This window comes from Panthera tigris, chromosome D1 (genome assembly GCF_018350195.1).
Source record: "Panthera tigris isolate Pti1 chromosome D1, P.tigris_Pti1_mat1.1, whole genome shotgun sequence".
NCBI lineage: Eukaryota > Metazoa > Chordata > Mammalia > Carnivora > Felidae > Panthera > Panthera tigris.
This window is the reverse complement of record NC_056669.1, coordinates 102,678,791-102,750,879: the sequence shown is the minus strand read 5'-3', so window position 1 is coordinate 102,750,879 and position 72,089 is coordinate 102,678,791. Positions and strand designations below refer to the sequence as shown.

Here is a 72,089-nt window from a genome sequence, read left to right as displayed (position 1 = left end):
CAGGTGCTCTGAGCAGCAGGAGGCATCAGTCTTCATCTATCCCATGCAGAGCCCTACCATGAGGTCAACAATGAATGCATCCTCAGTCTCCCCAGAGTGGTGGCTCACCTTCACCCCTGCCATTAGATTAGGCCAATTTGCAGGCCTGGATGGACTCGGTCACTGAGCCAATCTGGTTGACCTTCAGCAGCACCAGTTGGAGGCCTTTTTCTCAATGGCTTGGGCAATCCTCTTGGGGTTGGTGACTGTGAGGTCATCCCCAATGATCTGGATGTCAATCACCAAGAGGAATGAGATACAGGTGACCAAGTCACCCTAGCTAAAGGGGTCCTTGATGAAGACCACAGGGTGATTCTTGATGAAACTCTTATACTGCTCCCCCAGCATCTCCCCAGTGGTGTGCAGTGCAGTCATCAGGTGACTTGAAGTCAAAATCGTACTTCCCGTTGCAATAGAACTCAGATGCTGTCCCATCCATGCCAATCACCACCTTGTCTGGGTAACCAGCTTCCTGGATGGCTGTCTTCAGTAGCTCCAGGGCTTCACTGTTCTCCAGGATGTTGGGTGCAAAGCTGCTCTCATTGCCCAGATTGGTGGCATCCTTCCCATTCTTGGCCTTGATGACTGCCTTGAGGTGGTGGTAGACCTCAGTGCCAATGTGCATGGCTTCTTTGAAGGAACTGGCTCCCATGGGCAAAAATGAACTCCTGTGTGGCCAGCTTGTTTCCAACATGGGAGCCCCTACTGATCACATCAAAGGCAGGGAGGGACTGGGAGGACCAAGTCTGGGTTCCCAGCGAGGTCTGTGATGTGCCAGTAGAGCATGACCCCCTTCTTGGCTGCACCAGCCTTGCACACGGCCAAGGATACACCCAGGATGGCAGTGACCCCAAACATGGACATATTTTCAGTCCCATCCAGCTCAATCATATATTTGTCAACTTTTTCTTGATCCACAATGCTTAGTTTATTTTACAGCAGAGTGGGGCCCAGGGTCTTAATTGATGTGTCCCACAGCCTTCAGAATCCCTTTCCTAAGGGAGCAGGATTTGTCACCATCTCTCAGTTTCAGAGTTTCATAGATACCTGTGGAAGCTCTTCTGGGCACAGCTGCTTGGAATTGGCCCCTGGCCATGTGTAGGACCACATCTACCATGGGGTTGTCCCTGGAGTCCAGGATTTCCCAGGTAAAGATTTGCTGCATGGCCATAGCTGGGATGTCTTCACTGGGGGGTTAGGGTGAGCTCTGAATCTAGGTAGCAGCTGGAACAGTGTCCTTCACTGTCATTGACTTTGATTATATAACAGTTCTTGTCTCCTCACCCAAACTTTCCTGACAACCTGGGAAGAAAGGTAAGAAAGCAGCCCTGTCAGTGATTCAGAGCTTTCTGCTTCTTCAGCTTCCACCTGTTTAGTAACTCACTACAGGTGCTTGGTAGCTCTCAATCTTGAGCTTGTATCAGAATCCGCTGGAGCACTCCCTATACCAAAGATTACGGTTCCCCTTCTGGTTCCCAGGGTTTCTGATTCAGGAAGCCTGAGAATTGGCATTTTTAAACAAGATCGCAGGTGCTGCTGATGTTGTTTCTTGGGAACCCACTTTGGGTCACCAATGCAGATACCCATTGCCTCTGACTAGTTGCCATGGCTTTGGAGCATCTTTGGGCTGATGACTTCATAATTTTTCAGAACTTCTTATAATTATTGAGGCTCTTTGGAGAACATGAAGTATCTATGTCAGCTCCTGTATGGGATGGTGAAAGGTCAGTTCATGACCTTGAACTTTTTCTTCAGCTTTCATGTACTGAGAATCTACAGTGTCTAAAGCATGGACAAGATGCTCTAGTGAAAATAAACCTGAATGAGACATTACCCTTGCCCAAAGACATCACCCTTGCCCAGAGTCAAAGAAAGGACTATCAACCTATGAGAACAGGAACATCTCATTCAAAGCCAGAAGTAGAGGAATAAGGTCATCAGGAGTTTTGGTAGCACTCTAGGTGGTTTGCTGTCATATTTTTCTCATGGACTTGGAAGAAAAGAGACTTGGAATCCCATTCTTGCAAGCCACAGCTTCCATGGAAAGATAATATTTGTTTCTGAAAGTAAATATCAACAGTAAGGCTGGGAGTTTCAGCTGGAAGTATATTTTGTTGAAAAGTATATTGCTGAAAACTGAAATATAAAGTAGTGTAACTAATTTTAAAGAATCATTCAAAGGGTGCCTGGGTGGCTCAATCAGCTAAGCGTCCAATTCTTGATTTTGTCTCAGGTCATCAGGTCATGATCTCACGGTTCGTGAGTTCAAGCCCCGTGTCTGTCTCTGTGCTGACAGCATGGAGCCTGCTTGGGATTCTCTGTCTCCCTCTCTCCATTCCCTTCCCCCTGCTGTTGTGCTCCCTCCCTCTCTCTCTCTCTCTCTCTCTCAAAAATAAATAAACATTAAAAAATAATCCTTCAAGAATTGGGGGGTGCTAGTAGAAATAAATGCAGATTCCTCAGTGTGGCTCAAAGCAAAACCTTGATGTATTCAGAATAATAGATGTGTCAAGAAACCTCATTTTGAAAGAATGACTGGAGATAGACAAAGTATTCAAGGGATTGTAAAGAGAATATCAAAGTGAGCCAGAAGAAAGCAAAGGGGGCAGTTCATAAAAATCAAAGCTGAAAATAATGAAGTGGAAAATGAGACATAGAACAAAGAATAGACAAAACCATAAACTCCTTTTTAAATGGCAAAAAAAAGACATTTTAAGGAAAAAACAAGAGAAACAAAAGCAAAAAGCAGACAGTACTAGAGATGAGGAAGGAGATAGCAAAGGGAACAAGAGAAATATAAAAGAAGTTTAGATATGACTCTAGGCAACATGTTTACCAATAAAAGAAATAGATAATTTCCCTCCATGTTCAAAACTGATCTTCAAAGAAATAAATAACCTCAGCTGACTGATAGGAATAACTGGAAATGTTTACCATTTAAAAAGTGGCCCAAATCAGATTCTTTTACATTTAACTTCTACCTAAACCAAAAATTAACACACAATTTAAATATTAAGCCATGGTAACAGCTGGAAAGACACCTCCCCCCGCCCCAATCCAAAATCTGATTTAAAAAAAAAAAGGAATAAAAGATATTTATTGAACCTTTTCACTTATGAATACAGATGCAAGCATTCTGAATAAAATATCCAGGAGTAAATCAGAAAAATAGTAGATAGGAGCAAATAGAGTTTATTTTAGAAAGGCAAGAATGGCGAAGACTCAGAAGCTCTTTCAGTGTAGTCTAAGTTAAAGGATGAAAAATTGTGTATCAATTGCCAAAAAGAAACTTTCTCATAGAAAGAAACATGTACAAAAAAACCCATAAAATTTCAGTCGCTATTCCAAATATAAATTCTAAGAAAATAAGAATAGTAGGAAAATACTCTAACCATGTAAAGACAGACCAAATATAATTACAAATGTGAATTATTAAAGCCATCACATTAAAGCCAGGAATGAGACAAGGATGGAGATATTGCTGCTCTTAATTGGTATTATTTTGCTAGGTTCTGCATATGTAATAATTTGGCAAGAAACTAGAAAACCAATACTATATAGGAAAAGGGAAGCAAATGATCTGTATTTGCATATTACAGTATTATGTGTTTACAAAGTCCAAGAGACTCCAACCAAAAACAAATAAACAGGATCTTAAAGAATCTTGTGAGGCATGTTTAGAAATTAAGAACAGAAATAAAAATCAATAGCAAAGTAATAGTACTCAGAAATGGAAAAGGCAAATAATTTCACCAACAGTTGTGACAAGCATAAAATACCCGAGTAAACTGAATGTGTTTTTTTTTTTTAATGTTTATTTATTTTTGAGAGGGAGAGAGCGACAGAGCATGAGCAGGGGGAGGGGCAGAGACAGGGAGACACAGAATCTGAAGCAGTCTCAGGCTCTGAGCTGTCAGCGAAGAGCCCAGTGCGGGGCTCAAACTCACCACCTGTGAGATCATGACCTGAGCTGAAGTTGGATGCTTAACCGACTGAGCCACCCAGGTGCCTCGAATGAGTTTTATTTCATTTGGCTTGCTGTAGGAAAACACTAAATTTTTCCAAATGGTATTAAAACAGAAACAGAAAATTGAAATACATGTCATGTTTCTAGACGAAAAGATTTAGTGTCATGAAAATCTGAATCCTCCCAAAATTATTTTAATAAGTGAGTCCAGTGCCAAGGACAATTGCAGTAGGTAGTTGGAATAGTTGGTGGGAAACTGGAAAACTCAATTTAAGTTCACACAGAACATAAATCCATAAGAAAAAAAAAGAAAATAAAGGAAAAGAATGGTGAAAAGAGATGTCCTTGATGAGATATTACAACTTACCATAAAGCCACTGACACAGCATAACAAAAGATTAAACTCCAATACAGGAATAGATACAAAATATACAAATCTGTTATAGGGAAAAAGAGATATTTAAGTTTCAGTGGGATGATTTATTTAATACATAGTACTAGCATCATTAGTTAGCCATATGGAAGAAAGATGTAGCAGAAACTTAATTAATGCTATTCAAAAATATATTCTGGATGAAATAAAGATTGGAACATAAGATGTAAAAAGAAGCCTACAGTAAGAAAAACATTTTAAATATTTGTATAACTTTAGAGTAGGAAAAAGCCTATTCATTAAAAAAAAAAATACCTCAGAACTCATAGCGGAAAGGAAAGTGTATTTGATGACATGAAAATTCACAAAGTTTGGAATGAAAAGCCCCATTGATAAAATAAAAATAATGATATATTAGGAAATAATTTGTGGCATACACCGTTAAATGTTAGTACCCTTAACTTTTAAAAATTCTTACAGAATTTTAAGAAAGACACAAAAACTCAGTGTAAAAGTGCTCAAAAGATATGAACAGACAATTCAGAAGTAACCCCCAAATGACTGATAAACATATGAGAATATGTCCGATCTCATTAGGGAAATGCAAATTAAGTCTATGATAACACGCTATTTTTCATCCACGAATTTGGCCTAAATTAAAAAGAGGGTAACATCCAGTGCTGGGGAAACAGTTCTTCTAGTCACAGTTAACAAAATTAAAGAGTAGCAATCTTTTGGGAAAGTAATCAGGAAGCACTTACTAGACTTTGAAATACACATACCTTTTGACCACTTTCAGGAATCAGTTCTACTGAGGAAATGATTTTCAAGATGTAAAGATACAGGTACAAGGGTGTTTGTTGAAACACAGTTTGTAGTGGCAAAGAACCATGAGCAATTTGAAGCAATAGGATGGCTGACTTAATGACAGTGCATTCACTCTTCAGAATATTACGTAGTTATTAAAAAGAATTACTGTTACATTGATTGACTTGGAGGGATGTGCATGCTGAGTTAAATACAAACCAGAAAGTTTTGGCAGAAGAGATAACAATACCCCCCCATGTGTGCTGGAATGAGGTAGGGCACTGATTACCTCAGGGCGTAGGAAAGGAGGGGAAGAGAAGAGGTCAGAGTAGCTTCTTAAAGCAACACAGGATTGTCCCTCTTGTATAATCAGCATATATTATCTTTGTGATTAAAGATTAACAAAAGTGGGGCACCTGGGTGGGTCAGTGGGTTAAGCATGCGACTCTAGGTTTCGGCTCAGGTCATGATTTCACGGTTTGTGAGACTGAGCCCTGCATCCAGCTCTGCAATGACAGCATGGAACCTGCTTGGGATTCTCTCTCTCTCTCTCTCTCTCTCTCTCTCTCTCTCTCTCTCTCTCTCTCTCTCTCTCCCCCCCTCCCTGTCCCTCTCTCTCTCTCAGAATAAATAAATAAACTTAAAAAAAAGATTAACAAAGGAAAAATTGGAACCTTATCTACCTGAAATTCTGCTGCATCCCGCCTCTCTAAAGCTTCTTAGTCATTACATCTGGGGAAGACTTCAAAACCTGTAGCTTAAATTAGCATCTCACTGGATTCAGATGTGGTGAGGACCCCCTGTTTTTCAAATGAAAGACTGAAGGAAGGTCAGTAACAAGATTGTGTAGTGGAAAGATTCCCAGGGTCAACTAGTAAGTGAGTGGCCAACTTAGAGGGAGGACTGGCCCAGGGTTAGTTCTGCTCTTCTGGCTACTGTTCCAAAGTGGTGAGGAAGTTAACAGATTTTTTGGTTCTTTTATTTAATTTTTTTTTTTTTTTTTACATTTTGTAATAGAAAATGTGGAAGTGAGACAAAAATAAAAAAGTGTAATAAACCCCCATGAACCCATGACTCAGCTTCAGTGATTAGCAACCTAGGACCAACCTGGTTTCATCTGGACCCTCCAATGGATGATTTCATCCTTAAGTACTTCAGTGTTTAACAGGATTTTGATCTTCTTTTGGATAACACCATTAACATTTGTGGGACACGCCCTCTGATAGTCTGAGTAAAGTATCTGCATGTAATTTTTTTTCAATGTTTATTTATTTTTGAGAGAGAGAGAGACAGAGAGACAGAGTATGATCAGAAGAGGGGCACAGAGAGAGAGGGAGACACAGAATCCAAAGCAGGCTCCAGGCTCTGAGCTGTCAGCACAGAGCCTGATGCGGGGCTCAAACTCACGGACCACAAGATCATGACCTGAGCCGAAGTCTGATGCTTAACCGACTGAGCCACCCAGGTGCCTCTGTATGTAAATTTGAATTTTTAGAACACCATAAAGTAAAAGGAATTTGGCCCAGTGAATAAAGATGGTCTCGGGGCACCTGGGTGGCTCAGTCAGTTAAGCATTCGACTTCGGCTCCAGTCAGGTCACGATCTCTGGTTCATGAGTTCGAGCCCCGTGTCGGGCTCTGCGCTGACAGCTCAGAGCCTGGAGCCTGCTTGGGATTCTGTGTCTCCCTCTCTCTCTGCCCCTCCCCCACTCACACTCTGTCGCTCTCAAAAAATAAATAAAACATTAAAAAAATAATAAATAAAAATAAAAAATTGGTCATAATCTCATGACAATTGGGTTGACTTTTAATACCAAAAGGAACATCATATGTCATGGAATTAGGCTAGGCAAATGGATTTCAAAATAAATTGTATTTTCTTAGAATCCTCCCAATTTTTGTCACATGTGTGTATCATGGCACTCGCACATATTTAGTATTTTTATTTATTGACTCATTTTTTAAAAACTGGCCTCGCTCAGAGCAATGTAGATGTGAAAGCATGGGTTTGATGCCATAGTTCTATTGCTCTAATACACATCCCAAATATGAAATTATTGAAATAAAAACGAATAGGAGCCCTTCACACTCTGAAGGAATTGGGCTATGGAATGTACTAAACTGAGTGTCAGTCTCCAAACCCAGACTGTCAGGAAGCAGGAGACCAAAGGCACAGCCCTAGGGAAAGAAGTAGCAAAGAGGATGTGGAGAACACCTGATCCAGTCTGCTTCCCTGGGGTCCTCAAGCTGGGACAGTTTCATTGCCTTCGGCATCCCAGGCCCAACCCGGTCTGCAAGGTCAGCTCGACCTGGCTTAGATTATTAATATTTGGGGGCCCAACTTCTGCACCCACAATAAAGTCAGCTGGCCTTGAAGTGTCAGTTCACTGACTGCATGTCTGGGGAAGTTCAGAGGCTTTCAGACAAAAGCCGATGTAGGTTTGCACATCAGTGTAATGATTTGCTCCTTGTGGGTCCTCAGCCAGTACCAATAACAATATTTACCAGCATACGCTATAGACTTAAGTTTTTGATATACGGTCTCTCACTTAAACTAGTCAATTCTGTGAAGAAATTACTATCTCCATTTTATAGAGGATGAAATTGAGGCTCAGAAAAATTTGCACCTGTGGTCGCAGACCTAGTAAAATCGGCATTCAAATTTGAATTCAGGTCACACTAGACAAAGCCAAAGAGGATGCTTTAACACATGGCCTCCCGCAGCCATGTGACTTGACACCCCCTCCCTTGGCATTGTTTTCCCTTTCTAAATTAGAGATATTAAGGCTCACTTCTCAAGGTTGTCCTGAGGATGAGACCCACTAACACGAGAAGTGTCTCCACATAGTTGACACCAGTCATTCTGAGTCTTGTCTCTGGCTTCTGAGAGACGGTTTTTAGTAGTGGACTTCTGCCTGGTGTTTGTTTCCAAGTCACTGTTCTGATATCCTGGACATCCACCTTTCCCTTTGGATTGGCCTTGTCTCAGCCCCTGTCACTGACACCTGCTACTCAGTAAGTCCCAAATTTCCATCAGATTAGAGGTGACCTTCCAGTGCCGGTCTCCTCCTCCTCCTCCTCCTCCTCCTTCTCTTCCTCCTTCTTCTCCTCACATCCTACCGTTGCCTAGATGAGTTCTATGCCATGACAGGAAGCGTGGGGATGTGGCACTCATCCAAGGTACCAAGCATTGATGAAGTGTCTTTAAGACACTCCAACTTCTCTTCAACGCTACAAGCAGCCATGGTGAGTCTGAGCTGGGGTTGGCTCCTCCAGCCTTTTGATGCTGACCAGTCCCACCTGTCCTGGTTTGTGCATCTACCTGTTTCTGAGGCTGGATGATGACCATCTGATACTCAGGCCAGGAGTCCACCAGCACATCCAAGTTGAAGGGATTTCCATGGCTGATGTGATAAACAGAGCCATATGCCTGGAGGAGCAGAAGGGATTAGGAGGGGTTGGGAAGGTAGCACTGGCATCCTCAGACATGGGGGCCTGGATGTGACGAGTGAGGGAGACACAGAGGTCAGGAGAGGGTCCTGGGACCAAGTCAGTGACAGGACAGATGAGTCATGTCTCCAGGACCACACTGATGGAAGTGAAGTTACCAGCAAGCAGGTGGAAGAACTCATAGGCATCTTCATGATCATGAACAGCCAGTGTGCGCTGAGTAGGCATTTGCTAGGCTCTTAGTACTTATATCCTACAGACTGTAGTGCTCATAACAACTTTAAGAGGAAGGTGCTAATTTTATTCCCATTTCACATGGGAAGAGAGCAAGGCACAGGAAGGTAAAGTAACACACCCAAAACCACCCAATCGGAAAGTGGCAGACTTGGGATGCATATCCATTCAGTCTGGCTCCAAAACCCATGCCCTTAGCCGTCATCCTCCGCTGCCTCCCCAGGTGAATGACAGAACTGGCAGAATGCGCTGAGAAGCAGCATTAGGTCTAGATGGGCCTCCCCCTCCATCCTCTTAGCAGCTCCAACCCTCTGCAGAAAGGCAGTGGGGAAGGACCAGAATTACAAGCCTGCTACTTTCTGACCCTCAATATCGCACTTCAACACCCCGACCTCCCACCACTGCCTCACCTTCGGGGACTATGGGATGCTTCTGGCCAGGAATTTGCATGAGGTCAGCAGCTTCTGGGAATCATGCAGCAGAAGCACTTTGTGGGATGGATGCTTCAGTCTGAGCTCTTCGAGGCGAAGCTCTGACAAGGTAAGTAAAGGGAGAGTGTTCAGGGACTGAAGACTGCACTTGACACATACCCACCAAGTAACCCTCATGAGGCTGTTACCATCCTCATTTTGAAGGCACCACAGCTCAGAGATACTGAGCAACTTCCTTCAGTTCATCCAGAAAGAAGGGGCAGAGGCAGATTTTGAGACCATGTATGAATGACTGAAACCCACGCTCTTCCTCCCTAAAGGAGTGAATGTTAAAAGGGAACATTAAATGTTCTATGAGGTTCCCAAATGCCCACAACAGAACCCTCTGCCACCTCCATAACCCCTTTCCTATAACTTGGTCCCCGATGTCTAACAAGCCTTCTTTTATTGGGAATGGAGAATGTCAGCTTTCTATGGGCAGGTGAGAAAGGAAAACTTAGGGTTAGCAAACATTTGCTGAAAGGTCCAGCTAGTAAATATTTAAGGCCTAGTGGCCATTTCAGAAGTTGCCGGTTCCATGACAATATTTTACATACAAGGACAAATTTTGACCCTTATCCATGAAGTTCGGTTGAAATGACATTCACAGTTGTCGGAAACATGCCAACAATTTAGTAATTACTTGGAGAAGGCCACTGGCGTAACTGAGGGTGGCTCAAGATGGGTTCAGATTTTGTTGCCTAACCAATCAGAGTCTCAAAATGTTTTCTAATCAGTAAACCAGAAATGAGAGTGCAGACTTTTCAGAAGTATGGTATTACACGATGCAGTGCCTGTAAAATGCTTAGCATTATGCCTGGTAACTAACATATGTTAGATCGTTGCATTGATTACATCATCAACATGCTAATTTATAGAGTCAGCATTTATATTCAGTGATGCGAAGAATTGTTAAAAATGTGAGAAACTTATTTTTTTTTAATTTTTTTATGTTTATTTATTTTTGAGACAGAGAGAGACAGAGCATGAACGAGGGAGGGTCAGAGAGAGGGAGACACAGAATCTGAAACAGGCTCCAGGCTCTGAGCGGTCAGCACAGAGCCTGATGTGGGGCTCGAACTCATGGACCACGAGATCATGACCTGAGCCGAAGTCGGACGCTTAACCAACTGAGCCACCCAGGTGCCCCAAAAATGTGAGAAACTTATTAAGTTACTCAACATAAGAGAAAGAGCCCAGGGACCAGATATGTAAAGCAATCACTAGCCAACTAGCTAATATAGATGTTTAAAAATGTTTCAGTCCTGGAGGTGAAATAGTTAACAAATATGTGTTAACAGACCAGCAAGATTAAATATACCTTGTCTCCCCTGGGGCTAAGGTTGTGGTATACGCTGTGGCTTGATGAAGCAATCTCTAAACAAACACATCCTGTTGCTGGACCTCAGAATTTCGGAATGCTTGAACCAAATTTCCTACGCTGTTCTCGTAGCTGTTGGAAAAAGCTACTGTTTGGAAAAAGCTACCACCATGAACTTTTCTCACTCCCCGTTTTCCCCTCAATTTATCTAAAATTGCCCAGTCCCATGTCTTTCGCTATTAGTTTCTCCTTCTAACTTTCGGTTAAGGTTTTAGAAGTTTTAATTCCAGGTCCATCATGCTTGCGCAGCCTGCCAAAAAGAACTTGTGGTTCCATTTGTGCCGAGAACACGGTGGCCCTGGCTGACGCTGGAGAACAGAGCGTTATTCCCCACACAGATCTGTCAGCAGTTATGTCCTCCTCCACGATGCCCTGCATACCCTCTCCTTCCGTCACACTCTGTTCTGGCTGGCCTCAGTCCAGAGCCTCCTCCTTACATCAGATATACCCTTTACCTCCTCACATTGGTTCTGCCTCCAACATTTACCCAAATACAAGTTTTCTCGAGCTTCACCATCAGATTTTTCTTTCTAAATAAGAAAACTTCTGAAAAATCTGAGTAGACCCTTTTCTTTTCTTTTTAATGTTTTAAACATTTATTTATTTTTGAGAGAGAGAGAGAGAGAGAGAGAGAGAGAGCGCAAACGGGAGGCACAGAGAGAGGAAGACACAGAATCCAAAGCAGGTTCCAGGCTCTGAGTTGTCAGCACAGACCCTGATGTGGGGCTTGAACCCACGAACCGTGAGATCATGACCTGAGCTGAAGTTGGACACTTAACTGATTGAGCCACCCGGGGACCCCTGAGTAGACCCTTTTCTAAACTCTCTATTTTTATTGTGGTAAAATATACCTAATATAAAAGTCATCTCTTTAACAAGTTTTAAGGATATATTATAGTTCAGCCATGTTAAGGACATTGACAGTGTGGTACAACCACATCATGACTATCCATTTCCAGAATTTTTGCATCATCCTAAAAAGAAACTCTGTGCCCATTCAGCAATAATTCCCATTCCTCCTCCCCCCAGCCTCTGGTAAGCTCTCTTCTATTTCAGTCTCCATGAACTTGCTTACTCTCCATACCTCATATAACTGCAAGCATGTAGCATTTATCCTTTTGTGTCTGGCTTATCTCACTTAGCATAATACTCTCAAAATTCACCCATGTTTTAATTTCAAAATTTCATTTCTTTTTAAGGTGGAGAAAAGTCCCATTGTGTGTGTGTGTATGAATACACACACACACACACACACACACACACACACACACACACACATTTATTTTACCATTCACCTCTTGATGGACATTGGGTTACTACCACCTTTTGCCTATTATAAAGAGTGCTGTTAGGAATATTGATGTACAAGTATGTATTTGAGTCCCTGCTATCAATTCTTTTGGGTATATACCTAGGAGTAGAATTGCTGGATCATATGGTCATTCTATTTTAAAGGTTTCAAGGAGTCACCATACTGTTTTGCACAATGGCCATGTGACCTCTTGAGTGTCAAGTTCCTCACACAATATGGCAATTGTGGGACCAATACACCGCTCCCAGCTACCAATACACAGCCCCACTATCTAGAGAGAGCTACTGTGAACACTGTAATGTACGTTATTCCAGTGTTATTGTCCATGATTGATACTTTAGTTATGAAGGTATATTTGTCAAGATAGGGGAGAGACATTTTATTTAACAGTTTTCAGGGTTTTTCTGTAGCCTTGTTTTGTGCCGGTATCAGCCTATCAATAACCAATATTGTGGTTGGACCGGCCTTTGTGGTTCCTATTATGATTGCAAGATGCCCTCAGCCATAACCATCAGGGAACTTTGAAAAAAGTAGAGTCTTATTATTCACGGACCTGGGAATTACACACTGGGGGCCACACCTTGAGGTCAAGGTGGAGAGAGAGAGAGAGAGAGAGAGAGAGAGAGAGAGAACAGATGCCTGGGGTTCTGCTTTTTTGGGGGGTTAAGGTTTGGGGGCTTGGGAATTAAGGATCTCACTCTTCATTGGTGAATTTATAATGTAAAAGCAGGAATTTTTTTTCTGTAAATGTATTTTCTTTGTGATCTTTCTTAATAGCATTTTATTTTCTCTGGTCTACTTTATTGTAAAAATACAATATACATTACACATATCATGCAATAAAATATCTATTACTTGTTTGTATTATTGGCAAGGCTTCCAGTCAATAGTAGGCTATTAGTTAAGTTTTTGGGGAAGAGCAGGAATTTAAAGCACAAGAAGAGAAAAAGCAAGTGGCCCAAAAGGTCAGTTATCAAAATCAACCAGGATCTCTAAAATGAAGGAAATGCAATGAGGGGAGGTGGCCTGGCTCTTTATCTAGATGTGTGGCAGGGCAATGTGTATATTCAAAATAGCCTTCTTTCAAGTGGATGCCTCTTTGAAATGGATGCCTCAGCAATCAAAGCTTAGGCCAGACACTTGCATTACAAAAAAGAAAAATTGTCAAGGTTGACACTAAGAGCCTGAATATTTAGAGTACCTTACATGGTATCTATATTTGCACCTATATTTTTGTCCTGAGTGCCACAAATGTTAGGGTGGTCCTGTCCTCCAGCGGGAGACACGGACTTGTCCACAGATTGATCTCAGCAATAGGACAGAGGTGTGCCCAGGAAGCATATGTACTTGTGGGGTCCAGATGTGCCTGGGCAGCTTCCTAATTTTGGTAGAGGGGCAATGTGTTGGGCTTGGGACAGGATCCAGACAGGGGTCCTTGAAGAGAAACAAAACTCACATAGGTAACATTTTTGTAAGAATGATATGCTCTTCATATTGTTTTGCAGTCTGCTTTCTTCGTTTAACAGTATTTTCAAAAACATAGGCTCTTGACATCGAGCACTTTTTACTTAATACTACTGATGAGTACAACAAAACTTATTTGACCACCTCCGCAAGGTTGGGCATTTAAATATTTTTCTGGGTTTTCGCTTTCCCAAATATCTCTGTAATTAATCTTCCATACTTCCAAATCTTTGTAAATAGCCACAGTTATTTCCTTAGATTACATTTCAAGAATGGAAATTGGGAATCACGAGTGGTTAATATTTTGTTCTAGAAACATGTAAGAGCCAGCCTTTATTCAGCCTCTGCTATGTGTTAGTAACCTTTGCATACTGTTATGCCCAGAATTCGTGATCCCCAAAGACTGCCAGGGAGCCGAGTCCGATGTAAAAGCAAAAGAGCCTTTATTCGAGCTAGCTCGAGCTCAATCCCCTACCTGCACCGACCCAGCGGTGAGATACCGGGGAGAGAGAGGGAGTTTCAAAAGGACAAAGGTTTTATTGGGGCCTAGGGGCAGTTGGTGAGGTAATGGCTGTGGCCTCAGCTGATTGGCTGGGGAAGGGTCCGAGTCCTGTTAGGCAGGTGAGCGGGAGGTTACTCAAGGGGAGGAGGCGTGGTCAAGGTGAAGGACACAGAACAAGATGGAGTCAGCCGGCGTAGGCCTGCCTTTTCACATACAATATCTTCTTTAATATTCTTTATAGTTCAAGTTATTCTCATTTTACAGATGAGAAAACCAAAGCTCAAATGGTGAATTATTCAAGGTCATTTGATTAAGACAGTGGTGGTAACAAGATCTGCACCATCTTGTGTATTTCCAGCCCCAGCATTAGCTCCTATCTGCCTCAAGGCTGCCTGAGTTTCTTGAATACAATATCTCAGGCACTTGGCCAGGAGAATAACTTCCTTATGGGCTCCCATACTGTTTGCAGGGCTGCAGAATTTTCCAGTTCCTTTTGGCCATTTGGCCAGACCAGTCTTCTTTGCACTAGCCCTTACAATCATCTCTGGAGTCTCTGGAGCTCAGCCTAGGCTTATGGGGTACAGAGGGCTAGGGCTCCCAGATCCTTATGCTTCTTTTCTTCAGAACATCTACTATCTCATAGAAAGTAGTCTCTTTGAAGGACTTCAAATCAACTTCTCTGATGCATCTAGCTTGCGAATCAAAACAGAAAGCTTATCCAATCCATGAGCATGGAATGTTTTTCCATTTCTTTGTGTCTTCTTCAATTTCTTTCATAAGCTTTCCGTAGTTTTCACTGTACAGATCTTTTACGTCTTTCGTTAGGTTTATTCCTAGGTATCTTACGGTGCAATTGTAATTGGGATCAATTCTTCGATTTCTCTTTCTGGTGCTTCATTATTGGTTTATAGAAATGCAACTGATTACTGTGCATTGATTTTTATATCCTATGACTTTGCTGAATTCACATATCAGTTCTAGCAGTTTTTTGGTGGAATCTTTCAGGTTTTCCACGTAGAGTACCATGTCATCTGTAAACAGTGTAAGTTTGATTTCTTTCTTGCCAATTTGTATGTCTTTTATTTCCTTTTGTTGTCTGATTGCCAAGGCCGATTTCTAGTACTATATTGAACAACCGTGGTGAGAGTGGACATCCCTGTCATGTTCCTGACCTTAGGGAGAAAGCTCCCAGGTTTTCCCTATTGAGGATGGTATTAGCTGTGGGTCTTTTGTATATGGCTTTTATGATGTTGATATATGTTCCTTCTATCCCTACTTTGTTGAGAGTTTTTATCAAGAAAAGATGCTGTATTCTTTCAAATGCTTTTTCTGCATCTATTGAGAGGATCACATGGTTCTTATCCTTTCTTTTATTAATGTGATGTATCACATTGATTGGTTTGCAAATATTGAACCAGCCCTGCAGCCCAGGAATAAATCCCACTTGACCATGGTGAATAATTCTTTTAACGTATTGTTGGATTCAATTTGCTAGTATCCTGTTGAGAATTTTTGTATCCATGTTCATCAGGGAAATTGGTCTGTAATTCTCCTTTTTAGGGTGTCTTTGGTTTTGCAATCAAGGTAATGTTGGCCTTGTAGAATGAGTTTGGAAGTTGTTCTTCTATTTATATTTTTTGGAACAGTTTCAAAAGAATAGGTATTAACTCTTCTTTAAATGTTTGGTAGAATTCCCCTGGGAAGCCACCTGGCCCTGGACTCTTGTTCGTTGGGAGATTTTTGATTACTGATTAAATTTCTTTACGCTTATGGGTCCATTCACATTTTCTATTTCTTCCTGTTTCAGTTTTGGTAGCTTGTATGTTTCTAGGAATTTGTCCATTTTTTCCAGATTGCCCAATTTGTTGGCATAAAATTGCTCATACTATTGTCTTGTTATTGTTTGTATTTCTGCAGTGTTGGTTGTGATCTCTCCTCTTTGTGATTCGTGTTGTTGTTGTTGCTGTTGTTGTTGTTTTAATTTGGGTACTTTCCTCTTGTTTTTTGATAAATCTGGCTAGGGGCTTATCAATTTTGTTAGTTCTTTCGAAGAACCAGCTCCTAGTCTTGTTGATCTGCTCCACTGTTTTTTGTTTTTGTTTTTGTTTTTTATATAATTGATTTCTGCTCTAATCTTTATTTCCTTTCTTCTGCTGGTTTTGGGCTTTACCTACTGTTCTTTTTCCAGCTACTTTAGGTATAAGGTTAGATTGTGTATCTGAGACATTTCTTCTTTCTTTAGGAAAACCTGGATTCTTTTTTTTTTTTTTAATTTTTTTTTTCAACGTTTTTAATTTATTTTTTTTTTTGGGACAGAGAGAGACAGAGCATGAACGGGTGAGGGGCAGAGAGAGAGGGAGACACAGAATCGGAAACAGGCTCCAGGCTCTGAGCCATCAGCCCAGAGCCTGACGCAGGGCTCAAACTCACGGACTGCGAGATCGTGACCTGGCTGAAGTCGGACGCTTAACCGACTGTGCCACCCAGGCGCCCCAGGAAAACCTGGATTCTATATACTTCCCTCTTATAACTGCCTTTGGTGCATTCCAAAGGTTTTTGGACTGTTGTGTTTTCATTTTCATTGGTTTCCATGTATTTATTAATTTCCTCTTTAATTTCTTGGTTATCCCATTCATTCTACTCAAAATAATCTACACATTCAATGCAATCCCTATCAAAATAACATCAGCATTCTTCACAGAACTAGAACAAACAATTCTACCATTTGCATGAAACCAGAAAAGACCCCAAATAGCCACAGTAGTGTTGAAAAAACCAAAGCTGATGAGGCACCTGGATGGCTCAGTTGGTTAAGTGTGACTTTGGCTCAGGTCATGATCTCACAGCTTTTGAGTTTGAGCCCCACATCGGGCTCTGTGCGGACAGTTTAGAGCCTGGAGCCTGCTTTGGATTCTGTGTGTGTGTCTCTCTCTGCCCCTCCCCACCCCTCTTTCTGAAAATAAACATTAGAAACAAAAAACAAAACAAAATAAAAAAAACAAAAATGCTGGAGGCATCACAATTCCAGACTTCAAGTTGTATCACAAAGCTGTAATCATCACGACTATATGGTATTGGCACAAAAACAGACGCAAAGATCAATGGAACAGAATAGAGAACACAGAAGTGGACCCACAAATGTATGGTCAACTAATCTTTGATAAAACAGGAATGAAAATCCAATGGAAAAAAGATAGCCTCTTCAGCAAATAGTGTTGGGAAAACTGGACAGCGACATGCAGAAGAATGAAACTGGACGACTTTATTACACCATACACAAAAATAAATTCAAAATGGGTGAAAGACCTAAATGTGAGACAGGAAACAATCAAAATCCTAGAGGAGAAAACAGGCAGCAACCTCTTTAAGGGGTGCCTGGGTGGCTCAGTTGGGTAAACATTCGACTTCAGCTTGGGTCATGATCTCACAGTTCGTGGGTTCGAGCCCTACGTCAGACTCTAGTCAGGCTCTAGTCAGGCTCTGTACTCGGAGCCTGGAGCCTGCTTCGGATTCTGTATGTCTCTCTCTCTCTGCCCCTCTCTGCTCATGCTCTGTCTCTCTCAAAATAAATAAATTTTTTTTTTAAAGATGTGTCTTAAGGTATCAGAAAATCCTACAAAAGGTTATTTCCTTTTGGTCTAGGAAGGCTTAAATATTTTTTTATATAAATTAATGATAATTGCTTTTTCACTTCATACCATTTCTGTTTATGGAACATTTCATTGGAAGCCTCTACTTTCAGATAGTGAGGGAAACCTGCACCATTATCATCTACATATAAGGAAATAGGGGCACAAGAGAGGTGAAGTTCCTTGCCCCAAATTACACATCGAGTAAGTAGCCAAGCTAGGAGTCAAACCTGAACATTTGGCTCTTGATTTCATGCTCTTATCCCCACACTACACAGGAAGGCACAAAACAGAAAGCAGGGTTAAAAATACACTGTGGCATAGTTGATAATTTGGAGGGTAGAGGACATGTTTATCTGCCTACCACATTCTCTTCCCACAAATGACCTCTCAGCCACAAGTGTGTGCAGCCCAGTAGCCCTGTACTTGGTAGCTCATTCTGCTGCTCTGGACACTGCTGCCTGGACTCTAGATGGATGCTTAATCCAAGTGAGACCAAGCAGATCCTATAGCCCAGGGCTTTGTAGCAGGATTCGAGACATGCCTGAGCTCACCATTGCAGTGGTACAGGTTAACGGGGCTGCGGTATGGAGGTTATCTTGGGTTTATCCGGACACATTTCCAGGCTGGAATCCTACTGGGTCAGCTGTCCTTGGGTTCCAAATTTCCTTCTAAATTCAGAGATTCCTTCCACAGTATTGCCCTTTTCTTTACACTAGAAGAAAAAGTTTTGGCTGCTTGCAGCCCAAAGAATCTTAACTAATGTGCAGAGTTGCCAAACCCTAACTAACCACTGAAAATTTTTATGTATTTCCTCTAGATTTTTCCAATGATTATCTTTATCATAATTGACAATATCTCAATTGGAATTGAAGTTGGAATAACTTTTCTTTGCATTTATCATGATAATAAATCTTTCTTCATGTTGTCATATAGCTTTCATAAGCATCTTTTCTAATTCCTACATAATGTTTTGTGACTTCTCACTTTCTATGTAATTTTTCTATTTTTCCTCTTGAGTACCTTTATGCTAGATGGAAACATTCCATGTATCCTTAACACATTTAAATAGTCCTTATAGGTAATATTCAGTCTCTAATTTTTTTCACCTCTTCCTGAAATTTTACAAGATGCTGTCTCAGTGTACAGGAGGAGGAGAGTAGCTTTTTGCAACTTAAGACAGAGTTTTTGGGCTGGCAGTTTCATGATTTTCTAGACCCCATCTGTCTGGTAGCTTCTTTCCCTTCTGGCATTAATATATGGGGAACTGGTAGGCCATTATTTGACTCATGCAATGCTCCTTGGGAATACTGGCAACCTCCTTCTTACTGATTTGGTACCTCCTGCATCATCTGCTTGGCTGCAGACCCTATAGTTGCCCCTCTGTCCTTCTTCTACCTGCTCTTACCTAGAAGACTCCACCAGTCCTGTCCTAATCAACTCAGTATCCCTGCTGCACAAAAACTGAACACCGCTGGGGAGGGGTAAGCTTCAAGCAGGCACACCCCCCACCTTTATAGGACTGAGGGCAAGGGGACAGATGGAGGACCACATGCCTAAATGTGTAAATATGTATGTTTATGTCTAAATATTTATATTTTATAAGTCAGTAATCAAACTATTAAGTAACATTTTGTGCTCCCACCTTGACAAATATACTTGCATAATGACACAATGAAAAGAACCCTAGTAAATACATTTTAAGATGACTAAAAGTTGACAATGTATCAAAAATACCTGGGTTTGTTTACATTGGATATCTTTGGGTGTCCTATATCATGGACTAGTGATATTTAAGTGATTCATACAATAAGGAGCTATATGATTTATAAGTTACTACAAACTTATTCAATAAAATTTATTTTCCTTACTTTAATTTAATCAAAATTACAAAATATGTTTTACGAACAATTTTCACATAATTTTTGTTCTTTTGACAATTGATAAATTAGATAAGCTTTCTTGAATCATTATAGCCCTGAGATTTATTTTTATCAATCAAACCTTGCCCTGCTGAGGCAATGGCAACTGGTATTAAAATTCTTAAAGTAGTTCCTAAATTCAGAAATAAACCATGAATTTTATATATTATGTTCAGATTCTGTAATAAGGTAGTCATGTAAGATATTATTATTGTAGAAATACTCCAAATTATTTTAATTTCAGTATATATATATATATATATATATATATATTCAGTATATATTCAGTATATATATATATATATATATATAATTTCAGTATATATATATATATATATATAATTTCAGTATATATATATATATATATATATATATATATATATATATATATCCCAATCACTTACATAATTATTTTTATCATCTCTTAAAGCAACACCTAGATCCTTAAAACAATATGAAGAATTGATGTCACAATTCATGGATATTATTTCTACATTGACATGAATACAAATTGAAGAGCAATATTAATTACTTAATATTGCAAAATATCCCTTATCTCCTTTATGCAACTATTATAAATACTTAACTAATGCATTAGAACCTATAGACCCATGACTTGGAATGAAAAGAAAATGGGCAACAGGGGCTACCTTATGTCATCATACATTGTATTAGCCTCTTTTAGAAGAGGACTTGGTAAGTTAAGTAATAAGCAATGTAAATTAAGTCATTTTTCTTGTAATGTTTCAGTAACAGCACAACCTACTATCCTTCATGGCATTTGGATTGGTAGCCTTTTGTTCTAGAAATGCAGAGAAGCATTTCCCCAGGGACTGAATAGTATTAGTCACAAGGACAGGTGTTTAAATTTATAGAGGGAAATATGTCAGCACTCAGAACTGGATCCCAAATAGTGAAGGAGCCTATGTGGTCTTGAGTAAATTAATTTTTTTGTGAATGGTGGTGATGTGCTGATCTCTCTAAATGAAGTGTGGTGCCCAGGCCAGGGGCTTCTTTTGTGCAGATACAATTAGCTTCAAGGTCTCCCTGTGATTTTGATGCAACACCAACTGCACTGTCATGGTCTGTTCCCAAGGTTGTACAGGGAATCCCACAACATGACCTTCCCAGGTACCAACCGTGGAAGTGGAGTCAAGAATCCCTCACCTGTGATATTATCCTTCCTCCTCAACACCCCCTGTCCCTTCTCCAAAGCAAAAGCCCATTAGGGAAAAAAATCACAGGTCTGATGGCTGGCTTCCCCCTGCACCTCATTCTTCCTTTATTCTCACAGGCCTGGCGGACCCAGAGGTGTCTTCATTGTCATCCTATTTTCTCCGACAGGGCAGCACATCATAGGATTTGATGCCGTAAACAGAAGGGAAGATGTCTCTGAGGAGTCTTTCAGCTTGATTTTTGAGATGATAAAGAGGGGGGAAAGAAAAAAAAGCTTTGCTACATAGTCCTATGCTTGAGAAAAAGAAACTAAACATTAATTCTTTCTTCTTCATGGCATTGTTTTTCTAAAAAAAAAAAAAAAAAAAAAAAAAGACTTTTCTCTCCCAAACGTATGGAAGCTCAAGTTAATACTATTGTCATGGTATTTAAAAATTACATATATTCATATAGCTGGAAATCCTGCAAGCAACCATTCAGGGCTGGTCTAATTGTCCATATTTTAGAGAAAGAAGCTGAGATTTAGGTTACTTTGCCTGGAGCCACACAGCTCAGTAAATGGCAGAGCTAAAACTGGGTTTGAATAAATGACGACATGAGTGGAATTCTTGAAAACATGTACAAATCATGCTGAATCAAATGAATGTATAACATATGAATGAATATCAAATGTACCACTATCACATACAGGTGCCTCATCATAAGGGTTATTGGTTACAAGCTAACAAGGAATTCATTGTGGTGGAAGAGACCTTAGAACCAGCCTTGGGAATAGAGAGTAACTAAGGAAAGTTCTGGAGGCCCAGGAAGAAAGAAGTATGGCAGCATTCTCCCACAAGCAGCCCTTTGATTGGCATGTATCTGCCTTGCACCATCCACTCAGGATTCAACATCCCCAGTGAAAGTACCTGGGATGCTGACATTGCATCCATACCAGGGGCTCGGAGGAACAGAATGTTTTCTTGAAATAAGAATGTGACATTATTAGGAAAAGAGGATGGGCACTAGGCAACCAGATAAAACCATAAATACCAGAACACTGGCATCATGGGGGAGATAACCATGATTTAAAAACACGCAGTAGGTTCCAGAAAGTGTGCTTAGTGCGCCCCATCAATGATTTTATCATCAATAACTCTGTGAGGTAGATAGTATCATTGTTTAAATGTCACTGCTCTGTACATTGAGGCTGTGGGAGTTTAAATGTCTTGCTTAAAGTCACATAGATGCTAAGTTGCAGGATCTGCTTGAGAACCTAGGCTCAATGACCAAAAACTCCCAGTTTTAACTGTTATTTTGTATTGCATCTCTACCAATAGTGGGTGGGGGAGACTCAAAGGAAAAGGAGGATACAGCAGCCTCTGGCCCAAGTTCCTTCTGGCTTACTTGCCAATATCCCCCAAATACTCACCCCTGAACACTGTGGACCTTGATACCTTTACTCTAACCTACTTTGATCTGAGAATATTCTTGAGACAAGTGCTGTCTTATCCCTTTGGCAATTCACTTTCAATAAGACTAGTCAAACAAATCTCTCAATAGTTATTTATCTATTTTTACCTTTTTGATGCCTTTCTCGAAATTCAGTTTTCCACATGCCTGAGGAAACTGGCAGGTAATGTGGTCTCAAATAGCTTGTGGCAATCAGAAGCACAATAATGAGGTTTACCTCCACATCTCATTGGAGGCTGTTAGCAAAGGTTTTGGGGGTGTTAGGCTCTGGAACCAAACTATCTAGATCTGAGTTCTGGCTCAGCTATTTCCATCCTGTGTGATAGTAAAATTAGTAATGCTTACCTCATAGGTGAGGATCAAATAAAACAGTATGTTAATCAGTTAGAATGTGCTTAATATTTTGTTAATTGATCAATGTTAACCATTATTATTCTAAACCTACAGTCCTGGCAATTCCTGGAAACTCTTGAACATCTTTAAATTTATGTTGTTTACATTCTCACTGTTCTCTAATGGAATGTCCATAAGCAGATTTAAAAGGTTCCCTTGGTAAATAGCAAATCCTTCCTCATGAAGCATGATGGGAGGGTGGATAGGGGGCTGGGCATCTGATAACCTCTACTGCAGAATTTGTTGTGGAGAAACGTGTGGTCTCATGGAAAGAATGGGGTGGAGGAAACTGGATTTAGAAGGTTGGAGACTGTGAAAACCCTATCCAAAGTAAGGACATTCATAAATACAGAGAAAGATTTGGTTTTATAGTTGTTCAAAAACCATAATACAGAGTTCAAGTGAAGTAAGATTGTTTCTTACTCACATATTTTTCCTTTAAAATAATTAAGATTATTGATGCTTCCATTAGATCAGTCTACAGATCCTTCTGTCATCTTTTGCTTCTTCCTCCTTCTCAATCAGTCACTAAATACTGTCAGTTTTACACTTGAATTATCTCAAAACAACCCACCTCTTTCCAAGACAATGGCTAGTGTATCAGCTCAGGTGGCCATCACCTCTGTGTGCATCCCACCAATAGACATCCCCCTCCCAGCCATGTTTCTCCAGTCTTGACTTTCCAATGGCCTTCCATCACCTTTGGGATGAATTAGAAAGTCCTTAACAGGGCTGATGAGTGCCTTTCCCTCTGGCACTCTCTTCCACCCTCCCATCTGTGCTTCAGTATTACCTGAGTTCTTCAAGTACATCTTCCAAAGTGCTCTATTCTCTCTTGCTCTGAGAAGTCACAGATACTGTCCCTCTATCTGGAGTATGGTCTTCATCAACTTCAACATCCCTACTCTCCTTCACTTGGCTGGCTCTCTTGAACCTCACAGTCTAGGACAGTGTAACAGAGTAGGTATTCAACTAGTATTTGTGATAAGTAAAGGAATGGCAATTGAATGGTTTGTTGTATCTAGCCATGTTCAATAAAGGACTTTTGAGGCAGTTATTTCTATTTGCCTTTCCCTGGACAGAATCACTACTTCTTTCCTTTCCATTTTCCCTAAGATAGCATCACTGAAGTCTGTTGTAGGGAACACATATTTCCTTGTGTTTGGTTTTCCATCCATGCACCAACACCTTTCTGATTTTAGGATTTGGAAGATGTTGATTGCCTTCTCCACTGGGCTTCTTGATTCATTTCCCAGCTTCCTTCCTTATCACAACGGGTTATTTTCCTTTATGGTGGCAGGTTCTCCATTTGGTCATCAATACCGTATTCTCTCTTTTTATCTTGAGACAACAGCTAGAGACTATTGTCCAGTATCAGTTGTAGCTAAGTATAGTTGTGTGCCTGAATTATGGCTAGTGGAATTTTAGTGAAGTGATGGCACCATTTCTGTGGCTGGTCCTTCCTCTCTTTCACTATGAGCTGACCAGAGAGAACTCTGAGGTCTTAGAGGAAGACAGAATAACAATATGGAAAAAAGCCTGCATCCTAAAGAAAGTGAGGCAAACCAAGAAACAGACTCTTAACTGCAGAGAACAAACTGATCCTTACCAGATGGGAGGGGGTAGAGGGATGGGTTAAATCGGTGAAAGGGATTAGGGAGGGCATTTGTTGTGATGAGCACAGGGCAATGTATGAATCACTATATTGTACACCTGAAACTAATAATACACTGTATGTTAACTAACTGGAATTTAAAAAAATTTAAAAAGCCTGCGTGCTGATAGGACTGTGTGGGACAGCGTAACCTCATATGGCACTGTGATGTGGGGAAGAAGTAAAACTTTACTTTACTTGTATGTTAAGTCACGAAATTTTGGAGTGGCCTGCCCTGACTGATACACTTATCTCTGCAATATCTCAATGACAAGATCTCTCATTATACTACTCTACCATCTGGCTTCCCCCCTTTCTGTTTTCAACTTTCTTTCTCTACACATTTACAGATGACTGACAATTTGCATATAAAAGATCCCAAAGTGTCCAAGTTGCATAAAGGCACAAGTAATAACAGTGATTCTATTTGGGGTAGGAATATTTGGTAGAACAAACAATAAGAAAGAAAAAAGTGACTGTCCATACAGTTCTATAGAAGTAAGGAGAGGGCATCCAGGAACCTAATGTTAGTAATTATGTCTCCTACATACTGAGTTTCTAGGAGAGTCCAAATATCATGAAATAAAATTCTTTCTTAAGTGGGCAATTCAACTGTGCAACCATTATAAACTATCTTTAGAAAAAAATTTTAATGGCTTGAGAAATCACTTATGTGATACTCAGTGTGGGACATAAAAATTGTGTGATCTCAACTATCCACAATATGATCTCAACTATCAAAGAAAGTATACTTTATTGGCAGGAAATAGGTCAACATATGTAAAAAAGAGGATGAATCAACATATTGTAACTAATGTAATTTTGTGAACAAATTAATCATAAAACACTACAAGTATGTCAAATTTTTTGGTTCAAAAAATGGAATTACTAAAAGTTTAAGGCCTTATATAACAAGCACATGCATAGTGCTAAATCCTCATCTGTGGGATTTAAAATGTTATCTAAATGAATGAAGTAGGTTTGTAAGAAGACAGAAACTGGCCAAGGGTAAGGAATGACTCATTGAAGAATCATGGTGTCATTAAAAGAATCTGGTCTTTGGCTTCAGTTGAGGCATTGCTCTTGGCTAGTTTTGTGACTTTGTGGAAGGCATTCATTCTCTCTCAACACCATCTTCCTGATTTGTGTGGAAATACCTCTTGCTTTTCTCACTTCATGAATGATTAAAATTTTTGAAGTTGTTCCACACCGTTTCAGAAAGTGGGTAAAATTTTGAAAGCTTTTTTACCCTCTCCTCTCTCTCAATGTTTCCAAATGTTAATGAAGACCAGAATCTTTTAGGTAGCTTATTATAAAATACAGACTCCCAAGTGTTCTGGGAGGCCATGATTCAACTGATTTGGAAAAGTTCCTGTATTTTTAACAAGCAAGCACAGATGATCTTGATGGTGTGAGGAGAGCGCTTTGAGAAACCATTTTACCACCATTCCTCTCCAAAATGAATTCCAGCCCCACCCATGCTTCTGTCTGGTAACTGTTTATTCTTCTTGTGTTACTATACCCCCCTCACTTATCCTTTTCACTGTAAACAATACAAAGGACAAGGTGTATGAGCTCAGTTCTTATACTAACAGCAAATGCCCAGGGGTATTCTAGCTTTTCCAGGTTGAAGACATTAAACCAGGAGGTTTGCAGTGAAGCCAAATTTTCTACATCTTTTGTTTGCCCTAATGATACTACCTGAATAATGCTGGAGCTGAGCCATTTCTGCTAACTCTAAAGTTGCCTCATTATTATTGCTTGGAAATAGCCAATCAGCTATAAGTGATAGCATATAAATCAAAAACTTCAGCGGGAAACTTCTTAAAATCATAGAAATTGCTCATACAGAACATATTCCTGGTCTTCCTCTGGTCCACACAAAGTGTCTGACTTCATGTCAAAGAACAGAACCTCCAGTGTGCTTTATTGGAACCCACAGCTTCTTGGAGCTTTATGCTGACCAGTGACAACATGAGTCAGTTCAAGTTTTAGTGTGGATGACTATAAGTTAGTGGCTTACGGAAGCCTCTCCACTGCCACACTAAGCAACGACAGAAGGTGGTGTGTATACATGTTTACAAAGAAACTTCAGGTAAGCAGAATTATTTTGGACAGCCAAAGTCTTTTTTCTAAGCCTTTCAATTAATCAGAATCCTGGTTCTAAATAATTAGTATTTTGTTAATTGACTCCCCCCTGAGCCCCGCCACATGCAAATCCTTGGAAGGAGCGCTCACAAGTCCCAGTGTTGAGAACCAAATCCTGAAACTATTGTAGGTCTCTGAACCTGGAAAATACCTTAAGAACCTGCCATGCTAGTGTTGTGTTATTTTGAACTGGTAAGCTGTAGAAATGCTTTCCTTGAACTATAAATTACTGATACATGTGCCTGTCCCTGCACTCTCCAGACATCCATAAAAATACCATGATCAAGTATTTGACAAGAATCAGCATTCTCCTGGCCTCTAACCCATCTTCTAAAGTGTTACTTGTCCATTTGAATAGAAAAACCTTTGAGGGCTGGGCCAGATGGCTAAGATGAAGTCTTCCTCCTTCCTGTTGCTTTCTGCCAAATTTCTCTCCATTCATGGATGCATTTAGCATCTGACTTTTCTCTCGTCAAACTCCTGCCACATCATGGTGATGCCTATCATACATGATACTCCTAGTCCCTTACTGGCTCCTACTCTATTGACTTGAAGTTGAAGCCAACAGCCATACATCCAGAACTAATCTACCTCTGAAATCCTAACCTCTGACAGCCTAATTTCTGACTCTGCTCTCATGTGGTCTGCATACATTTTCCCTATCACCATTGCTATTCTTTGATCTTATAAAGTGTGCTCTCCCCATCTTGTCCCACTTGATTGGTCTCTATCCTACCTTCTTTCCTTCCTTCTCTCTTCTAAATCCTACAATTTAAATGTATTTCCTTGTTCTCAAATATTTCGCCTCCTTTATTTATTTATTTATTTGCTGCTCTAGCCTGGTTCATTTCAATTTGTTTTCTCTGCTTCTACTCGCTGGGTGTTGAGCTCATAAGTGTGGATGAATATCACTCCCAAATAGTGGTTTTCCCTCTACACCTAGTCCAAAGCAATGCCTGGAGATCCCTGTATGTATTCATTGTCTGTGCTTTCTCCTGCTAACATCAGGTGCCATTCAATCCCTAATTATTTCCCATAAAAACTTACTATTTTTTCCTACGCTTTCCTGGTACACTCTCCTACCTTACTCACTTCCAAAGAAAGACTTGTCATTCTATTTCTTCCAGAAGATGGACAAAGATAACTTGTCACCTTCCTGCTCTTTTGTCTAGCCCCAAGTACATGCACACACATGCACGGGCATATGCCTGAACTAAAAGCTTTCTCTTCCACCTCAGTGGAAGAGGTATTCTTCCCACCCAAAACTAATCCCAACACCTACTCTTAGAGATAAGGTTACAGATTAGATGAACTAATAAACACAAAGGATTTGGAACAGTGCCTGGTCAGTGGATTTAGCTATTTTTCTTTCCTCTTTCCACCTCCTGTTTTATCCATGGGCCTATCCAGTTACTCTCCATCATACCTGGCTTTCTGTAGTTAGCATAAATACGCTTACCACTCTCATCTGATAAGAAATGTCTTCCTTTGAGCTCCCACACTCTCCTTCCTCCCTCTATACTCCTGTATTCTTCTCCTTCCTTTCATGGCCAAGCTCTTTAAAGACTTATCTTCACTTCCTCATGGTTCATTTAGTCTCTAATTCTCTTCACCTGATTTCTTCTCCATCATTTCCTGGTCTATCTCTCTCCAGATCAGTAATCAATTCCCAACTCCATATTGCAGTGACATTTTTAGTACTCATCTCTTAGTTTCCCAGCAGCATTTGACTCTTCTAACCACTCCCACCTTTAAATAAATTTTCTCCTATTTTGACTTCTGAGATGCCTCTCATCTTATTTTTCACACTCTTCTTTGGCCACTTTCCCCCAATCTCCTCTGTTGGAACCTTCCTAATTTCATTAAACATCTATGTTCTTCTACATACTTTTATGGATGATCATAACAGAGTATCTATTGGATTAGGTTAAGTCAGAAGGATTCTATCACCTGGAGGCCCCAGAGTGAATTGGAAATAGATGTCTCCAACTGGTGGGAGCCAAGCAAGGGTCTTGCCCTGAAGGGCACTTGGCTGTAACATGGCACAGAAATGGGAGAGCATGTGCTGTGAATGATGGGATGTGGCAGCAGGGAACAGAAGTTATGCACAACCATTCTCCCATCCCTTCTTAATGCATCCCCCTACATCTTATATATCTGACATAAGGTACTAAAACCAACTCATCATTGAACATTTTCTTCTTTATTTGAAAGCTTCCATTAGCAGCCACATTGTCTTCAGAGCTGGAGTTGAAAGCTTGGAGAGTGAAGAAAATTGTTGCTCAGTCTTCCCCAAAAAATATCCCAAGGGTCCCCTCTCTATGCCTCACTGATTCCATTCATTCACTGAACAAAAAGTTCATTGGTGGCTATACTATGCCAAGTGCTGTGCTTGATGCTTGAACTGTAAGGAAGAATAAGAGATAGTCCTACTTTCCAAGGAGATTACACTCTTCTGGGGAAATTTGCTACAAAAGGCCTGAAGAATGAGCAGAATAATCTGCCATTTGGTTAGTATATCCATTGTCCTAGACAGGGCCAGAAATATACTGGCTTGTTCTAAGAGCTGTGATTTCCCTCAAAATGTCTTTTGTTTTGTTTTTGTGCTAACAGATTTACTTAGACAACTTATATTTAGTGCCATATTTGAAGCTTTGTTTGGTTATGCTCCTGTCCAATAGAATGGTCCCCTTGATTGGGTTTTCAGGTCTTCACAATTTCCCTCAGAAGCACATCTGTACACCATCCAACAGAACACTAAGCCCTTCATATACATATACATTTCATGATGTCATCCTTAGGACAACCCACAAAGTAGGTATGATTATCCCCATTTTATAGATGAAGAAAGTAAATCTCAGAGAGTTTCAAGTAAAGTAATCTACCTAAAGTGACCCAGCTAGCAAGTAGAGGAGCCAAGGTTTGGGTCCTGGTCTGTTTGACTCCAAAGACCATGTTCTTAATCGCTGTACTTCCTTTTGGTTTGATTTTGGCTACATACACCAATACCATATGATAGGTGCTAGATTTTTCCAGGATAGTTATGATTTAAAAAAAAATGATGGCTCCTCTATAAGCCATCACAATTGCTCTGAGTTTCTTGTTTTTGTTAGTTTTTAGAAAATATAGCTACTCTTATAAATGTCTTTAAGTATCATATATACTTCGATCGGGTATATGTAATATAAATATATATACATATTCATGGGTATAAGAATGGAAAAAAAATCCTATGTGTATCTTATTTATATACTACTTTATTTCAGAAAGACTTTGAGGTGAATATACACACACATACACATACATGGCTAACCATTTTACCTATCCATCTGTATATTACCCACATGGTATTATATTAGATATTTTCCTGACTTTCTAGCACAGACTTTTTCCTCTGTCATTAAGCACACTTTGTAGACGTTACTTTCATGTCTGCCCAGTGATCCATAATTTAGATATGCCATCATTAACTTAAGCATTCCTCTATAATGGATTTGGATCATTTCTACTTTTTAAAGTTTTACTTATTTAAGTAATCTCTACACCCAACATGGGGTATAAACTCATGATTCCGAGATCAACAGTCACATGTTTTTCTGACTGAGACAGAAAACACCCCATTTTGGGATAATTTCTAAATTTATAGTATCATAATACTGCAGTGAATTTCCTTATATTTACATATCTATAGATACCTATTATTGCTTCCTTGGGATGAGTTTCTAAAAGCAGAATTGTTGAATAAAAGGTTTTGATCTATTTTTAAGGTTGCTAGGGTATAATTCAAGTTTCTAGATTTTGCCAATTTATACTTGGGTAATTTCATTCCTGATCAACAATTTTTTCCTTCCTATGATTTTGTTCCTTAGGAAAAAGTGACTATACTCTATATAGTCTCTAGGACCTTTTCCAGAAGATTGCATTCTTTCATGATGTCTGAAAATACTACTGATCCTATGACAACATTAGCACAAGTGTTTCAATGCCCAGGGATCTCAGGGTCCCTTGGGATAGTTTTTCTGAAAAGATTCGTTGTTCTTCGTTTGCATCTGGACAGCTGAAGACATTTGCTCCTCAGATTCTTGGCCTGATTTGAATCAAATCAAATCAAATCTCTCTCAAATCATATTTGGAGAGATTTGTTTCACCAAATATGTTATGGTACTTTCCATGGAACTGTAGAAAGATCCCCAAGGAACGCTGTGTCTAGCTGCAGTTCCAGGCTTTAGTTTCTCATTTGCAAAATGAAAGGTTTGGACTTGAAAATTTCTAAAGCCCTTTATTTTTGGCAGTGTATCATGTCCTAGGTGATTTTTCCTTTCTCCTCTTGCTGGACACCTGTCTCATCTTTCCAGGTGTTTTTGTTTGTATGTTTGTTTCCTTAGGTCATCTTCCTGGGAGAAGGAGGCTCAGGTGCTATACAATGTTTGTGCTTCATGAGTCCCAGAAGCTGCAGGTTCTGTATGAATCCCTGGAAAAGAGCATCCCTGAGTCCTTGAAGGTGAGAGAGTAGGGAGAAATCTGGGAGAGAGGGGTAAAGTGTGGGAATATAGGTTCAGGGCTCAGAACCTTCCAGGCAGATGGAAATACAAGTCTAAAGTCAGACTCCTTTGGCAAGGATGATCTTAATACCCATATCCAGACACCTACTTTACTCCTTCTCCTTCTCCTCTTTTATACATTGTTTGAATCCATTCTACTGCTATCTCTAGTGGAATTCCTTATCTGCTCCAGACTATTACAATATCTGCCTTTCTACAATATTACTAGCTTACCTACACTTGGTAACCAGAGTCATCTATCTGACACAAATATGATCATACCACTCCCTTGTTTTAAACTTTCAGTAGGGGTCCATGTCCAAGGCACAAAAGTCCACACTCCTTAATTCTGAGGTTTATTACAAAATGTCCCAGCCTCTTCTGCTTAATCTCCCAACATGTCTCTTCCATATACCACATGCTACAATCACTGAGCCCTCAAAGCTCATCAGGGAAGATATAATCTGCCACAACTTCAAGCACTCATGCATGCTTTTTCTCTCACCTGGAATTACTTGCCTTTCTTCTCTGCTTTGCAGGAAAATATTCTACTCATCTCTGAAGACCGAATTCAAATATTACTTTATCTGTAAGTTTCCTACCACTCCTAGAGAGGTAGTGACTTTCCTCTCTGAGATCCCACACAACCATATGCATGCATCTATCAGAATATGTGTCTTATTATGATCAAACTATATACTTCCCCATCCTTGTAAACTTGAAGGCAGTGGCCATATCATACTCACCTTTGAATTTTCCACACTTGACACAAATCTGACAAATAATAGGTGCCAAAAATGGTATAGTATGAAATGAAAAAGATGGTATGAATTTTTAAAAAATGAATGAAAGAATGTCAGACGAGCCATTTCCTAATGATTCACTGATTAACTTAGATTTTTGTGGACCCTTCCTGGGCTTTTTTGCAGCATACTTCCTGATGGATAGTTCAGTGAGTCATCCTGAAAGCACTAGATTGATCTTGTCAAGGTCTCCTGTCTCCTGGCTTTAGTGCCCATACCACCTCCAAGACCCTACCTCAAAGAAAAACTTCATCTCCTCCTGTTTTGATCTGTTGCTCTTGTAGGTATATGGTGCCGTTTTCAACATTAAAAATAAAAATCCATTCAACATGGAGGTGCTGGTGGATGCCTGGCCAGATTATCAGATAGTCATTACTCGGCCTCAGAGAGAGGTGAGAGCACTAGTTACTGAATGCCAAGCCAGTCATGTTCAGGATGTTCTCTGTGTATAAATGAGGGGACTGAAGCTGAGAACCTTGGCATCCCTGATACATACAGATTTTGGAATGGCTTCTTGGATGGGAGAGGGGGCAGTGAAATAAGGCATGGGTGTAAACCAAATGGCCAGTGATGCAGGGCTTACTAATAACATTGGGATCCCATCTGGTCAATTATTTTATTTTATTTTATATATTTTATTTTATTTTATTTTATTTTATTTTATTTTATTTTATTTTATTTTATTTTATTATTGAGAGTGAGTGAGCACATGGGAGAGGGGCAGAGGGAGAGAGAGAGACAGAGAGAGGGAAGAGAGAGTTCTTAAGCAGGCTCCACACTCATAGAGGTGCCAGACTCGGGGCTCAATCTTGCAAAGTGTGAGATCATGACTTGAGCTGAAATCAAGAGTTGGTCGCTCAACCAACTGAGCCATGTAGGTGCCCCTGGTCAATTCTTTTCCATTGAGATTCTAATCACAGGCATATACCTCAAGATGTTTGTGGCTGGAAATGGTCAGGAAATGTTTTGCTTTCCTTGGACCTGACTGAACATAATCCAATAACATTTGAATCAGTATTGGGTTTGAGATCTAAATCTGTCAAGTTGTGTGACCGTGGGAAGACTGCTGCTTTCTTCACTATAAAAAAGTGAAGTTGACAGAAATTACTATGTCAGAGGATTGTTAAACTACAGATACATCATGTACAGCTGACCCTTGAACAATGCAGATGTTAGGGGCGCCAGCCCTTGCGCAGTCAAAAATCTGCATATATTTCCTGACTTCCTCTAAAACTTAACTACTAATAGACTACTGTTGACTAGAAGACTTTATGATAGCATAGTCTATTAACACATATTTTGTATGTTACATGTATTATATACTGTATTGTTACAACAAAGCAAGCTAGACAAAAGAAAATGTCCTTAAAATCATAAGGAAAATACATTTACCGAATTAAAAAAAATTGCTTGAAAGTGGACTCACGCAGTTCAAACCTGTGTTGTAGAGCTACCTGTCTATTTAATAAAAATGTCTTTCCCATCTTTCAGATTTGGGGAGTATAAGTATTGAATCCCTTCCATCCCAGAGTTAAAATATCCCAGATAGGGGCGCCTGGGTGGCTCAGTCGGTTAAGCATCCAACTTCGGCTCAGGTCATGATCTCGCAGTCTGTGAATTCGAGCCCTGTGTGTGGCTCTGTGCTGACAGCTTGGAGCCTGGAGCCTGCTTCAGATTCTGTGTCTCCCTCTCTCTGACCCTCCCCTGTTCATGCTCTGTCTCTCTGTGTCTCAAAAATAAACATTAAAAAAAATTTTAGCGGCGCCTGGGGGGCTCAGTCGGTTGGGCATCCAACTTCAGCTCAGGTCATGATCTCACAGTCCGTGGGTTCGAGCCCTGTGTCAGGCTCTGTGCTTACAGCTCAGAGCCTGGAGCCTGTTTCAGATTCTGTGTCTCCCTCTGTCTCTGCCTCTCCCCCGCTCAAGCTCTGTCTCTGTCTCTCTCAAAAAAAATTTTTTTTTAATTAAAACAATTTTTAAAAATATCCCAGATATTTTAACCCCTCCTCCCACACTTCTCCATTTACATAGTTATCAGGAGAATTAGAACCCAACCTTACCTGTAAAAACCCCCAGGGGAGTATCTGCTGCAGAAGGTGAGCAAGAATGCAGGGCAGTGAGAGACTGGGCTCTCCCCTCCAGGTGTTGCTGTGAACCTGCTGTGATGGGTCTTTCTAAAAGTCCTCTCTGTTCACTTGCGCAGCAAGGGCCAGTCACCATGCTAGCACCAGAGTGCTGAGTCAGAATTAGCCTAGGCATGGCTTTCTCACAGACCCACAGTCTTGACTCCAACCCTGTTCCCATTATTTCTCCCTATAAGGTACACACTCTCTCTTTTAGACCCTTAACACACCCTGCTGGTGCACCTCCCATCCCAGGCAAGAGAGGTCCTTAAGCACCGTCCCAAGAAAAGGTGCCTTCAGGGCACCATCGAAAAGCAACCAGCATAAATCTGTGAATAGTGGTTTATTTCTCAAGGGATTCCAAGGCCATTTTCTGCCCACACCTCTGGAAAAAACAGAGGGTATCAAACAATGGAGTCTGTAGCACTCCAGGCATATGCAAGAGCATTTTGTAAATTGTACTGCTGTGTAAATAAGGTTGACCGTTTGTTGTATCAGGAGATGAAGGATGACTTGGATCATTATACCAACACTTACCAAATCTTCACCAAAGCTCCTGACAAGTTAGAGGAAGTCCTGGCACGGCCCCAGGTTATCAATTGGGACCAAGTCTTCCAGATCCAAGGTAACTGATCTGAGTTAAGAAGCAAAGACCTCTGGTTCATTCACAGTAGATGTGGAAGGGGGCAGACAGTGCCTGTCTTTCTCTTCTCTTCTCTCCAGGTTGCCAAGACAGCTTGAAAGAGGCAATAAGAAAAATTTCGGCTTCAAAATCAGTGCGGGTGGATTATGTGAAGACCATACTCATTATGACAGAAATGCCGGTAGAACCCAATGATGACCACGTGGATGTGATGGAGTCACTTAAAACGCCCAAAGTGGATGACGATACTGAGTGAGATTTTACCTTTTGCTTCCCAAATTCCTGATAAGAAATCATTGAGTTGTCATAAGGGCCAGACTTGGAAAGGCAAGATTTGAGACTAAATTATGGGGTACACAGTTGTAGGGGTAAAGGGAGGGAACTATATTAGCTGAGGTTTGCTGAGCATGGGCAGGGTCTTCATTAGATGAGGTTCTTTCCATATATATATTTAACTCACTTGTAGCCTTCCTGGGAGGGTACAGGACATCATGGTGACATAGAGAATCTTTACTGAGATTATTTTCAATTTCTTGCAAAAATACTACATGCTAGGGGTGCCTGGGTGGTTCAGTCAGTTAGGCATCAGACTTTGGTTCAGGTTCATGGGTTCAAGCCCAGTGTTGGGCTGTGTGCTGACAGCTTGGAGCCTGGAGCCTGCTTCAGATTCTGTGTCTCCCTTTCTCTGCCCCTCCCCCGCTTGTGCTCTGTCTCTCTGTCTCTGTCTCTCTCCCTCTCTCAAAAATAATAAATAAACATTAAAAAAATACTGTATGCTATACCAAGTATACAAGCATTCAAAGTAAAAAGCGAAAGTTTGCCCACTTAGATTCTCCGCAATCTTTCTTTCAGGTGTAAATTTTTTCTTTAAGTTTATTTATTTATTTTGAGAGAGTGAGCAAGAACAGGGGATGGGCAGAGAGAGAGGTAAAGAGAGAGAATTCCAAGCAGGCTCTGCAGTGTCAGTGCAGAGCCCAACATGGGACTTGAATTCATGAACTATGAGATCATTACCTGGGCCGAAGTCAGATGCTTAACTGACTGAGCCACCCAGGCGCCCCCAGGTGTAAAGATTCTTAATATTAGTGTGTATGCTTTTAGTACTTTGTGTGTATGAATTGGTTTTGTTGTTTTCCTTTTTCTTTTGTTTTTACAACATAGGCAATTATTGTACTGCAACCTTTCTCATTCAATATGTTATATAAACCTTTCATGTAAGCTCATATGGGTATCTTCATGTATTTTGGCAGCTGCATAGATTTCCATAAGAGGGAGATGCACAATTATGTATTCCCATATTAACACACTTTTGATTTATCTCCGATTCTTCCTAATAACAAAAATTCTACAAGAAATGTCTTCGTAAACAGATCATTGCACAAGTTGTATAAATATTTCTGAAAGATAAATCCTGGAGTTGGAATTGTTGGGTAACATAATATGTATATTAAATGGAAGATATTCTCAAATTGGATTTTAAGACTTTGATAAATTTATTTAAAAATTTTTTTAATGTTTATTCATTTTGAGAGCCAGGGAGAGTGTGAGCAGGGGAGGGGCAGAGAGAGAGAGGGAGACACAGAATCCGAAGCAGGCTCCAGGCTCTGAGCTGTCAGCACAGAGCCCAATGCAGGGCTTGAGCTCATGAACCTGAGAGATGATGACCTGAGCTGAAATCAGATGCTTAACTGACTGAGCCATGCAGGCGCCCCAAGACTTTGATAAAATCAATATGTGATAGCATAACGTAGAAACAACCAAAGTGTCCATCAATAGGAATGCAGGTCAATTCATTACGGTATAATCCAGACAAAGGAATAATATGCAGCCATTAACAAGAAGGAATCAGCTCTATAGGAACTAATATGGAAAGAATTCCAAAATATAATGCTAAGTAAAAAACACAATAAATAAAATAGAATAATATATACAGTATGCTATCATAGTATGTAAACATCTTAAATTGCATCAAACACCTCTGGAAGGTTACATAAATATATTGCATTCCTGGTAGACTTTAGAGAAGGTAACTGGATAATAGGAGATCAAAGAAAAAAGAAAGAATTATTTTTCATTAATATCCATTTATGCTCTATAATTATATTGCTAATTCAAAAAATAAAATAAAATTGAAACATATGCTCACACATGCAACTAATTTAAAAATTTTTTTTTCAACGTTTTTTATTTATTTTTGGGACAGAGAGAGACAGAGCATGAACGGGGGAGGGGCAGAGAGAGAGGGAGACACAGAATCGGAAACAGGCTCCAGGCTCCGAGCCATCAGCCCAGAGCCTGACGCGGGGCTCGAACTCACGGACCGCGAGATCGTGACCTGGCTGAAGTCGAACGCTTAACCGACTGCGCCACCCAGGCGCCCCACATGCAACTAATTTAGCCAGGAGAGCCAACAATATTCAAATCTTGCTGTGGCCCAGCTGTGTTCCCCTGAGAATCTTAGAAGAAACATATGCATAGGGAAAAATGGTAAATGGGGATTCAATAATATTATAACTCTGAAAATCTGGAATGGAGTACCTGCCCTAAGGTGATTCTTTCTTTCCTCTAAACCCAAATGCATATCTTGATATCTTGCCAGCCTCAGTTTGGCTCTGCCACAAGACAAGGTCAGGTGAGATGCTTGAGATCTCTGAGGAAGCAGGGCCAGGAAAGGTCAGGCAGGCAGAGAGAAAAGAAGGCCCCACCCCTGTATGGACAATTTAGTGCGTAGCAACCCCACTTAACCCCACTTAAAGTGACCTTAAAATTGATGAATTCCTGAAAACTCTTTCTCCTGGGGGCAGATAGTTGAAACTCTTTGGGCTCTTCCCTCTGTCCCAACCTCCCCTACCCAGAGAGGATGTGATTCTGATTTTGCAGATGAGAAGACTCAGTCTCAGATAACTTGTCCAGTGAGAGAATCAGGATGAAATCCTATTGTTATCACCAAAAAATATGATATTCTTTTTCCTGTATTGGTGCTTGTTAAGTTTCATTTTTGGTACTTTCCTAGAGGTATGTGGTGATGGGCTTTGGGACACATGAAGCTTAAGATCAACATGGCTCTCATCTTCCGGTGATACACGTTTTTTGGAAATATCTGTTGAAAGAAGTATTACCTTGTGTCTTTAGATATTTTGTGGGACAGAATTCAAACTACGTATTTCACACATGCATCTTCGAGCAAAATTGAGGGCTGCTCTGGTGTATATATAGCCTTCCTCTTTTAAGACATATGCTTATCTTCTTCCTTGGGATAAATGGTTAGACTTTTCTGAGATGTACTGTACTATATGATGCTAACTCTCTCTTATGAAATGTATCATTAAGTACATAGGGTGATAGCCCTCTTAATTATTTGGGAACATTTTGAAGGGGACAAAGAATTAGTTTTTTGTCCACCTGTTTCCTCTTCTAGGCTGTGGGATCCTCAAGGAAAGGATTGGTGTCATATTCATTTTCTACAATCCTGGTGTTTTGTAAATGTTGGCTGAATAAATGCACATTTTTTTTTTCTTGACAGGAAAGGAAGCTTTCAGAACATTTCCTTGGATCCCTCCCATGCAGGGCTTGTGAATGAACAGTGGACATTTGGGAAAAATGATAGGAGCTTGAAATATATTGAACGCTGCCTCCAGAATTTTCCAGGATTCGGTGTGCTGGGTCCAGAGGGGCGCCTTATCTCTTGGATTGTGATGGAACAGTCCTGTGAGATGAGAATGGGCTACACTGTCCCCGAATACCGAAAGCACGGCTATATGAAGAAAACCAGTGTTCACCTTATGAATTATGTTATTCAGAAAAAAGTGCCATGTTATTTTCATGTGTCAGAACATAAAGAGGAATACAATCAGGCACTGAGGGATCTGAAGTTTAAGGCTGCTTCTTGTGGTTGGCATCAGTGGAAATGCAGTCCTGAGAAATATTGTTGATTAGTGCCATTTTCTATTGCAAGCCTTCCTCATCAGTGAAAAAAAAAGTATCAGTTCACATACAATCATGATAATTTGTATTAGCACGAAAACATCCAATTATTTTGGTTCCGTGCATTACTTAACCCACCCTTGTACAACATTTTTGTCTTCCTCCACATTACAGAGAACTAGAAGCTTGAACTTTCGGTGTTAGGTTTTTCCTTTATGGTGACAGACATTTCAGAATTAAAATCATCCAATGTCAATCATTAGTGCCAAAATAACCCTTTCAGAGCAACATTTTCCTCTTTGAAGTCTTCTTTCATGAAAGTCTACTACTTTTTCATGCTTCTATGTTTAAGAATAAAAAGACTGTTTTGAGAAATGTCTCCTCTGGTATTCTCCCCTTCCTCTGACAAAGTTTTCCAAAGGACCCTTGAAAAGCCCTCAGCTTTTGATCCTGGGTGCCCTCTCAAGAGTTTTGAGATATTTTACTGAATTAAATTATGTAGCCATCAGTGAACATTTGGTTTTCTGATTGGCTTTTAATCACAGGGGCTGGGTAGGTTGACTTGTGTGTCTTAACTTCATATTTTCTTTTTTTTTTTTTAATTTTTTAAAAATGTTTATTTATTTTTGAGACAGAGAGAGACACAGCATGAACGGGGGAGGGGCAGAGAGAGAGGGAGACACAGAATCGGAAGCAGGCTCCAGGCTCTGAGCCATCAGCCCAGAGCCGGACGCGGGGCTCGAACTCGCGGACCACGAGACTGTGACCCGAGCTGAAGTCAGACGCTTAACCGACTGAGCCACCCAGGCGCCCCTTAACTTCATATTTTCAATACGACTTTTCCGTCTTGTATTGGTTTCCTATTGTTGGTGGGAAATCGAAGTGTCAGCAAGGTCAGTACCTTCTGGAGTTTGGAGGGAAGAATCCATTTTCTGGTCTTTTCCAGCTTGAAGAAGCTGCCCTCATGCCTTGGCTGTGGTCTGGCATCCCTTTGCTCCCACTATTTCTGTTTTCCCCCTGTACCCTTCATCTCTTTCCATGCCCCTCTCACAAGGACACTTGTCAGTAAACTCAGAACCCACTTGGGTAAGTCAGGATAGTCTTCCCATCTCAAGATCTTTATTTGATCACATCAGCAAAGTCCTTATTACAATATAATTTAACATTTGAAGCTTCTAGGCATTAGGAGCTGCTATCATTGGGGGTCATTATCCAGTCTACCATATATGAGTGTCAGGTTTATGTTACTCTATGAGCAAAGTCACCACATATGTTCAGAACTCATATGTTCTCAGTCAGAGACTGACTAGCATTTGTATATCTTAGGTCCATATTCATGGGAAAACTTACTCTAATTTGAACCCTGTGTCTATCAAAAATTCTATCAACTATGATTTAGAGGTCAAGGCCATGTACAAACATTGATATGCAGGACCCATTCATATAAGGGATTTGGGGATGAAGGCACCACAGATAATGTTTACTTAAATCTAAGTAAAAAAGAATCAACATCTTCATCTTGAAAATGCCCTTAGTGCTTGAAAATAGATGCCCACCTAGGTTGGTAAAAAATGATAGAGTCACACATTAAAAATAGACAAAGGCCTTAACGGCCCTGTGACTCTATGAGCAGCATTCTCTGAGCAGAGATAGGCTTAAAGCCACCCTACCTATACACTAAGGTAACACCTTAGGAATTCAGATTCCTTCTGGACACCACTTTTCCTGCCCTAATTTACACTCCAGGACTGACTGGGTCCTTCCTTTTAATTGATCAATGTGGCAGCCACAACTCATCTTGGCTGTAGAACAGAAAGTAGAAAGCTCTTATTCAAGACAGCGTCAAAGGAATCAGAGACACAATAAAATGAGGGAGAAAGGGCACATGCTAATAATAGCTTATATCTAGATCCTACTTAACAGGTTCCAGGCTACATTCTACGTGCTTGGCACACTTTAACTCATTTGGAGCTCACAACTGCTCTGAGAGGCAGGCATGGTTACTGCAGAAGAGAAAAGCAGGGGGCACCTGGGTGGCTCAGTTGGTTAAGTGTTCGCAGTTCATGTGATCAAGCCCCATGTTGGGCTCTGCACTGACAGCATGGAGCCTGCTTGGGATTCTCTCTCTCTCTCCCTCTCTCTCTCTCTCTGCCCCTCCCCCCTCTCTCCCTCTCTCAAAACTAAAAAAAAATTTTTTTAAAAAGCAGAAGAAGAGAAAACCACACTAGAGAGTGTTACATCTTTGTCTAAGGCCCAGGCCACCCAACTATAATAGCCAATTCAGGAACTGAATTCAGTTTGTGTGGCTCCCAAGCTAGTACTCTTAACCTCTGGGCTATCACCTATGACAAATGGCTAAGGCTTAATAAACACTGACAAATAAGCTGACATATGGATTCCTGTCCGCTGTCTGTTTTCTTATCTGTAATTGGAAAGTATGCAGTGGCCTTAAATATAGTCACAATGTTAACCATCACCACTACCTACACCAAAATTTTTCATAATCTTCATCACGAGCTCTGGACCCATTAAACAATAACATCCCATTTCCTTGTCCCCCAGCTCCTGGTAAACTTTATTCTACTTTCAGTCTTTATTAATTTGCCTGTTCTAGATACCACATATAAGTGGAATTGTACAACATCTGTCCTTCCGTGTCTGGCTTATTTTGCTTAACAATGCTCTCAAAGTCTATCCATGTTGTAGCATCCATCAAAACTTCATTCCTTTTATGCCTATATGATATTCCATTGTATGTATATACCACATTTTGTTTATCATTCATCTGTTGATGTTTATTTATTTGGGTTGTTTGCACCTTTTGGCCATTGTGACTCATGCTGCTATGAACATGGGTGTTGCAAATTATCTGTTTGAATTCCTGCTTTCAGTTCTTTGGGGTATATAACAAATGGCTAAGACTTAATAAACACCGACAAATGAGCTGAGGTATGGGTTCATACTAGAAGTGAAACTGCTGGATCTTCAGTAGTTCTGTTTAACTTTTTTCCCCTAGTTTTTCTGAGATATAATTAACTCACAGTACCATATAAGTTTAAGGTGTGTAGAAAATGAATGACTTACCTATATTGTGAAAGGATTACCACAGTAAGTTTTATTAACATCCATCATCTCACAGAGATACAAAAAGAAAAAGTAAAGAAAAGGATGTAGTTTTTCTTGTGATGAGAAATTTTAGGGTTTACTATCTTAACAACTTTCTCCTATACCATACAGTGGTCTTAGCCATAGTTTTAGTGAAAATCTCTATCACAATGTATGTGATGGCCAAGCTCCAAAGCCTGTGCACACAGTGAAAATGACCCATTATTAAAAATCCCCTTGAATGGACAAACCCAGGGTTAAGGCATTTATAGGACAGTTTCAGAAAATTCAACATTACTTGGAAATTAGAAAATAGAGGAAAAGATGTTGGGAAACAGGCAACCATGAGAGAAGAGATGATTCTCATGGAAAGAATGGAAGGAGTTTGTTTCAAGAGATGGAAGGAAATCAGCTCCCAGAGCTGACATGGAAATAGCAGTATTGAGGAGAGTTCTAGTCAGACCAGTGGGTTTTAGACATATTTACGAGCCCTGGGCTAGTACTTTAAATCCCTTCTGTGTCTCAATTTTCTCAGATGTGAAATGGGAATCAGCCTCCTCCAGACATTGTTTGCTCAGCACAGTGCCTAGTACATAACAAGCACTCAATGCACTATTATTAGTGCAAATGTTTCAAGTTTTTTTTTTTAAAACAAATACCTGTTGCATGCCTACTATGTGCCAAGCAGTGTTTTAGGGTCTCTGGACATAAGAGTGGACACACTGCCTCCATGGACAGAGCCTTTTCTCTTTAATCTCCTCACATTCATTTTGTTTGAAATCCTGGCTCTGTGACCTAAAGGACAGGTCTGGATCCATAGATGTGGAGTGAGGGAGAAGTGACAGTTACTTCACACCTCCCCTGCTCTATTCTCCACATCATACAGGAGATGACAGATCATTTAAATTTCTACACCAACACCTACCACATCTTCATCAGGGCACCCTGGAAACTCCAGTAAATCCTGGGATTCTCACAGGGTCGTCATCTGAAACAAGCTTCCAAATGCAGGGTAACCAGATGGATGGATGAAGAAGAGTCCTCCAGCTCCATCTTGGGGTTTGCTCAAATTGTGGATTGTGAGTGGATTGCCACCTGCCATAGACTGTAAAGGCTGACAGTGTGTGGAGCTTAATGTTGAGATATAACTACAACAAAAAAGTAGGACATGCATTTTAAAGTATGTATGTTGCTCATTAAATTGCACAGTAATTTGGCATAAACATTAATTTGTATACATGAAAATAGTGAGGATTATGTCAGTAGAGCAGACCAACCATTTGTGGGCCAAGGTTTTAGAAAGTGTATGCTGGGCAGGGCGCCTGGGTGGCTCAGTCAGTTAAGCATCCGACTCTTGGTTTCTGCTCAGGTCATGATCTCAGAGGTTTGTGGGTTCAAGCCCTGTATCAGGTCCACACTGACAGCACGGAACCTGCTTGGGATTCTCTCTCTCCTTCTCCCTCTCTCTGCCCTTACACCACTTACTCATTCTGTCTCTTTCTCTCAAAACAAATAAATAAAAACTTAAAAAAAAAAGTGTATGCTGGGAGATGGGACAAGTTGAGGCCCCTCAAGAAGCCTCCTCCTCTTTCCTACTAGTTTTGTTTTACAAGCTGGCCAGAGGGACCTAATATTCAAAAGTACAAAATGACTGAGAGTATAGGGACTCCAGGAAGAAAATCAAAATGGATAGGTTTTGTGGGTTTGCTGTGTCTGATCATCTCTTTCTCTAATAACAGAAGCCAAATGAAACCAACAAACCAACAAAGCAACAAAATCTGCCCCAAAGAACATTGAAAGCCATAGTTAAAAGTGGCAGCTGGTGAGAAGAGAAGGAATGGGGGAGAGGTGCAGGTGAGTCAATTAGTGAAATACAAACAGCTGGTCTGTATCTCAGTCTGCTGTAAGAGCGTGATGTATATAGCTTGCATTCCTAACACCTAGCACAAAAGGGATTTGAGATAAGTAGGAAACACTTGGAATATGGACACAGTGCACCATGAGGGAATAGACAGAAATTATTTCTGAGAAAGTAGCAGGAGAAAGGGAGAGGATGGTTTCCCAGAGGATGAGTTAGGAGAAGAGCACTGAAAGGGATAATACCAAAGAAAACGAAAATATTTTGAATTTTTGCCACTACTAGTCCTGTCTTAGTGTACTGAACACCTTTCCACCTACACACATACTTAACTGTCTTTATTAAGACAAGAAGAGAGGCAAAGAACAAATAGATGTATATTTGAGGTGTGATGGATAGTCGTAAGCAGTTATAGTAAGTTGGCAGAATTGGACTGAACTTTGTCTTTAAGTTTCAAGATAGGCTAAAACTAAACTCTTGGCCCATAAAAAGATGTATAGGTATGTGGGATAGGAGACAGAGAAGGGCCTGAAATTAATGCCTAGCCTACATTTCTTCTCTTTTTGAGGGTCAGTATGGCAGGGATTAAGATCCAGTGTATTACATGCAGGACATCTGGCAGAATGAGCCAGAATCCAAGTGTTCTTTCTTCATGTCTGTATGATATGGTTCTCATTTGAAAATTTTTCTTTGCAGAGCAAACATGGACTTCAAAATGTCTTTGCTAATGGTCTCCCATGCAGGGTTGGTGAATAGTAACTGAAAATTTGGTCAGAATGAATGGAGTCTGAGTATTAACTAGGGCTGAATCCAGTGCTTTCTGTCCTACTGAGAGATACGCATCTCCTGGAGTGCAACACAGCAGTCCTGAGAAGGGAGAATGGCTTTTACCCATCCAGTATCCACCTTCATAGTTTCTCAGGGCAGGTCACAGGACACATGGTGAAACACTTCATTCAGCAAGGCATCCCATTTTATGGACATGAGGCAGAGGAAGTTGAACAAACCCTAAGGATCGTGAAACACTCAGGTTTCTGAATTGCTTCCCAAGCCTGGCATCAGTGGAAATGTGCCCCTGCTTAGGTCGTCCCAACTGGTGGACCCAAAGCATCCTAATCTTTTGGAATTAAAAAATATTTATTACATACCTTGATCACATCTTCCCCTTCCTTTTGTCTACTAAGTTCATGAGACCTATTATGTGCAGGTCAGAGCTTAGAAATGATTAAGACACATCATTGGATGTCTGCACTGGGAACAGACCTCAGAAACTATCTGCTCCAGTCCCCTTGGGTTTTTCCTCTGGTTCTCTAAAACTGCTATTACCCAATCCCTGAAAAGCTCCTGTGCAGCCTTCAGATATGGATTTATGGGTGACTTCCAGAGGGAAGTTTCCCATGACTCACCCACCATTAATACCCCACCTAGATCCATTTTCCCTGATGCATGTTCTCTTAGAACCCTGTAGTTCTCCTTCTATAACTTGTCCCAAATGCAATTAAATACTCATACAATTATGTGTTAAATGCTTGCTCTCTCCTCAACACTGGAAAGAAAAATTCGAGGCTGCAAAAATATATTGAAACTTTAGCTCAAAGACCTAGCCAGGAACTTATCAGTTAACACCTGCTGAACAAATGGATAATGAATGAATATATATAATAAATTAATAAATAAAAATAAATGAATTAGTGAAACTTCATGGGGTAGTTGTTAAGATGAAATAAGAAAGGATATATGTTAGCCTAACATGCACAATGCCTAATGACATATATTAGAAGCTTATGAAATAATATTAGATTCCTTGGTTTCTCAAACCCTCAGAAGAAAAGTATTAACATTTTATATTCAACTTTTTAATACTTCTTGTTGCAACTTATATATTTTTCATATTATTTAAGTCTTTTGATAAGCGCAATTCAAATGACTCCATGATATTGTCATATCATATATTAATTTACATGCTTTTTGCTTCAAGCAAGGAAAAACAAACACAACCCTGATTCAAAATGGCTTTAGTCATGAGAAAATTTGTTATCCCACAAAACTGAGAGTCCAAATTCAGTCCAAATCTGGTTTAAGGCTCAATGGTGTTATCAAGGAGCTGGGTTCTTTCTCTTTGTCTGATTACCATGGCTTTCATCCTAGGGTTGTTTCTCCTTATGATTGTGATTTGGCTGCCAGTAGAGGGCCTTGTTAACATGCAGCAAGAGAGACACAGACAGGGAAAATCCCATTAGACATGTACTTTCCAGGGGAAAGTCATGCTCTCGTGGCTTAAAAGAGTGGCTCTCTAATAATTATGAATATGCATTCCCAACTTATCACATTTTTTCACTTGAGTTAATGTTACACCACTTCACATACGATGCCTGAATTTAAAAACAGTATAATTCCATTTGTCCCCACTGGTGCCATTGTTAAATATTTTATGCTGTTATTATACAGTTATTATATCTGAATTAAAAATACTGAATTGTTTTTAAGGAATTTAAGAAAAGAAAGAAATACAGGTTTTAAGTCATGGAATATTTTCAGTGCTCTCCCTTCCTAACTGTAGTTCCAAAAATGTTGTGGAAGTTCATTTCCTTCTAGCCTACAGACTTTCTCTTTTGTTTGGCAGCTCTGCCTCATTTATCTGAAAATGTTTATATTTTGACTTCATTTTGAAAGGATGTTTTGTTTGATATGAAATTTTAGGTTGAGAGTTATTTTTCTTTCATATTATGCATCTTCCAAAAATCAGCTGTTATTTGTAATTTTATTGCCCTATGTGTAATACATCTTTTTTTTTCCTCTGGTTGCTTTTAAGGTTGTCTCTTTATACGGGGTTTTCAGTAGTTTAATCATCATGTGTCTGGGTGTGTTTTTCTTTCTGTTTATCTTGCTTGACTTTCACTGAGCTTATTCTAAAAGGCGAGCATCCTAAATCCTTTAGTCTTTCCAAATAAGGAATTTCTTTATTTACAGTTAAGAACTCTGATTCTATACATCAACTCTGAACAATAGCAGTCTCATCTTGTTGGTACTTGTGAAAGGGGAGGGAAGGAAAGACTTATTTCTTACAGAGGTCCACCTACTTCCCTGTGTTTAGCCAGCTGGTTTCATGGCCCTGAGTGACAGGAACTTTACCACCAGAAAGCAGTTGAGCTTTCTGGGGAAAGAGCCTCAGGAGGCAGACTGCCAACCTATCAACATTAGGGAGCCGCCTCTCTGAACATGAGAGAAGGACTGCATTTCATACCCTGTTGCCAGAAGTTTGTACAGATAGTATATTTCATCTTCTAGAATAGCCTCCAGCCTCCTGTCTTTTCTTTGGGATCTCTCCAGAGACTAAGATTGACAGCTTTGCAGGTAAGAAAGAGGAGAATCATTGCTCTGGGACCCCTCATCTCCTTTTGCTTCCCCACAGAAGTAGAACGAATCAAAATGCTACTGTTGCATGTAAATAAGAATTTCTCAACTTGTTTGTGTTGAGAATTATGCCAGACAAAAAAACAGCTCTTTCATTTCAGAAACGTGTATCAGGCACCTACTGTGCATAGGGCAATATCCTACTTCTGAGAGAAATTCTTGACAGGGTAAAACCAGGTTCTTGTTTTGAATTGGTAAATAAATGTGAAGAGATCTGGGAGCTTGCTCTTGGTAGAGGGATGACAGAAAATCTAACAGCCTTTAGAAGGAATCTGCTGGTTTGGATGACATATAACACAATTTATAGATGTACTATGTAAACATTATCGTATTTAATCCTCTAGTAACATTGTAAGGTAGTCAAATTTTTTGCCTTGGATAAATGATGACCAAGGAAATTAAGTGCCCTGCTTAGAGGTGCAAAGGGACAAGGTAGATTGTAGTAAGGGGACTGTAATACAGATGAGATTAATTGTAAATTTAAAACCATAAAAAATATAATTAAAAAAAAGTCTCAGCCGTAACACTCCTATGATATTATTTGGTGTTTCCGTCTATATTTTCATATTATATATATGACTTATATAAACACACACATAAAAAGACTTTACATATCTGATTAGAATTTATATATTGTCATTTTCTGCCTTTTTTGTGTTCGTCTTAAGTCTTCATATAGCAGCATATATATCATAACTTCCATGTTAATGGGTCTTAGAGTAGTAAAATAATAATAGACAATTATTTATGTAAATTGTCTGAGATTGTGTCTGGTACTTCTCCACAAGTTGGTATGGCTTTAGAAAATTTTTGATAGGGAATTTTTCTTCATTTGAGTTGTTTTCTTTGGATAAATTCCAAATATTGGAATGGTTTCATCAAAGGTTTCAAAGTGTCCTTTATAGGACTTTGTCCATTATCAGTGCTGGCAACCACTAAAATGTGCCAGTGCCCTTGAATCTCCTCAGTTTCAGTCAAATGCGTTTGTTGAACATCATATGTGTTTTTAGTGTATGTGTGTGTGTGTGTGTGTGTGTGTGTGTGTGTGTGTGTGCTGAAGGTTGTCACAAAAGTATTGGGCATTAATATTATATCCTTAGTAATCTGGCATCAAATTCAACTTGGCTTCTTAGTGACATGTGATCTTTTTGTGAGCTGCTTCTTTAAAAAAATTTTTTTTAATGTTTATTTATTTTGAAAGAGAGAGAGAACACAAGCTGGAAGGGGCAGAGAGAGAGAGGGAGAGAGAGAATCCTAAGCAGGCTCCATGCCCTCAGCACAGACCCGATGCAGGGTTCAAGCCCACAAACTATGAGATTATGACCTGAGCCGAAATCAAGAGTCATCCACTTAACTGACTGAGCCTCCCAGGTGCCCTTGTGAGCTGCTTCTATCTAGCATCAAATTAATCTTCAGAAATGTTATATTTCTACTGCCTTGATAGTTTCCAAGATACGGCACGGCTGCATCTATTCTGGCCTGAGGCTTTTTTCAAAGAAGCATCTGGTACAAGCTTGCATGCCCAGAACATAGTAGGCCGTCTATAGGTACCTGTTGAATGAATAAATGAGTCTTTGCCCCTGGTAAGTGGAGAGACTAATTAGATGGTTATGTTGATATAAATACTTCATACACTCAATCATTCAACAGACATTTACTGAGTCCTTACTATGTCTCAGATGTTGTAAAAACACTATGGAAAACAGTATGCAGGTTCCTCAAAAAATCAAAAATAGAACTACCGTATATGATCCAGTAAACCCACTTCTGGGTATATATCTGAAGGTGATGAAACCACAATATCAAAGAGATATCTACCCACATGTTTACTGCAGCATTATAGACAATAACCAAGATGTGGAAACAGCCTAAGTGTCCAGAGATAGATGAATGGATACAGAAAATGTGGTATACACAGACAATGGAATATTATCCAGTTATGAGAAAGAAGGAAATCTTGCCATTTGTGACAACATGGATGGACTTTGAGGGCATTATGCTAAGTGAGATAAGTCAGATAGAGAAAGACACTGTACGATCTCACTAATGTGTAGAATCTAAAAAAAGCCAAAATGAAAGAAACAGAATAGAACAGTGGTTGCCAGGACTGTGGGTTGGAGGTAATGGGAAGATGTTGGTCAAATGGTACGGACTTCTAGTTGTAAGATAGGGGCACCTGGGTGGCTCAGTCGGTTGAGTGTCTGACTCTTGGTTTCTGCTCAGGTCATGATCTCATGGTTTGTGAGATAAAGCCCTGAGTCAGGCTCTGCACTGACAGTATGGGGCCTGCTTAGGATTCTCTCTCTCCCTCTCTGTCACATGAAGTCCCTCCCCTGCTCACATGAACTCTCTCACTCTTTCTCTCAAAACAAATAAATAAACAAAAACAAAATTAGAAAAAGATAAATAAGTTCTGGGGATCTAATGTGCAGTATGGGGACTATAATATTGTATTATATACTTGAAAGTTGTTAATAAAGTGGATCTTAAATGTCCTTACCACAAAAAGAGAGGTAATTAGGTGATGTAATGGAGGTGTTAACCAACATTATTGTGGTAATCATTTCACAAGTTATCTGTGTATCAAATAATCGCATTGCACACATTAAACGTACACAATGTTAGTGTCAATTATATTTCAGTAAAGCTGAGGGAAAAAAAAGAAAAAACAAAGATACAACCACTGCCTTAGTGGTTCTGGTCAAGACTCTCCCTTCAAATCACAAAAGGAATTAAGTTAAGTGAAAGGACTGTTTCACTGGCAAAAATCCAAATAGCTGACAAGAATCTGGGGAAAAGAAGCACATATGAAAAAACCAAAACGTTTGTCCAAGAATTTCTCACCATGTTAAAGCTGAAGCTCAGAGGACAGGAATCTTATTAGTTCTTGCCGACTCTGGCCTTGGTAGATTGGATGTCCTGAAGGACAGATTCCTTCATTAGGAAGCTAAACACCCTGGCCCAGATGACAGAGAAACTGAAGGTAAACCCAGGGGACAGTGAAACATTTGCCAGCCCATCTGCAGCCTCATGTCATGAAGTTAGCAACTAAATGCCCGATGCTTCAATTCTGCCCTACAAATCTCCCCTAGGAACTCTCATGTGGCCCACTCTAGAGGGCAATATGCAAGGCAGGGAATTCCAGGAAAGGCAGTTCAGCCTAGGTCAGGAGACTGCCTTACAAAGCCACTAGAGTGAGCTTTTGATCAAGATTTAACGAATAAATCTTGAATAAATGAATGGATGAATAATAGATCAATTTGAACAGGGAGAATCCTCAGGCCATAATATTTACAAACGGATGAAAGGTCAAGCAGAGAAGGGATATTCTTTTATAGAGAGGAGTAAGCAAAGTTCATGGAGTGTTTTTCTGCATGCAGATGATGGCTCAGGCTGAGGGTGGGTCAAAGTCCAGATTCCTATGTTAAGGGAAGAAGCTTAACTGAAGTTTAGTCAACTGTTCTGAAGGATTAGTAGGGATAAACAGTCAACCTAACCATTTATGAAGAGTAAACAGGGCAGGAGAAAATCCAATCTGGGGAAGAGAGAAATAGAAGAGGCAGGACCAATATAGCTCAGAGAATGTTTTATACTGAGTTCAGCCTATTCTTTGTAGGGGCTGTTAAGAAGGGGTTACATATTGACTCAGCCTACAGGAAGAAGAGAAGTTTAACCAACATTTGGCTTGTTTTGATTTATCAGTGGGGATTCAGAATTCAGCTAATCATTTACAGAGCAAATACTGGGAATTTGGAGGGTCAGCGTCTGGCTTTGTCATAGGTAAACAAGTGGGGCATCAATCCATGTTATTAAAGCAGATGGGAGGAAGGAAGATTCCTTGCAGTAAGCCATTCCAGGAACACAAAGTAGGTGGAAGGGTTTCTTCAGCTGTTGCTGTTTTCCAGTATAACAAGGACTTGGGTAAAACTCCATTTTGTGAGTCCCTCAGAGATTTGTATTTATTGAAATACATTTTGATCTCAGTCTTTTGGCCTGCCTTGAGAATTACCTCTACACATCTTCTTGCTTTACATATTTGAAGGGTATTATGTGTGTGTGTTCAAGTTTTTATTTAAATTCCAGTTAGTTAAGGGGTGCCTGGGTGGCTCAGTCGGTTGAGCGTCTGACTTTGGCTCAAGTCATGATCTTGCAGTTGACGAGTTCGAGCCCTACCTTGGGCTCTGTGCTGACAGCTCACAGCCTGGACCCTGCTTCTGATTCTGTGTCTCCCTCTCTCTCTGCCTCTCCCCGCTCATGCTCTGTATCTCTTTGTCTCAAAAAATAAAGATAAACATTAAAAACAATATTTTAATTCCAGTTAGTTAACATACACTGTAATATTAGTTTCAGTTGTACAATATAGGGATTCAACAGTTTCATACGACACCCAGGGCTCATAACAATAATGCATTCCTTAATCCCCAACACCTATTTCACCCATCATCCCCCACCCCCACACCTCCCTCCTGGTAACCATCAGTTTGTTCTCTACAGTTAAGAGTCTGTTTCTTGATTTTTATGGGCTCAAAAGGTCTTTTTAAGTCTTTCATCCACTTTGAATTTATTTTTGTGTGTAGTGTAAGAAAGTGGTCCAGTTTCATTCTTCTGCATGTTGCTGTCCAGTTTTCCCAACACACATTTGTTGAAGAGACTGTCTTTTTCCCACTGGATATTCTTTCCTGCTTTGTTGAAGATGAACTGACTATACAGTTGTGGATTTGTTTCTGTGTTTTCTATTCTGGTTATTGATCTATGTGTCTATTTTTATTTCAGGACCACACTGTCATCATCACTACAGCTTTGTAATATAACCTGAAGTCCAGAATTGTGATGCCTCCAGCTTTACGTTGGCTATTGAGGGTCTTTTGTAGTTCTGTACAAATTTTAGAATTGTTTGTTCTAGATCTGTGAAAAATGCTGGTGGTATTTTGGTAGAGATTGCATTAAGTATGTAGATTACCTTGGGTACTATAAACAGTTTAACAATATTTGTTCTTCCTATCCATGAGTCTGGAATGTTTTTCCATTTCTTTGTGTCATCTTCAATTTCTTTCATTAGTGTTTTATTGTTTTCAGAGTACAGGTCTTTCACCTCTTTGGTTATGTTTATTCCTAGATATCTTATTGTTTTTGGTGCAATTGTAAATGGGATTGATTCCTTAATTTCTCTTTCTACTGCTTAATTATTGGTGTACAGAAGTGCAACAGACTTCCATACATTGATTTTGTATCCTGCAACTTTACTAACTTCATGTATTAGTTCCAGCAGTTTTTTTGGTGGAATCTTTTGGATTTTCTACATAGAGTATCCTGTCATCTGCAAAGATGAACAAAGTTTTACTTCTTTCTTGCTGATTTGGATGCCTTTAATTTCTTTTTGTCATTTGATTTCTGTAGCTAGGACTTCCAGTACTATGTTAAATAACAATGGTGAGAGTGGACATCCCTGTCTTGTTCCTGACTGTAGAGTAATGCTCTCAGATTTTCCCCATTGATGATGACATTAGCTGTGGGTTTTCCATGTATGGCCTTTATTATGTTGAGATAATGCTCCCTCTAAACCTACTTTATTGAGAGTTTTTATCATGAATGGATGCTGTACTTTGTCAAATGTTCTTTCTGCATCCATGGAGAGGATAATATGGTTCTTATCCTTTCTTTTATTAATGTGCTGTATCATGTTGATTGATTTGTGAATGTTGAACCATCCCTGCAGCCTAGGAATAAATCCCACTTGATCATGGTGAATGATTTTTTTAAAATGTGTTGTGGATTTGGTGTGCTAGTATTTTATTGAGAATTTCTGCTTCCATGTTTATCTGAGATATTGGCCTGTAGTTCTCTTATTTACTGCAGTCTTTATCTGGTTTTGGTATCATAGTAATGCCGGCCTCATAGAATGAATTTGGAAGTCTTTCTTCCTTTTCTTTTTTTTTTGGAATAGTTTGAGAAAAATAGATATTAACTCTTCTTTAAGGGGCGCCTGGGTGGCTCAGTCAGTTGAGTATCCGACTTCAGCTCAGGTAATGAGCCCATGGTTCGTGAGTTTGAGCCCCACATCAGGCTCTATGCTGACAGCTCAAAGCCTGGAGCCTGCTTCAAATTCTGTCTCCCTCTCTCTCTGCCCCTCCCTCACTCACATTCTGTCTTTCTTCCAAAATAAATAAACATTAACAAATATTTTTAAATAAATATTTGGTAGGGTCACCTGAGTGGCTCAGTCGGTTAAGCATCTTACTCTTGATTTTGGTTCATGTCTTGACGTCATGATTCTGAGATCAAACCCTCCATGGGGCTCCCCACTGGGGTGGAGCCTGCTTGGGATTCTCTCCCTCTCTCTCTGCACCACTCATGCTAAATAAATAAATAAATAAATAAATAAATAAATAAATAAATAAATATTTGGTAGAATTTACCTGTGAAGCCATCTGGCCCTGGACTTTTTGTGTTGGGAGTTTACAGATTGGATTGTTTACTGATTCAATTTCTTATTAGTTTGTTCAAGTTTTCTGTTTCCTTCTGTTTCAGTTTTGGTAATTTATATGTTTGTAGAAATTTATCAATTTCCTCCAGGTTGTCAAATTTGTTGGCATATCATTTTTCATAATATTCTCTTATGATTTTTTTGTATTTCTGTGCTTTTGGTTGTTATTTCTTCTCTCCCATTTGTGGTTTTATATTATTTGGATCCTTTCTCTTCTCTTTTTGATAAGTCTGGCTAGAGGTCTATCAATTTTATTGATGTTTAAAAAGAACCTGCTCCACTTCATTTATATGTTCTATTTTTTTTTTTTTTAGTTTCTGTATCATTTATTTATGCTCTAATCTATATTATTTCCCTCCTTCTTCTGAATTAGGCTTCGTTTGTTCTTTTTCTAGCTCCCTAGGTGTAATGTCAGGTTGTTTATTTAACATTTTTGTTGCTTCCTGCGGTAAGCCTGTATATACTTTCCTCTTAGGACTGCTTTTGCTGCATCCCAATGGTGTTGGACCATCGTGTTTCGTTTATATTATTTCCATGTATTTTTAAATTTCTTCTTTGATTTCCCAATCCCGTTCTTTGTTTAGTAGCATGTTGTTTAGTCTCTCTTCTTCCTCCTCCTCCTCTTCCTCCTCCTCTTCTCCTTCTTCTTTGACTCCTATAATACCAATGTTATTACATTTGATGGAGTTGTTGAATTCCCTAAGTCTACTCTCATGTTCCATAATTCTTCTTTCTGTTGTTCAGTTTCATTATTTTTTATTATTTCGTCTTCTATATCACAAATTCATTCCTCTGCTTCTTCCAGCCTGCTGTTCATTGCATTAAGCCTGCTTCCAATCTCATTTATTGCATTCTTCACCTCTAATTGATTCTTTTTAACTCTTTTACCTCTGAGGGAAGAGTCTCCCTGATGTCTTCTATTGCTTTCTCAAGCCCAGTGAGTATCTTTACAATTGTTGCCTTAAATTCTCCATCACCATATTACTTATATCTGCTTCACTGAGATCCCTGGCTGTAGCCATATCTTATTCTTTCATTTGGAATAAATTCCTCCATCTTGGCATTTTGTCTAAGTCTCTCTGAGTTCTTCTGTGTGTTAGAAAAACCAGCAATTTCTCCTGATTCTGAAAGTAATGGCCTTATGAAGAAGAGATCATGTAGTGCCCAGGGCCTGGAAATTCAGGGTATGACTCTGGTGTGTGCTGAGTGTGCTCTGCTGTCGTGTTGTGGCTGCTTTATTCTTATGACCAGTCATCTGCAGGTGCTCTCCTTGCCTGCAGTGAGTAGTGTTTGATCTCTCTGAAATGTGGTGAGTTTTAACTAGGTGTGCTCTGGTCCACTTGTGAAATGAGACCCCACACCAACTCTACCAAAAATGAGACCCTGCAGGACTCTCTGGTTGGGAGACGTGGTGTGGGAGGGGGTTTGTGCTGGTCTTTTGTGGGAGAGAACTGTCACCCTGGGATGAGGCAAGCTTGACTGAGAAAGGCAGACCCGTGAGAGCATAGGAGGGAGGAGCTTGGTGTTAGGCAGGTTAGGCAGCTACTGTCTGTGCTGAGCTGCTTTCTGCAGGTAGGTCTGTGTTTATGCATGGGGGATGGAAATGGTGTCTACCAAGCCTACTGATCTTTAAAACTCCAAGTTTTAAGTGCTGCTGGTTGCAAGAATTCACAAAAATCAGCCCCTCTCATTTTGCAAGCCAATGGCTTTGGGGAAATGTTCTCCTTGTACATTCCCCTGTGTGTTCCTCCCCCTCTTGCCTTTGTCCATGACCAAGTCTCCCTCTCTTCTGCTGCACCCACTATTTATATTTCCCCCAAACCATGTCTCTGCACTTCCTACCTTCCTTGATGTGGCCTCTTCTCTCCCCTAGTTGTGGAGTTTGTTCTGCTAGTCTTCGGGTAGATTTCTGGGGTATTTAGGATGATTGAATACTTATTTAGTTGTGTTTGTGGGATGAAAGAAGCCTAGAGTCCTCCTACTCTGCCATCATCTTCTTCTCTCTGACCCCTGAAGGATATTGTTGAGAACTTACCCTATAAAACTGTTACCTATTATAGCAATGATTTCTAAATGTGGCTGCATAAGAAAATCATCTGGAGAAGTGCTGGAGGGAATGAAGAGAAATTGGAACTCATACACTGTTAAGGGAATATAAAATAGTTCAGCCACTTTGGAAAGACGTTGGAAGCATTTGATAAAGTTAAACACACGCTTACTATATGACCATGCAAGTGCACTTCCACATGTTTACTCAAGAGAAATAAAAGCATTTGTTCAAACACACTGGTCTAAGTAGCTTACCTGTACTGATTTATATAATTGTCACAACCACTTTATGGGACAGGCACTATGGTCACTGCCATTTTATAGATGAGAAAATGAAGACATGGACAAGTAACTTGCCTAACATCATACAGCTTCTAAATGGCAACCTCAGGTGTGTCATGGATGGAAACTTAATCTCAAAGATGCTCATGCATGTTTAGATAATATATATGGTAATCTTAGTGCATCCTTAACTATTGGTATTCTGGGTGATATGAAAATTAAAATAAAGATATCATAAAGAGGGATGCCTGGGTGGCTCAGTTGGTTAAACGTCTGACTTTGGCTCAGGTCATGATCTCGTGGTTTGTGAGTTCGAGCCCTGCGTCGGGCTCTGTGCTGACAGCTCGGAGCCTGGAGCCTGCTTCAGATTCTGTGTCTCCTTCTGTCTCTGCCCTTCCCCCACTTGCACTGTCTCTGTCTACCAAAAATAAATAAATGTAAAAAAATTTAAAAAACTATATCATAAAGATTTTTTAAAGTTTAGGAAATATTGAAAAATAATTTCAGAAAGAGGGATCTCTGCTTTCTGTCAGTCTTATTCTTCCTAGGAGTCAATGAAGAATTCAGTGAATGGGACACTAATAAAACAGCAGGAATGAAGGCCTGGCCATTAGCTAGAACAGACTTTTGTGTCTGTTTTGTGTCTTTGTATGTCTGCTATCACTTCTCATTCCTTGATATTTCCTCATCCTCTCTTTAGGGTAAGGCCAAGATGTACCACTTACAAGGCCCCCAAGTGTTGCAGATGCTAAAGAAATCCTTGAGGAAGAGCCTCCCTGAGTCCTTAAAGGTGAGAGTAAAACACATGGGGAGAAAAAAAAAGGACTAGCAATGACCTATGAAAGAGGTAGGAGGGAGAATCAGTATTCTTTGAGCACTTACTCTGTGCCAGGCACTCACTCATCTTGCATCTCATTTAGTTTACATCACTTCACTGCAAGGCAAGTCTTTCATATCCATGTAACCAAAGAGAAAATGCAAGCTCAGCTGTAGGACTTGACCAAGGTCACGGCACTAGTGAGTGGCAATCTTGTGATTTAAATCCACTATGATCTTTGCTGTGTGATAAACCAAAAACATCCCTTTGTCCCATTCCATGTGCCATTACATAACATTGGAAGATTTCCCAGAATTGCACAATTGGCTGAACACATTAATGTTTGATTTATTCTTTCTAAATAATCAAGTGCCTGAAAAAGTTAACCAGTATGATTCTCCTTTGAAATTAAGAGGCCAAATTCTATTTTGTCAACCCCCAAATGATTACGTTTAATTTGGGATGAGACAGAAATTTCGTTTTAGAAATAGATCAGTGATCGTGTACATAAAGAGGTAGGGTCTTTTTTTAGGGGGGGGCAATAACATGTTGCAAAGGGACTAGAATTACTGGGGATAAAGGTGCCATTGCACTATGATAAAGGTATCAATTCACCAAGAAGACATGAAAAATGCTGAAATGTATATACCTAACAACAGAGGCTCAAAGAACACGGGACAAAAACTGATAGAACTGAAAGAATAAATGGGTAAACCCATAGGTGTAATTAAAGATTTTGACATTAGGGGCGCCTGGGTGGCTCAGTCGGTTGGGCGTCCGACTTTGGTTCAGGTCATGATTTCGCGGTCTGTGAGTTCGAGCCCCGCGTCGGGTTCTGTGCTGACAGCTCAGAGCCTGGAGCCTGTTTCAGATTCTGTGTCTCCCTCTCTCTCTGACCTTCCCCCATTCATGCTCTGTCTCTCTCTGTTTCAAAAATGAATAAACATTAAAAAAAAATTAAAAAACAAAACAAAAAAAAAGATTTTGACATTAAAGATTCTATGAGTAATTTATAGAATAGGCAGAAAGTCTATAACCTATATACAAGATCTGGAAAGTACTATGAACCAATTTAATTGATATTTACAGAGTACATCCCTCAACAATAGAAGAATACACATTCTTTTCAAGTGCACATGGAACATGTACAAAGATAGATCATATTTTTAAGACCTTTGAAAGAATTGAAATAATACCATGTATGTCCTCTCATATTAAGTTTAATATGGTATTAAATATGCCAGGAGTAGGGAAGTACAGGGTGAGGTGTGGTCCTTTGTCATGGAACTTATCATTTCATTGGTCCTTGGTCTTTAGCATCTTTCCATACAATCTGCTGAAGCATCATGTTTCCAACTGCACTTAGCTCCCAAGGTCCACACTGGTATGCATTGCTGTATTTCCTTCCCTCACAACCACAGGGACCCTTCCAGTTTGGAGGATTTCTCTTTCTCAGACTCTACAATGTCCTTCTTGATAGCACTGGTGTTCGAATAAATGCTTGTGGAAAAGATTAAAAAACAGATTGCTGAATATGTGATATTCACAGACTTTGGTCAGCAAAACTCAGGTTCTTAGCACTGTTCTGTCTTTACTTATTAAATAGGTCAGAACTCAACCTTTCTGGAAAGCAATTTGGAGATATGTGTAAGAACAAAAAAGTCTTTAAACAGCAGTTGACCTTTGACCCAGAAATCGCCCTTCTAATATTTCTAATAATAGACATATTTGCAAAGATTTATACAAAAAATTCCTTGAAGAATAAACTGTTAAACTAAAAAATTCAAAAAAGCTGAAATGACCAGCAATAGGAGATAGGAAAATTGAATTGTAGTTCTTTCATATGATGGATATTATGCAGTCATTAAAAATGATTATGTAGATTTGTGTTTATTGATATGGAAATATACCCATAGTATAGTGTGTGTGGGGGGGTACATGTTAAACTAATATATATTAGGTAATTTCATTGCTTAAAAATTGTATGTGTATGGGACTCCTGGGTGGCTCAGTCAGTTGAGCATCCAACTTTGGCTCAGGTCATGATCTTGCCGTCTGTGGGTTTGAGCCCCACAGCAGGCTCTGTGCTGACAGCTCGGAGCCTAGAGCCTGCTTCAAATTCTGTGTCTCTGTCTCTCTCTGCCCCTCTCCTGTTTGCACTCTCTCTTGCTCTCAAAAATTAACATTAAAAATTTTATGTGTATTTGTAAATAAATGAAATAAAATGGAAAGCTATAACACTAAGTTCTACAATGTGATAGTGGATGATTTTTTTTAATTTTAGGAGAGTGTGAGTTGGGGAGAGGGGCAGAGAGAGAGTGAGAGGGAGGGAGGGAGAGAGAGAGAGAGAGAGAGAGAGAGAGAAAATTAAGCTGAGCATGGAGCCTGCTGCTGGTATTGATCTCACAACCCTGGGATCATGATTAAGCCCAAATCAAGAGTCAGATGTTCAACTGACTTGAGCCAACCAGACACCCCTGATTTTTAATTAATCAATTTATTTACCTGGATATTTAACTATATTCATATAATATTCTTATGGTTTAACTCCCAACCCTATTTCTATTTGGAGTAATGAAGTGGAATCTGAAGGTGGTTTCAACCATATGCCTTATAAATTATCACCCTGATTTTGCAGAAATAATCCTTGTCCTGATCAAACAAGGCACTTCACCAGCCCTTCTTAATAAGCTGACCCTCTGAGTTTTTTGGGTTGCTACAGGTTTATACAACTGTCTTCCACATGAACCAGGGAAACCCATTCAAGTTAAAGGCCGTGGTGGACAAATGGCCTGATTTTACAACAGTGGTTATCCGCCCTCAGGAGCAGGTAAGGTGCCAGATGTGGAATGAATATGCTTTTGTGTTCATATTTGCTATGTGCCTACCATGCACCTGGCAATGTGGTAGACACAGGGGATATAGAAATGAATTGCATAATGGTGAAAAAGTCCTTGTTCTCAAGAAACTCACGGCTTGGAGGAAAAGACAGATAAGCAAATAAATTACAACATGGGGTGAAAATTGTACAAAAACATACAACATACAAGATACACACAGCAGCACTATCCAAGAGATGATTAAACCACCGAAGTCAGGGTGTACAAGGAGAGGATCAGAGCAACTTCCTAGTAGACATTTCACCCAAACTGGATTTTGAAGATCAATAGGTGTTTGACAGGCTGACAAGACTAGAGGGGCATTCTAAGCAGAAAAATGACACCTAAAAATATGTAAAGGTAAATATGAAGAGTTTTAAGGAAATGTAAACAGCAAATTGCAATGCCTATATTTGGGAATACATTTTCAATGCCAACTTATCACTCACACTAAGTGGTTAATACATTTCAAATACAAATCTGTTATAAGCATATTGGAAAATATAAAGTAAAAATTTATGCATGCAAAATATGCAACCATATAATGTCATTTTAACATAAATTTTTTCAAATAAAATTTAAATGTATAGTGCTGTTTAAAAATACTGAACTAAACAGAATACAAAAATGAAGACATTTACATTAATTATTGAAATAATAAATGAAATTATTAGTGCATTTCTGTGCAACACCTTCTACCTTTTTCTACCTCCTTGTTGGGTGGTTGTTTTCTGATCCCTTCCTTCATCTTCAAATAACCTAATCTTTCATTTGTTAAATTTCAGAGGATCTCTTTGAACAAATTGTGTGTTCAAATTTCATTTTTTGAGGAATGTAAATTATTTTTTTAAATAATAGTGCATGTGGTTTACATTTTAAAGACATCATGTGTCCAATAAGAGGTTAACATCCAAAATATATGAAGAACTTCTACAACTCAACACTAAAAAAACAAATAACCCAATTAAAAAATTAGCAGAGGATCTGAATAGACATTTATTCAAAGACATATAGATGGCCAATCGACACATGGAAAGATGCTCAATATTACTAATCATCAGGGAAATGCAAATTAGAACCAGAATGAGATGTCACTTTATACTTGTCAGAATGGTTAAAATACAAAGCACAAGAAGCAAGTGTTGGAGAGGATGTGGAGCAAAAGGAACCTTCATACACTGTTGGTGGGAATGTATATTAGTGCAGTCTCTATGGAAAACAGTATGGAGGTTCTTCAAAAAATTAAAAATAAAATTAGCATATGATCCAATAATTCTACTATTGGGTATTTACCCAAAGAAAATGAAAACATAAATTTGAAAAGATATATGCATCCCTATGTTTATTGTGGGATTATTTACAATGACCAAGATATGGAACAACTCAAGTGTCCATCGATAGATGAATGGATAAAGATGTGGTGTATATATGTAATGGAGCTCTGCGCTGACGGCTCGGATCCTGGAGCCTGCTTTGGATTCTGTGTCTCCCTCTCTCTCTGCCCCTCTCATACTCACACTCTGTCTCTCTTTACTTCAAAAATAAATAAACATTGGGGGTTCCGGAAGATGGCGGCGTAGGAGGACGCGGGGCTCACAGCGCATCCTGCCGATCACTTAGATTCCACCTACACCTGCCTAAAGAACCCAGAAAACCGCCAGAGGATTAGCAGAAGGGAGTCTCCGGAGTCAAGCGCAGACCAGAGGCCCACGGAAGAGGGTAGGAAGGGCGGCGAGGCGGTGCGCGTTCCACGGACTGGCGGGAGGGAGCCGGGGCGGAGGGGCGGCTCGCCGGCCAAGCAGAGCCCCCGAGTCGGGCTGGCAAAAGCGGGCCGGACAGACTGTGTTCTGACAGCAAGCGCGACTTAGCGTCTGGGAGGTCATAAGTTAACAGCTCTGCGCGGAAAGCGGGAAGGCTGGAGGACAAAGGGAGGGAGAGCTGCCGAGCCCCCGGACGGCAGAGCTCAGCTTGGCGGAGAACAAAGGCGCCAGCGCCATCTCCCCCGCCCATCCCCCAGCCAAAATCCCAAAGGGAACCGGTTCCTGCCAGGGAACTTGCTCGCTCCCCGCAAACACCCAACTCTGTGCTTCTGTGGAGCCAAACCTCCGGCAGCGGATCTGACTCCCTCCCGCTGCCACAGGGCTCCTCCTGAAGTCGATCACCTAAGGAGAAGCGAGCTAAGCCTGCCCCTCCACCCCCCGTGCACCTTGCCTACCCACCCCAGCTAATACGCCAGATCCCCAGCAACACAAGCCTGGCAGTGTGCAAGTAGCCCAGACGGGACACGCCACCCCACAGTGAATCCCGCCCCTAGGAGAGGGGAAGAGAAGGCACACACCAGTCTGACTGTGGCCCCAGCAGTGGGCTGGGGGCAGACATCGGGTCGGACTGCGGCCCCGCCCACTAACTCCAGTTATACACCACAGCACAGGGGAAGTGCACTGCAGGTCCTCACCATGCCAGGGACTCTCCAAAATGACCAAACGGAAGAATTCCCCTCAGAAGAATCTCCAGGAAATAACAACAGCTAATGAACTGATCAAAAAGGATTTAAATAATATAACAGAAAGTGAATTTAGAATAATAGTCATAAAATTAATCGCTGGGCTTGAAAACAGTATACAGGACAGCAGAGAATCTCTTGCCACAAAGATCGAGGGACTAAGGAACAGTCACGAGGAGTTGAAAAACGCTTTAAACGAATTGCAAAACAAAATGGAATCCACGATGGCTCGGCTTGAAGAGGCAGAGGAGAGAATAGGTGAACTAGAAGATAAAGTTATGGAGAAAGAGGAAGCTGAAAGAAAGAGAGATAAAAAAATCCAGGAGTATGAGGGGAAAATTAGAGAACTAAGTGATACACTAAAAAAAAATAATATACGCATAATTGGTATCCCAGAGGAGGAAGAGAGAGGGAAGGGTGCTGAAGGGGTACTTGAACAAATTATAGCTGAGAACTTCCCTGAACTGGGGAAGGAAAAAGGCATTGAAATCCAAGAGGCACAGAGAACTCCCTTCAGACGTAACTTGAATCGATCTTCTGCACGACATATCATAGTGAAACTGGCAAAATACAAGGATAAAGAGAGAATTCTGAAAGCAGCAAGGGATAAACGTGCCCTCACATATAAAGGGAGACCTATAAGACTCGTGACTGATCTCTCCTTTGAAACTTGGCAGGCCAGAAAGGCTTGGCACGATATCTACAGTGTGCTAAACAGAAAAAATATGCAGCCGAGAATCCTTTATCCAGCAAGTCTGTCGTTTAGAATAGAAGGAGAGATAAAGGTCTTCCCAAACAAACAAAAACTGAAGGAATTTGTCACCACGAAACCAGCCCTACAAGAGATCCTAAGGGGGATCCTGTGAGACAAAGTACCAGAGACATCACTACAAGCATAAAACATACAGACATCACAATGACTCTAAACCCATATCTTTCTATAATAACACTGAATGTAAATGGATTAAATGCGCCAACTAAAAGACATAGGGTATCAGAATGGATAAAAAAACAAGACCCATCTATTTGCTGTCTACAAGAGACTCATTTTAGACCTGAGGACACCTTTAGATTGAGAGTGAGGGGATGGAGAACTATTTATCATGCTCCTGGAAGCCAAAAGAAAGCTGGAGTAGCCATACTTATATCAGACAAACTAGACTTTAAATTAAAGGCTGTAACAAGAGATGAAGAAGGGCATTATATAATAATCACAGGGTCTATCCACCAGGAAGAGCTAACTATTATAAATGTCTATGCGCCAAATACCCGAGCCCCCAGATATATAAAACAATTACTCATAAACATAAGCAACCTTATTGATAAGAATGTGGTCATTGCAGGGGACTTTAACACCCCACTTACAGAAATGGATAGATCATCTAGACACACAGTCAATAAAGAAACAAGGGCCCTGAATGATACATTGGATCAGATGGACTTGACAGATATATTTAGAACTCTGCATCCCAAAGCAACAGAATATACTTTCTTCTCGAGTGCACATGGAACATTCTCCAAGATAGATCATATACTAGGTCACAAAACAGCCCTTCATAAGTTTACAAGAATTGAAATTATACCATGCATACTTTCAGACCACAATGCTATGAAGCTTGAAATCAACCACAGGAAAAAGTCTGGAAAACCTCCAAAAGCATGGAGGTTAAAGAACACCCTACTAACGAATGAGTAGGTCAACCAGGCAATTAGAGAAGAAATTAAAACATATATGGAAACAAACGAAAATGAAAATACAACAATCCAAACGCTTTGGGATGCAGCGAAGGCAGTCCTGAGAGGAAAATACATTGCAATCCAGGCCTATCTCAAGAAACAAGAAAAATCCCAAATACAAAATCTAACAGCACACCTAAAGGAAATAGAAGCAGAACAGCAAAGGCAGCCTAAACCCAGCAGAAGAAGAGAAATAATAAAGATCAGAGCAGAAATAAACAATATAGAATCTAAAAAAACTGTAGAGCAGATCAACGAAACCAAGAGTTGGTTTTTTGAAAAAATAAACAAAATTGACAAACCTCTAGCCAGGCTTCTCAAAAAGAAAAGGGAGATGACCCAAATAGATAAAATCATGAATGAAAATGGAATGATTACAACCAATCCCTCAGAGATACAAACAATTATCAGGGAATACTATGAAAAATTATATGCCAGCAAATTGGACAACCTGGAAGAAATGGACAAATTTCTAAACACCCACACTCTTCCAAAACTCAATCAGGAGGAAATAGAAAGCTTGAACAGACCCATAACCAGCGAAGAAATTGAATCGGTTATCAAAAATCTCCCAACAAATAAGAGTCCAGGACCAGATGGCTTCCCAGGGGAGTTCTACCAGACATTTAAAGCAGAGATAATACCTATCCTTCTCAAGCTATTCCAAGAAATAGAAAGGGAAGGAAAACTTCCAGACTCATTCTATGAAGCCAGTATTACTTTGATTCCTAAACCAGACAGAGACCCAGTAAAAAAAGAGAACTACAGGCCAATATCCCTGATGAATATGGATGCAAAAATTCTTAATAAGATACTAGCAAATCGAATTCAACAGCATATAAAAAGAATTATTCACCATGATCAAGTGGGATTCATTCCTGGGATGCAGGGCTGGTTCAACATTCGCAAATCGATCAACGTGATACATCACATTAACAAAAAAAAGAGAGAAGAACCATATGATCCTGTCAATCGATGCAGAAAAGGCCTTTGACAAAATCCAGCACCCTTTCTTAATAAAAACCCTTGAGAAAGTCGGGATAGAAGGAACATACTTAAAGATCATAAAGGCCATTTATGAAAAGCCCACAGCTAACATCATCCTCAACGGGGAAAAACTGAGAGCTTTTTCCCTGAGATCAGGAACACGACAGGGATGCCCACTGTCACCGCTGCTGTTTAATATAGTGCTGGAAGTTCTAGCATCAGCAATCAGACAACAAAAGGAAATCAAAGGCATCAAAATTGGCAAAGATGAAGTCAAGCTTTCGCTTTTTGCAGATGACATGATATTATACATGGAAAATCCGATAGACTCCACCAAAAGTCTGCTAGAACTGATACATGAATTCAGCAAAGTTGCAGGATACAAAATCAACGTGCAGAAATCAGTTGCATTCTTATACACTAACAATGAAGCAACAGAAAGACAAATGAAGAAACTGATCCCATTCACAATTGCACCAAGAAGCATAAAATACCTAGGAATAAATCTAACCAAAGATGTAAAAGATCTGTATGCTGAAAACTATAGAAAGCTTATGCAGGTAATTGAAGAAGATATAAAGAAATGGAAAGACATTCCCTGCTCATGGATTGGAAGAATAAATATTGTCAAAATGTCAATACTACCCAAAGCTATCTACACATTCAATGCAATCCCAATCAAAATTGCACCAGCATTCTTCTCGAAACTAGAACAAGCAATCCTAAAATTCATATGGAACCACAAAAGGCCCCGAATAGCCAAAGTAATTTTGAAGAAGAAGACCAAAGCAGGAGGCATCACAATCCCAGACTTTAGCCTCTACTACAAAGCCGTCATCATCAAGACAGCATGGTATTGGCATAAAAACAGACACATAGACCAATGGAATAGAATAGAAACCCCAGAACTAGACCCACAAACGTATGGCCAACTCATCTTTGACAAAGCAGGAAAGAACATCCAATGGAAAAAAGACAGTCTCTTTAACAAATGGTGCTGGGAGAACTGGACAGCAACATGCAGAAGGTTGAAACTAGACCACTTTCTCACACCATTCACAAAAATAAACTCAAAATGGATAAAGGACCTGAATGTGAGACAGGAAACCATCAAAACCCTAGAGGAGAAAGCAGGAAAAGACCTCTCTGACCTCAGCCGTAGCAATCTCTTACTCGACACATCCCCAAAGGCAAGGGAATTAAAAGCAAAAGTGAATTACTGGGACCTTATGAAGATAAAAAGCTTCTGCACAGCAAAGGAAACAACCAACAAAACTAAAAGGCAACCAACGGAATGGGAAAAGATATTTGCAAATGACACATCGGACAAAGGGCTAGTATCCAAAATCTATAAAGAGCTCATCAAACTCCACACCCGAAAAACAAATAACCCAGTGAAGAAATGGGCAGAAAACATGAATAGACACTTCTCTAAAGAAGACATCCGGATGGCCAACAGGCACATGAAAAGATGTTCAACGTCGCTCCTTATCAGGGAAATACAAATCAAAACCACACTCAGATACCACCTCACGCCAGTCAGAGTGGCCAAAATGAAGAAATCAGGAGACTATAGATGCTGGAGAGGATGTGGAGAAACGGGAACCCTCTTGCACTGTTGGTGGGAATGCAAATTGGTGCAGCCGCTCTGGAAAACAGTATGGAGGTTCCTCAGAAAATTAAAAATAGACCAACCCTATGACCCAGCAATAGCACTGCTAGGAATTTATCCAAGGGATACAGGAGTACTGATGCATAGGGGCACCTGTACCCCAATGTTTATAGCGGCACTCTCAACAATAGCCAAATTATGGAAAGAGCCTAAATGTCCATCAACTGATGAATGGATAAAGAAATTGTGGTTTATATACACAATGGAATACTACGTGGCAATGAGAAAAAATGAAATATGGCCTTTTGTAGCAACATGGATGGAACTGGAGAGTGTGATGCTAAGTGAAATAAGCCATACAGAGAAAGACAGATACCATATGGTTTCACTCTTATGTGGATCCTGAGAAACATAACAGAAACCCATGGGGGAGGGGAAGGAAAAAAAAAAAAAAAGAGGTTAGAGTGGGAGAGAGCCAAAGCATTAGAGACTGTTAAAAACTGAGAACAAACTGAGGGTTGATGGGGGGTGGGAGGGAGAGCAGGGTGGGAGGGAGGGCAGGGTGGGTGATGGGTATTGAGGAGGGCACCTTTTGGGATGAGCACTGGGTGTTGTATGGAAACCAATTTGACAGTAAATTTCATATATTAAAAAATAAAAAAAAAATAAAAAAATTAAAAAAAAGTAAAATAAAAAATAAATAAAATGTAAATTAAAAAAAAATAAAAATCAAAAAGAAAAAAAAATAAATAAATAAATAAACATTTAAAAAATTTTAAATTAAAAAAAAAATATATATATGTAATGGAATACTATTCAGCCATCAAAAAGAATGAAATCTTGTCATTTACAACAACATGGATGGGCTTAGAGGGTATAATGATAAATGAAATGAGTCAGAGAAAGACAAATACCATATGATTTCACTCATATGTGTTAATTAAGAAACAAAACAAATGAACAAACAAAGAAAAAAGGGACAAACAAAAAGCAGACTCTTAAATACAGAGGACAACAAATGGTATCCAGAGGGAGGTGGGGGAGAGGATAGGTGAAAGAGGTGAAGGGGATTAAGAGTACACTTATCATGATGAGCACTGGGAAATGTATAGAATTGTTGAATCAATATATTGCATACCTGAAACTAATGTAATGTTGTATATTAATTATACTTTGAATTTTAAAAATTTTAATGAAAAAATAAAGACACCATGTGTCTTTATTTTGTGTAGCTATATCATATATAAGTGAAAATTGTAATACAAGGTTACTTGTGTCAATTTCAACATTGTTACATTTATAATCCAATTTTTCTGAGATTCTTTTATTTATTCATTTTTTTGAGACTCCTTTAAATAGAGTAAGATTTACTCTTGCAACAGAATCTTGGCTTTGACAATAATACTTTCTTTCTCCTGAGGATTATAGAATTATAGAAGAATGCTTTCTAAACAGTGCACATTTGATTGATTTGAAATTATAAAGCAACATATAAATATCTAGTTCAGTATATTTTTCTTAATCATAGGTTGAGTAATTGATTAAATCCTTGACTTGTTTACATGATATAAATGATTCAGGAATAATGACTATATCAAGAAAAACATCACTATTTATAAGTTTATAATTTTTTTTACACTTATTTATTTTTGAGAGACAGAGAGACAGAGCACAAGTCGGGGAAGGGCAGAGAGAAAAGGAGACACAGAGTCTGAAGCAGGCTCCAGGCTCTGAGTTGTCGGCACAGAGCCTGAGGTGGGGCTTGAACTCACGAACCATGAGATCATGACCTGAGCCAAAGTCGGATGCTTAACTGACTGAGCCACTCAGACACCCCCATAAGTTTATAAAATAGCACAGTATAATGAACTAAAGCCAAGTGTTCCAATCACTGGGTATAGATCAATTTGATTTATTCCACATTACCTAACCAAACAGGAAATGACAGATGATTTTGATCACTACACCAACACCTACCAAATCTATTATAAGAATCCCACAAACTGCCAAGAATTCCTTGGTGCATCAGATGTCATCAACTGGAAGCAACATTTGCAGATCCAAAGTAAGTAAGGGATCTAGGAGGTATGCTGGCTTCTGTGACTGTTCATGTTTACATCTGCAGGGTCACTTTTCATCCTGAGCACATTCGTTTACAGCCTTTACTTTCTCTTCCAAACCCCAGACACTCAGCTTGATGTTTATGCCTTGCATCAGCTGCTACCACCTCTTTAGTGGAGTAGAATTCAAACACTGCAAACTATGGAGTTGATAAAAGGAACTGTGAGCAATGGAATTTATTGTTAGCTGAGCATTCATAATATATTTTGCTGACATATTCAGGATCCCTTACCATGATTAGGTGTGAGAGTAGAACTCCCCATCTGGCCATCCATTACTAGAAGAAGAATGACAGTTCCTTGTGCCACAGAGGACCTCCAGATTACAAGGATAACTACCATGGTAATGAGTGTGCCTTACAGAGTCAGATTCTCTAGAATGGCATTCTTGCTCTGCCTGTTACTTGCTTTGTAATTTGAGCAACTGATGTAACTTATCTGTTACTCAGTTTCCTTACATGTAGAAAGTGAGGATAGTATAACAGAAATTCCCAAAACATAGGGTCAATGGAAGAATTAAATGTGGTATTAGACCAATACCTTGGCATGAAGTATGTGCACACTCAAGGTTGGCTACTACTTTTAAATACCATTGTTCCATTGATTTCACAATGATAAAGTCAGGATCTCTAATACTATCTGTCTTACATAAGAGGAAGTTGCTCAAGGAGTGACTTGGCTATGGTCACATGGTTAATGGCAACACCAGAAGCAACACTGTCCGACTTTAAACTCCGCATACTTCCACCAGGAAGCTTCTTCAGTGTCTACAGGAGAAATTACTTCTCACCTTACCTTACCCCTTTCTAGGTTCACAGTCCAGCCTGAACGAGGTGATACAAAATCTTGCAGCTGCTAAATTGGTCAAGGTCAAGCAAGATCAAGCCATTATGTATATGATGTCTGAGACAGCAAGTAAACTGATCCCTTCCCTGCTGGAGGCAAAGAACTTACCTCCTAAATCTGGCAGACCCAAGGCCATGTGAGTTTGAAAAAAGATGCTCTGCATTACTCTCATATTTCTGTATGGAAGTGGCCTCCCAACTTCTCTCCCTATGTTCACTCTTGCCTCCCTACAATCCATTTCCAGGGTGATCCTTTTGGTATGTGACAAGGACTGTGTCAATTCATCCGCTTAAAAGCCATCAGTGTTTCTCGGTTCACATACCCATTATGGACCTTCAGGGTCCTGTAAGACCTGTAATCCACCACCTCTTGGATTTCACCTTGTTTCTCTTGCTCACTCCCACCAGTAGCTCTGGCCTTCTTTCTGAGACTTGTTCGCATACACTCACCCATGCCTTTGGACCATTGCATTTGTTCTTTGCTTAAAATGTCCTTTCCTCTCATCTTTACATATCTGCTTCTTTCTTGACATTCACTCTCTGAAAAGTCATTTCCTTAGAGAGTTCTCTGCAGAACAACCTAAAACTACCCTTTCCCATAATACTTCATCACAAAACCCAAGTTTTATTTTCCTCGGCACACTTACCATTATCCAAAATCAGCTTCTTTGTATTTTATTGACCTGTTTGCTATTTGATCCTCCCCTGCAACATTTCAAACTCCACTATTTATGTTGTCCACTATTTATGGAGGGACACTATTTATGTTGTTCACCAATAAGTTTTCAGTAGCCAGAACAGAACAGAAAACACTGCTTCGTAAATATACATTCAATGAATTTACTTCTCAGAGCAAAAGTTTTCTAATATGGAGAACTTAAACATATTATATATTTCCCTCCACTGATGCCTGAATAGAATTAAAACTGATATAGGGATTTGATCTGCAGATGTCCAATCCTGTGGCCCTGTGTGTGTTAATATGCCTGGAAAAGCTGTATTCATACTGTATTGCACCTAACACCTGAAAGACACCTCTAAATCTACAATCTCATTTGATTCTCTTGTCTATCCCATGAGATAAACAAGGTAGAAGACATTATCCCCATTTTCCTGACAGAAGATAGGTTCAGTTAATGAAATAGCTTGTTCAGGTACTGTGGATGGTTAAGGGCATAACCGGAGCTCACTGGTAGATCTCATTCCACCTTGTGGGATCTTTCCAGAACACCTCCCAAAGCCCTTTCACCCCACTGCAGCAGCCTTCAGACTTCAGTGTTCTGTAACATGCGGCTTGCCTTCACTTCACACCATTGCCTCTCTCTGGACTTCAGCTTTCCCACAGTGGCTAAGGATTCTGTGACACCAACATTCCAAGATCCCAAGATTCTAAGCTCTGGCTTTGCAGCTTGCTAGCCTATGCTTTGGGGGCACTTGTTTATTTTCTGCTTACCTGTTCTTATGTGTAGAACAGGGATGTTATCAATTCTCTCATCTTAAGTGGAGAATCACAACAGTGACTAATGCTTAGTGACACAGCATTAATTAATGTTTAATTTTTGTGTAATTCTTATTTTTTGCGTGGCACAGGTCCTAGGTACTTATCATGCAATAGCTCTTATATTATTTGACAGAGGTGCTATTAATCCCCTACTTATGTTAATGTCTCATTTTATAAAAAAGATTATTATTTCAGGCAATCTGGTTGCAGAATCTATACCTTTATCTGTGTTCTTTTCCCTTGTTCTCAATAGTAACCAAGAGATGTTTAAACTCTCCTCCCTGGATGTTACCCACACTGCCTTGGTGGATAAATTCTGGCGTTTTGGTGGGAATGAGAGGAGCCAGAGATTCATCAAGCGCTGTATCCAGACCTTCCCCACCTTCTGCCTTCTGGGGCCTGAGGGGACCCCTGTATCCTGGAGCCTGATGGATCAGACAGGAGAGATACGGATGGGGGGTACTGTACCTGAGTACCGGGCCCAGGGTCTCTCCACCTATGTCATGGATGTTCACATCCGCACTATGGACAAACTTGACTACCCTACATATTACCATACACTCATAACCAACAAAATCATACAGAAAATCAGTCACCGTCTGCACCATATCATCATGCCCTGTGACTGGAACCAGTGGCACTGTGAGCCTCTGTGACGCAGTCCTGAACACAAGACAGTGTTGGATGGGCTGATGTGGCAGGAGGAGTGTATGGGTGGATGGAGAGAAATAATAAATTGTAATTAGCTTTAAAGTAGTGTGTGTTGTCTAGGCTCTGGGAAACAGTGTGAATGGTCAACAGAACCACCACAATCCTTGCTCTCAAACCACTCATGGACTCCCCTTTGGGTCCAGCAGACCTGCCATGCAGCAGGTCTGCCATGGCCAGACCCTCCTATAGTGGACCCTGCTTTTGTTTAGTTTCCTGCACTTCTGGGTACCAGTGACACTCTTTATTCATTTGCATGCTGCCCTAATGCTTCTCCTATCTTACAAGTGGATAATTGCTAATGAGCGTATCTTGCCCCTTTTGCCAAGATGTGGTATTACCTTAAGTGTAGTCTAATTTTCCTCTCTCTTTTTTGCTTTACCCTCCCTCTCTCTGTCCCCCACCCCCAGCCAGCTTCACTGAGGTATAACTGACAAATAAAATTGTAATCTATTTAAAGTATGAAACATGGTGATACACACACACACACACACACACACACACACACACACACACACACGTTGTGGAAGGATTTCCACAACTATGGGAAATAAGCTTAGGAATTCCCTGAGCTTGCACCGATGGGTTAATAAGGCATAAAGAATTAGAAAGCCATAGGATGAACACACCCAGTTTGGGTAAACAAGATTAGGTAAATGGGGTAAAGACCCCCAGTATAGGACAAATGGGGCAAAGGCCCCCAGTATAGGACAAAGATATAGGAACAGGAAACCTCTGGATGAAAACATCAAAGATTAGGTAAATAAGATTAGGTAAACAGGG

General features: G+C 40.0%; 2 protein-coding genes and 1 pseudogene across 3 annotated transcripts; 2 read left to right on the top strand and 1 right to left on the bottom strand.

The window, feature by feature from the left end:
- Nucleotides 1-1,210, bottom strand: part of LOC102954409 — a 1,333-nt pseudogene extending 123 nt beyond the window's left edge.
- Nucleotides 1,211-30,664: 29,454 nt separating this feature from the next.
- On the top strand, nt 30,665-38,676 carry GLYATL2 (glycine-N-acyltransferase like 2). The gene is made up of 5 exons (XM_007092646.3): nt 30,665-30,873; nt 32,001-32,108; nt 34,337-34,463; nt 34,562-34,733; nt 38,005-38,676. The coding sequence occupies exons 1-5, from the start codon at nt 30,742-30,744 to the stop codon at nt 38,411-38,413; spliced, it is 948 nt and encodes a 315-aa protein (XP_007092708.2). The 5' UTR covers nt 30,665-30,741; the 3' UTR covers nt 38,414-38,676.
- Nucleotides 38,677-46,606: 7,930 nt separating this feature from the next.
- On the top strand, nt 46,607-71,710 carry LOC102966488 (glycine N-phenylacetyltransferase-like). 2 transcript variants are annotated; one of them, XM_007092645.3, is made up of 6 exons: nt 46,607-46,722; nt 56,298-56,387; nt 59,137-59,244; nt 68,071-68,197; nt 69,063-69,234; nt 70,852-71,710. In XM_007092645.3, the coding sequence occupies exons 2-6, from the start codon at nt 56,310-56,312 to the stop codon at nt 71,252-71,254; spliced, it is 888 nt and encodes a 295-aa protein (XP_007092707.1). In that variant the 5' UTR covers nt 46,607-46,722; nt 56,298-56,309; the 3' UTR covers nt 71,255-71,710. The 2 variants fall into 2 exon arrangements, with proteins under 2 accessions (XP_007092707.1, XP_042814361.1); XM_042958427.1 differs by lacking the exon at nt 59,137-59,244.
- The last annotated feature ends 379 nt before the right edge of the window (nt 71,711-72,089 follow it).

What these genes read in the sequence shown, in the direction of transcription:
- GLYATL2 (XM_007092646.3), top strand. Translation starts at nt 30,742, where the DNA reads ATGTTTGTTTCCTTAGGTCATCTTCCTGGGAGAAGGAGGCTCAGGTGC. An exon ending in GCATCCCTGAGTCCTTGAAG is followed by an intron (nt 30,874 to 32,000) that starts GTGAGAGAGTAG and finishes TTGCTCTTGTAG; the next exon opens with GTATATGGTGCCGTTTTCAA. An exon ending in AAAGTGGATGACGATACTGA is followed by an intron (nt 34,734 to 38,004) that starts GTGAGATTTTAC and finishes TTTTCTTGACAG; the next exon opens with GAAAGGAAGCTTTCAGAACA.
- LOC102966488 (XM_007092645.3), top strand. Translation starts at nt 56,310, where the DNA reads ATGTACCACTTACAAGGCCCCCAAGTGTTGCAGATGCTAAAGAAATCC. An exon ending in GCCTCCCTGAGTCCTTAAAG is followed by an intron (nt 56,388 to 59,136) that starts GTGAGAGTAAAA and finishes GGGTTGCTACAG; the next exon opens with GTTTATACAACTGTCTTCCA. An exon ending in GCAACATTTGCAGATCCAAA is followed by an intron (nt 68,198 to 69,062) that starts GTAAGTAAGGGA and finishes ACCCCTTTCTAG; the next exon opens with GTTCACAGTCCAGCCTGAAC.